The sequence below is a fragment of the Lygodium microphyllum genome, chromosome 8, assembly GCF_053477565.2.
Source record: "Lygodium microphyllum isolate KBCC chromosome 8, Lygodium_microphyllum_v1.1.10, whole genome shotgun sequence".
NCBI lineage: Eukaryota > Viridiplantae > Streptophyta > Polypodiopsida > Schizaeales > Lygodiaceae > Lygodium > Lygodium microphyllum.
The window spans coordinates 69,684,358-69,756,446 of record NC_141142.1 but is presented as its reverse complement, the minus strand read 5'-3'; the positions used below and the strand labels follow the sequence as shown (position 1 = coordinate 69,756,446).

The 72,089-nt window shown below is 40.7% G+C and overlaps 1 protein-coding gene across 1 annotated transcript; it reads right to left on the bottom strand.

Moving 5' to 3' along the window:
• Window positions 1–38,540: 38,540 nt before the first annotated feature.
• On the bottom strand, window positions 38,541–43,756 carry LOC148032431 (monosaccharide-sensing protein 2-like). The gene is made up of 5 exons (XM_087684093.1): window positions 43,678–43,756; window positions 42,369–42,935; window positions 41,024–41,988; window positions 40,306–40,493; window positions 38,541–38,973 (listed from the first exon to the last, which is right to left on the bottom strand). The coding sequence occupies exons 1-5, from the start codon at window positions 43,754–43,756 to the stop codon at window positions 38,541–38,543; spliced, it is 2,232 nt and encodes a 743-aa protein (XP_087540219.1).
• Between the last annotated feature and the right edge of the window lie 28,333 nt (window positions 43,757–72,089).

The following is a 72,089-nucleotide window of genomic DNA, read 5'->3' as shown; positions in this document are numbered from 1 at the left end:
GGAAGGGAGCCGTTGGAGGTGGTGCAGAAGAAACTGAGCATTGCACGTAGAGCTCTGCATGTGGGGCTACAAATGCGGTGCAGAAGAAACTGAGCATTGCACGTAGAGCCCTGCATGCGGGGCTACAAATGCCACCCCAACCTGCGGAGGTTAGGTTGGGCTTAGAAGAACATGGAAAGTACCTGCTATTGGCTAGCCTAACCCCCCAGGAGGCAGATGCACTCGGCTTTGAGGAAGGGGCACAGCTAGATGACCGGCAGGGGGAGGACACTGACATTGAGTTCGTCATAAGAAGAACCAGTGAAGAAATAATCCCACAACCCCCCTCGCCGCACGATCAGGAACAGCAACAACTCGACCCACCCCTGGACAGACAAGCCACACTCAAGGAGCGACGGAAAAAATTGGTGGAAGAAGCCAGAAGGCAGCTGCAGGCCAAGCCAATCGTGCGGCCATCCACATCCCTCCCACCATGCCCCGATGACCTCCCAACGTAATTCCACGCGGAGCTGGTGATCTGGGAATGGCAGGAAATCGAAAAGGATCCTTTTTCTTTCAGTTTTCTTATGCTTAATAGCTTGAGAAGGGTCCTGCCAATCAAAGTAATGGAGGAGGTGATCATGGCTGGCATCCGACTGGGGCATCCAACTGGGCTAAAAATGGCTGGACGATAGGGCAAAGACCCCCACTTTGTGGGGCACAGAGGAAGCAGAGTTTTGGTAAGACAAAGTGTTCGAGGTGCCACACACTGTAAGGGGCTACATCTGCCAACCCCTCTAGAGAAGGCGAATATGAGATATTAACATGCTTGCCTGGATGGCATTTTGCAACACCCTACCCTACGAGAGAAATGACCCCACGTTCATGGCGTATCCTCGTAGGGTAGGCGTGGATTTTATCACCACCCTCCATGGGCGGCATGAGTTCCCCATCATCTACAATTCCAATGCCACCTCCTTTGAGAATGCCCTCCTTTTTTATTTAGGAAGCCTAACCGACTCCATGACGCACTTCCTCGCAGAATTCTCCTCTTGTCCCGATCCCGCTTTCATAACTACATGTAATTACCTTAGGCTTCTTAAGCTATTACTCAAGCAAGATACGGCACCGCAGGAAAATGGCTTGCCCCCCCTCTTTTTTGATCCCAATGCTATTGATAGCTGCACCATGGCATGCTTAATGATGAGAGCTAGCCTACTCCCTTCCTTTTGCCTAGCTCTCCTCCTAGAGGACATGAGTGACAGCCAATTTACTAGGTGTAATCACCCCTTCCTCTCCACCACCTCTCTCCATGTCCGCATGAACCTAAAAGGGCACATGCAAAGCCACCAATTTTTGTGCAAATCCATTCGCCCTCCTTCCCCCCTCATTCAGATGAAGAGGATTAGGCCTAGCTGTCATTCATTCCATGAAAAAAAAAACAAACTGACTGGTCAATATCACCCACTTGTAGAGGCACTTACCACCACATAAAGCATGATCATTGCACCTAGGGGTTCTTAAGTTAGGCGTGTCCACGGTGGCTTCGGTCGGCCGGCTCCACTCCCAACCCCTAGCCCTTTTGGCTCCCCCACTTTACGCTTAGGGAACATCAAGGGCAGGACACACCTAGGGAGGTAACACTCACCTATGGTTAGACCTGTCACCCTAAGCCACTGGCACCGCACCCCCCTTGGCACAAATGGGGTCCTCAAGTGTGGGACATCACCCAGACCCACCTCCCCATTCCATTAGCAAGAGTACAATGCACTAACACGCTGAAATAAACACTCCCCTTAGGAACATCATCGCACTTTCTCCTTCCACACATCAGAGAATAACAAACCACCGACTTCGGAGGCCTCGTCAACCACGCAATGCCCATTTGGCTCCTCCGACAAATAATGTCACAGCTCCTACAAGCACCTAAGTCTCCAAGTGGCCCTGTGTGCTTGCACTTTTCATCTCCAAAAGTAGTGTTAAATAAAACATTCAAGTTTTATAAGTCTAAAATGTTTATACACTAATAAGCTTATAAATCTTACTACATATATATTACTTGTGGCCCAATTCTTTTTATAAAAAAAATAGAGAAGGGGAGGGCATTATTAATAACCCCATTACACATAGCTTCAACCACATTCCTTTTGCCCCTCCTCTATCAAATATTAGTTTTAAGGTAGCCTTCTTCACATCTATGATTCAATAGGCTTATATAATCTTCCATGAATCTACTTTTACCACTAAGGGAGATTCACACATTGTACAAGTTAATATTTCAACTAGTTTAAAAGATTAATAATGTTATTCATATTATTCTTTTGGAGAAAATTTCAACAATTCTTTCAAGATGATGGGCCTTTGTGGATTGATTCTAGTTTAGCCATGTTTAAAACAACAATAGCCTCATGGATACACATGGATACTCCCAAATCTACATCTACTACAAACACATCATCTATAGTCCTAAACAAACATAGTTGCAAGATTGGATAGATAGCAATTCGGAACTATTCTCAACAATGGAAGGTTCAAGTTGACTTTGTGGATTTTTCAAATTAAGAAACTACTAGTTTATGCACTAAGTTGGACTATACACTCTATAAGATGAGACTTAAAAAGGAAAGCCATCATCATGTATGTTCTTTCCATGCATATGAAAATTTCTTTTCAAACGTTTGAAAGTTAACATAATTGTAGGAGGTGGCAGTCCATTTGACTCTATTTTTGAAACCTGTATTGAAATATATATGTTTATATGTATCTGTATATAAGCGTATATGCATGTATGATATATTTCCATAATAATCTTAGGATCTTAGCTTATTTTGATTGAAATCCTTATTTGACCTTGTAAAATAGAACATTATCCTTTCATTTTCCAAGGAACTTAAACACACTTTGTCTTAACTTCTAGTTTGGAAATTCCACCGTGATTGGTCCTAAGTGCTCCTCTTGTTCTCAAGAATATATTATTTGCTTGTTTGTCTTTATTTTTGTTTTGTGTACAATGTATGATTTTTTGTTACATTCAATATTCTTCTATGTGCCTGTATTACTTTGAGTGCGTATTTATTTATTATAGTATTTGCTAGTTACTTCTTTTTATAATCTTACACTAAAACATTATTGAGGTATTTGTGCTTGAGATTTTTATTTTTTATTTTTCAATTCAAAAGATGACTTTTAACAAATTTTAGGAATTTCGTTGCTTAAGTGTCTAGCTAACAAACTATCACTATTTCTCTATTCAAATATTGACACATCATCCATTGAGAAAGTTTAGGGTATGAAATTACCTATTTTTGTGTGTGTGTGTGGTCTAGTAGCTAATACTTTATTGGGTGACAATGCCAAATCGTGGTAAAGGTTATTGAGTGACAAAAACAAATCATCTCTCATTATTTTATGATATAGATCACTAGAGATAAATTAAGACTATAGTCCATTTATAAAATTAAAACAACCATGATTTGATAGATTCAATCTTGAGATATTCTTCTCAAGATGGTCCTTATAACTAAATTGATTTCTTATTATGCATTCTCTATTTAAATTTTTTTTATGTCAATAAATTAATGACTCACTTTTCTTTAAGTTTTGATGATGATCTAGCATGGCCATGAGACCATTTAGAGACCAGTATTCCTAGGGCATCACTTAATGGGGTGATCAAAGCATTGTGAATGGGATTTTTGGTACATACAATACAAGTTATGAAGGGGGAAAGAAGTGTCTGCCAAGTGTAAGAGTGTACACAAGAACCAAGGAGCTACATATAAATGAAGATGGATTAAGTTCTAAGAAGAGGAAGTATATTAGCATTGTGTATATGTATTTATGTGTGCATCTGGGGACACCTGGGAACGTTTACTTGTGTGTAATGAGCATTGCATACATTTGGGGTCATCCTCTCCCTTACAAGTCAAGGTTTAAGGTCTTTTCTTTCATTAAGAAAGACAAGAGAGGTAATTCTATCACTAAGAAAGACAAGAGACGTGATACTCTGGAAGTGAGGAGAGAAGTGATTTTCTCTTTCTAAGGTCTAAAATGACACAAGCTTTTGTGTGGAAGTAAATCTTAAGGCTAAGGCCCAAGGCAATTTAATGAACTCTCCTTAAGGTGGTTGCATGGAACACAAGTTAAGAGTACAGTTTTAGAAGCTGTTCTTTTTAAAAAAGACATGGTGAATCTATTTTTAAAATATATCACGATAGAAAGACGATCTCTAAAAATGGGCTAAGGGCGTTATTGGAAACAACGAGATCTATAACTTTTGTGTTGGATGTTTTTTCATACGAGCAACACACAGAGAGATATCTCGAAATTGGTGCCACAAAGTAGGTCCTGGAACAACCACATCTTGCATGAAGATCAACTCAAGTCTCTCTCCAAGAAAAGAAGCTCTTGAAATCCTATAAAAGAGGAGGCTCGCCTTAGGTGTGAGAGAGGTGAAGGAAGCATCACTTTTCATGCATCCAAGAGGAGAAGAGAAGGTGCAAGTGTTGCGCAAGCTCTGCTGAAATCAAGTGCTACTGAAGCTATGTTGAAATCAAGTTTTAAGAGGAGAAGAGAAGGTTCAAGTGCTGCGAATCTCTACTAAAATTAAGCGCGAAGAGGAGAGCCCAAGGACTCTCGGGTCAAGAAGAGTAAAAAGACCTCACCTCGAGTGAGGTGGATAAGGATGGAGTCATCTCCCTTAGCAACCGGCTACTCCCCTGATTACTCAAGTTCCTCCTCCTCCTCATCAACTTCTAGTTCCAACTCTCTTAGTTCTAAGACTCGCACAATCCGCAAACGGAAAAAGAGGGACCATAAGAGGAGCAAGCTTAAGAAGACTAAGACTTTCAAGCCTGGGGATAAGGACATAAAGTTTGACTCTTACTCCGGTAAGAGAGATCCTGCTAAGGCGTTAGCCTTTGTCAAGCAATTTGAAGTTGCTTTTTCTGATGGCAATTTCTCAGAAAAGTCCAAGATAAGGCATGTAGGCATGCACTTGAAAGACACTGCTAGCTATTGGTGGTTGACTCTCATTTTGGAGGGAAGGAAACCTATGACTTGGGAAAAGTTCAAGAAGAAGTTTTATGCACAATTCTTGCCTCTTGATTTTGAGAATGATGTCAAGAAGGAGTGAGATTGGCTAGGCCAGAGCATGAGAAGGTCACTAGTTATGTGGACAAGTTTTGGTCTACTCTTCTCAAGGTTACTCCTTTCATGGAGATCAGTGATGAAGAGAAGAAAAGGAAGTTTGAAGTTGGTCTACTCCTCATTTACACAGAACCATGAAGGTGTATCCACATGAAATCTTATCTTGCATGATGGAGTCTGCCATCATAGTTGAAAGTTTGCATACACCTGGTACATCTCGAAAGTTGGAGATGAGTTCTTATAGAGCTAGACAAGAGCAGCTCTATAATCAACCAAGAGAGAGGACGAATCAAAGAAGACCTATCTTTACCCATGACCAATATTTCAAAGCCAGAGGGTAACAAGAAGAAGCGCAAGTATCTCTCACCCTCTGAGATCCTTAAGTACAAAGAGGAAGGAAGGTGCTTTCTTTGTGGTGAGTTAGGGCATATGAAGCCTGATTTTCCTCACAAAAGGAAGAAAGAAAATGTGGTTAAAGATCCTCCTCCGCCATCCTCAAATTCTATTCTGGATGTGCAAGCTAACACTCATTCAAATGAGAAGAAAAGACAACTCTTAAGGGGTTGGGGGACACTCAACAATCAACGAGTTTTGAAACTCTTTCATCTAGGGTCCATAGATAATTTTGTATCAGTAGATATTGTTGAAAGACTAAAAATTCCACCGAATGGATTTGGAACACCAATTGGATCAAGTTCAGCATTTGAAGGACTTACAACCAATTCTACTCCTATCCAGGGGAAGTTGAATCTTAGAATTGGGGATTGCCGTGACCAAGAATCTTTTCTACTTGCACCCATTAGTAACTATGATGTTATCTTAGGTATGCCTTGGCATTACAAGATTAGACCTCTTCTCGATTTTGTTAAGAAGACCCTTGCATTTCAATTCAAGGGTCAGAACATAGTATGCATTGCTGATGTTGGAGATTGGCCTGTGCCAATGGTTAGTCGTGTTAGCATTTCTAAAGAAATGAAAAAGGCTATTTCTGCGTACATGATTTTTGTGAGAGAGTCAAAAGAAGCTAATGACTCAAGGGCACTTGATGCCTCTAATGAACACACAATACCAACTAATGCTTCTAAGTCTCAGACTCTAAAAGAAACCCTCTCTTTAATTGATCAATCCAGACATGATTTTGTTAAACAATATGAAGATTGTTTTAGTGATTCACTCCCATGAGAGTTACCTCCTAAGCACCCAAAATATCACACAATTGATCTTATCCTAGGCAGTTCACCACCTAACCAACCGCCTTACCAAGTAAGTGCAAGTCAGCAAGAGGAGATTCTAAAACAAGTAAACGAACTATTGGAAAAAGGGTTAGTTCAACCTAGCTCTTCTCCATACTGCTCTCCAATATTACTTGTTCAAAAGAAGGATGGTTCTTTTCGTATGTGCATAAACTACAGATCTTTGAACAAGATCACAATCAAGAATCATTTTCCTATCCCAAGGATAGAGGATATATTGGATAAGTTGCAAGGGGCTAATATCTTTAGTCGCATTGATCTCAAGAGCGGCTATCACCAGAATACTGATAGCACCTGAATATGCTCATAAGACAGCTTTTCGTACAACATTTGGACGATACGAGTTTTTAGTCATGCCATTTGGTTTGACTAATGCACCCGCCACATTCAATCGAATGATGGAGATAATTTTTAGACCTCACTCAAAGTTCACACGTGTCTTCTTTGATGACATTCTAATATTTTCACGATCTGAAGAAGAGCATAGAAAACATCTATCTACTATTTTTCAAGAGCTTCGCAAGCATAGACTATAGGTCAATGCTAAGAAGAGTGAATTCTACCTTTCAAAAATTCATTACTTGGGCCATATTGTTTCTCACAATTTGGTGAGAATGGATCTTGAGAAGATTCGAGCCACTGTTGAATGGCCTACACCTACTTCTGTACATGAAGTTAGAAGTTTCTTGGGCCTATGTTCATGCTACAGGAGGTTCATACGAGATTTTGCATATGCTACATCTCCTCTATGTGACCTTACTAAGAAGCGAATGCCTTTTCATTGGGGATCAAGGCAACTACAAGCCTTTGAACGAATTAAGTTTCTTGTGACTCAAGAACCAGTTCTCATAGTTTCGAATCTTCAAAAACCTTTTGAAGTTCACTGCGATGCTTCTGGAGATTGCATTCGAGCTGTGTTTAACCAAGAGCATCATGCAATAGCATTTGAGAGCAGACGCCTCAAGGATCTGAACTAAGAATGTGGTAGCAGATGCTCTATCACGGCGACCTCGAGTGAATGCAATCACAACTGTTTGCCATAATGAGTTCATGAATTTACCCAAAATGTATGCAACTGATTCTGACTTGTCAACCATATGGGAGCAGCTTAACTCAGGTCAGTCGATTACATCTTACTCGATTCGAGATGGTTATTTGTATCATCATCAAGAAATTTGTGTAGCATTACTATTGTGACACAAGGTATGGATGAAGCACATGTATCTCCATATGTTGGACATAAGGGTATTCTACCCACTACTTAAGCATTGGAAAGCTATTTCTTTTGGCCCACTCTTAGAGCTGATTGGTGCACAGATCGGATGCCGTAAGCACGCATAGTGAGCGTCAGAAGGTCCCAAGAACAAAAGAACTCTACTTTTTGCACAAAACTCACTGTAGAAAGCATGCACGACATGAACAAGAGACCAATTGGGTGCAATCTCCCCCCATGCCTTGTGTGAGCGCTCCACAAAGCATGTATTTTATGTATTAATCATCTTCAAGCTCAAATAATAGCCCAAATTACAAAATAGCATGCTTTTGGCTTTTGAGTTTGCTTTAGTGCCAAGTAGAAATAAAGCTAATGGGCGGGCATCCAAGAAGTTAGGCATACCCAATACAATGTCCAAATACAAATATCTAAATCGTGCGCCCATGCGCATACAAAAATAATAAATAAATATCCAACGCCTTGATAAATAGGCGTGACAAAATATAGGCACCATGCCTAAGGTATGCGCCCATCAAAATATAAATGATAACTCGAATACACGCTATCCTCCAATGATTTCCTTTGCCACTACTGCTATCTCTACACATCAACTGAAGCATTCACAATCGTTAGTAAAATAATACAATTAAACCGACAAAAGTGAATACCTAGCAGTCTTCAGCTACATAAATAAATCAATTGGTTAGAAATCAATCCTAACCTTAATTTTTCATGAGTGCGCACTCTAAGCTCATAAATGTTTATTAATTTAATATGTATTTTGCGGAATCACCTGCTGTGGAATCACCCACGTACACACTAAATTAACAAAACGTCCGAAAAGGATAGGCATCCCCATTAACTCCTCGCACAAAGAATCCACTTTGTGTATGAGCCCCGGTAATCAAAGTTTACGAAATCCACCGTAAAACCTCACGGAATCTACCGTGTAATATACCTCCTGGCATCATATCCCCGGGGTGGGATAGCAATTGTCCTCAATTGCTATTAGCTCAATGTGGAGCAACAGAGTGGGGAAAGCATTTAAGTCTCTAGCATGCATCAATTGGGCCTCTTCAACAGGATGGTTTTTAAACTTGACCAAATATCTAGAATATCTACGGCCAGTTCTAGTGGTCATGAAGTTAGTATCTATAATAGCTTCAGGCTCAAGGATTTCAGTCTCTTCATCTAACAAAGGTGGGCTTTCATAGACAGGGTGTACAGGTAATTGGCCTCTAAAGGGTCGTAATAAACTAATGTGAAAAGTGTTGTGAATTTTCTAATGTGGTGGTAGTTCTAACTTAAATGCATTGTCATTGATTTTGTAGATGATCTTGAATGGTCCATAGAATCTAGGTGCTAGTTTCACAACGGGGTGTTTATCTACACTTTGTAATCTACGTTTTTCTATTCTTAACCAAACATAGTCATCAACTTTAAAATTCATGGCCTGTCTTTTCTTATTTGCTTGCTTTGTATATGATTGCTGGGCTTTGGCAATCATATCTTTAACTTCATCAAAAATAGTAGCGTGCATGTTAGCAATATCATCAGCACTCTGAATTTTATTTGATAAAGATGCAACAGGTGTAGACAATCTATAACCATAAATAACTTCAAACGGTGCTTTCTTTGTAGCTGTGTGTGGTGTATTGTTATACGCACACTGAAGTAAATGTAGATGTGTATCCCATGTGTGTGGTTTTGATATAGTGTAAGCACGTAAAAGATCTAAAATAGTATTGTTAGTAGCTTCTGTTTGACCATTTGTTTCAGGATGAAATGCAGATGAAAAATCAATCTTTGTTCCTAAGTTAGCAAACAAAGTAATCCAAAAATTATTACAAAATCTAGAATCATGATCAGAAATAATAAATTTTGGTAAACCATGATTAGTGAAAACAGTTTTCAAAAACAATTGAGCTGCTTGAGATGCTGTTAAAGTTTTCTTGCATGGAATGAAATATGCTTGTTTGCTAAACATGTCTACAATAGTCCAAATCATATCATGGTTAGCTTTAGTGTTAGGTAAACCAGTAATAAAATCCATAGAAATCTGTTCCCATGGTCGTGATGGAATAGATAAAGGCATTAGTAAACCATACTGTTTACCATGATGTCTCTTAACTCTTTGACAAACTAAACATTCATAAACAAAGTTAGATACATCCGTGTCCATATGTGGCCAATAAAAATCTTCAGTCAATGTATGCAAAGTAGATATAATACCTCTATGAACTTGATATGGAGGACAATGAATCTCATTCAAAACAAAAGATCTAAATGGAACTGTAACACATAATCTCTTTTCATAAAACATGAATCCATCATTGTAAGACAGTGAATCAATAGGAATCCAGTTATTTGCAACTAATTTATTCCAATCAGCTTGAAAAGTAATATCCTGATGATAAGTATCTTTTATAGGGATAAGGGAATCAAATGATATGACAGAAATATTATGAATTTTTTGTCTTCTACTTAAGGCATCGGCTACTACATTCTCTTTTCCTGGTTGATATTGGATAAGGGGATGAAAACTCTGAATGAAAGCTGCCCATTTGATATGTCTACTAGATATTTGGGGTTGACTAAGGAGATATCTAATGCTTTGTTGGTCAGTCTTAATCATAAACTCAGAACCCATTAAGTAATGTTTCCATTGACGTAAGGCTTTTACAACAGCTAACAATTCCTTATCATATGTAGAATATTTAAGTTCGGATGGTTTCAATTTACAGCTAGAATAGGCTATGGGATGATTATCTTGCATAAGTACAGATCCTATTCTAGATCCGCTAGCATCAATAACTACTAAAAAGAATGGTCTATTGAAATCAGGTAGTTATAATACAGGAGCATGGGTTAATGCATGTTTCAATAAATCAAAAGATTTTTATTGATTATCAGTCCAGTTATAAACAATACATTTCTTTAAAAGTTTAGTCAAAGGCAAAGCAAGTAATGAAAAATTTCGCATAAACTTCCTGTAAAAACTAGCAAGACCTAGAAAAGAACGTAACTCATGCACATTTTTGGGTATGGGCCAATTCAATATTGCTTCTATCTTCTTAGGGTCAACCTTAATACCTTCTGATGACACAATATGACCTAGATATTCAATTTCTGTTTGAAAGAATTTACTCTTTTCTGGATTAGCATACAATTGATTATCTTTCAACAACTTGAAAACTAAAGACAGATGTTCATAATGCTCATTCTCATTTTTACTGAATACCAATATATCATCAAAGAATACTATAACACAATGCTGATATTTCAGAAATATGCGATTCATCATTCGACTAAATGTAGCAGGTGCATTAGTCAATCCAAAAGGCATCACTAGAAATTCATAATGTCCAAATTGTGTTCTAAATGCAGTTTTGAATATATCAGATTTATCTAGTCTCACTTGATGATAACCAGATTGTAGATCTATCTTACTAAACATGGCAGAACCTTGTAGTTTATCCATAAGATCATCTACCCTAGGAATTGGATATCTATTCTTAACAGTAATCTTATTCAGGGCACGATAATCTATGCACACGCGATAAGTATTATTCTTCTTCTTTACCAATAAAACAGGTGCACCAAATGGAGAACTACTAGGTCTAATTAATCCTCTATTTAATAATTCCTCTACTTGATTTTGAATTTCTTTATGTTCAATCTGGTTATGCCTATATGGTGCTTTACATGGTGGTTGTGTACTAGGAATTAAATCTATTTTGTGATCTTCAAGACGTGAAGGTGGTAGTCCAGGTGGTAAATCATCAGCAAAACAATCTTTAAATTGAGCAAGGAATTGTTTATGCCTAGGATGCATATGTTTTTCTTTAGCTTGAAGTTCATTCACCCAAATTAAATAAGATTTGCTACTTTTACGTAATGCACGTTTAGCTTGAGTATGAGTAAGCAGTGGAAAATTATTAGATGCATTCATACCATGCAATGTAATTTGTTTTCCTTGAAAATAAATTTTAATTGAATGCCTGAAATAATCTATGTCAGGATTATACTGATGACGCCAAGGCATACCTAGGATAATATCACTAGACTGCAAAGGTACAACTAGGAAATTTCTACGTTCAGTGTATTCACCAATTTTAATTTCTAAGTCATGCACCTCTTGTGTTCCATTATATCTTGTGCCTAAGAATGCTGCTTTAATGCGATAATGTGTAGAAACAATTTGTAATTCCAATTCTTTCACCAACTTTGCAGAAATAAAATCATGTGTGCTACCATCATCATGCAAAATAATCTTTTCTTTTCCATGCACTAAACATTTCATTGTCAACAAAGAATGTGGAGTTGGCATACCTGGCAAAATATCCGAAGTAGTGGCAATGTCGTCTTCATCTTCCGTAAAGTCAGGCATTTCCTCACGTTCTTCATCTTCCATTGCTCTGAGATAATTGATATGGACAAGTGGTTTCTTCGATTGGCAATTGGCTGCTAGATGTCCAAGTTGATGGCATTTGTAACACACTATAGGTTTGGCTTTAGATACATTGTTGGCAATGGTAGGAAGTCTAGGAATATTAGGATTTGGCTGTGAAGACGGCTTAGGGTTTTGATTGGTATTTGATGGCAAAGCAGGTGGTTTTGTCCAAGACTTATGGAATGATGATGGAAGAAAACGACTTTGATTGAATCTTCTAAAATTTGAATTGAATTGCTTGGAACCATAGTTACCATTTGCTTGGAATTGTTGTGAACGCTTGTCTCTTCCTCGAATCTTGTCTTCAGTGTCATGAGCCAAAGAAATTGGATCTTCAAGGGTTGTAGGCTTGAACATATTGACTTCAACGTAGTAATATCCAAGTAGTCCAAACATAAATTTGTGTTTGTGAGTCGCTTCAGATACGTCTTCAAGCATTCGGAGTTGCAGTAGGGCATTCCAAAAACGTTCGGTGTATTGCAAAATAGACTCACGATCTCTTTGCTGTAGAAGATCCCATTGCTTTATGGCTTTTTCATGGAATTGAGGAGGAAGGAAATTCTGCAAAAACTTCTTTTTGAAACTCTCCCAAGTAGTGGGACAATCAATGCTCTTATGAACCACGGTTCACCAAAGAGATGCTCGATCGACTAAATGATTAGTGACACATTTAATTTTATCTTTCTTAGTGTATGTCTCTTCATGAAAGTAATCATCAAATTGACTGATAAATGCAAGTACAGTCTTTCCATCTCGAGATCCATTGAAAGTACGAAATTTGAAATTTCTTTTACTTATCTTTGTTTCTTTGCGGATGGATTGGGATTCAAGCGTCGCATCGATGGTACGTCGGATAAGATCTTCGAGTTGTGATCCATCTTTGTCGGTAGTAGATCGTTGCAAATTGGCCAATTGAACTTGCAAATCTTGTCGAGCTCTTCGTTCTTCATCAAGCTGCATCATAATTAAATCCAATTTTTGTTCCATCGTAGGTTCAGGAAGATCACCTTTAGCCATTAAATCGTCCATGTTTTGTTCCATCATCCTGTAAAAAATCCAAAAGACCTCACACTCTCGAAATCCAATTAGCGGGATGAGCATAGCTCAAAGTCGGGTATATAAGGCTTATAGATTTTTGTTTGGCTTTCACGGTCTTTGTCCTTTGCATTTGCGGGATTTGTAGTCTTCGTAGAAACTGCGTATGACCATCTGCATGTGCTAAAACTGGTTTAGCAAGTCTGCGTATGTGAACAGAGTCTTCCAGGGAACAATTTTGTAGTTATGTGCTTCTACGTAGGAACAGTCCTTATGGGAGTTATTGGAATTAGTCTGTAATGACTTCTGTGACTTGTTTGACCTTTGTGACTTGCAGTAATCACAAGACTTGGAGAACTTGAACGATTTAGCTTGCTTAAAGCTTAAGTGACTTATGCTTAAGAGGATTAAACTGATCGACGAATTTTGAGGGGGGTAGCCATTTTTTGCGTCGAAATTCACGCTGACGTGCCGCCCGTTCAGAATTCGTCAATTTTTATGGAGCTTAAGCTTTATAATAAGCTTTTTAAGGTTTTAGCTAAATCTTCTAAACTTCTTGGCTATGAAGTAAAGTTACTGTATTGTGGAAAAACGACTTGTAAAGGGAGATGTAGGAGTGGTCCTCCACCTTCTCAGGCCGGTCCTTCCGATCAGAGGCTATAGACAGAGGTTCTTGACCGCCAGGAATCCACCCGTATCGACCATTCGCAATGAAACTGACTGTAGAGCTCGATCGTTCCAGGAGCTCCGCCTTCGCGCAAGATGTGTAGCGATTGGAAGCTCTCGATCTCAGCTTTGCTCTGATACCACTGCTGCACAGATCAGATGCTGTAAGCGCACATAGTGAGCGTCAGAAGGTCCCCAAGAACAAAAGAACTCTACTTTTTGCATAAAACTCAATGTAAAAAGCATGCACGACATGAACAAGAGACCAATTGGATGCAATCTCCCCCCATGGCTTGTGTGAGCGCTCCACAAAGCATGTATTTTATGTATTAATCATCTTCAAGCTCAAATAATACCCCAAATTACAAAATAGCATGCTTTTGGCTTTTGAGTTTGCTTTAGTGCCAAGTAGAAATAAAGCTAATGGACGGGCGTCCAAGAAGTCAGGCATATCCAATACAATGTCCAAATACAAATATCTAAGTCGTGTGTCCATGCACATACAAAAATAATAAATAAATATCCAACGCCTTGATAAATAGGCGTGACAAGATATAGGTACCATGCCTAAGGTATGCGTCCATCAAAATATAAATGATAACTTGAATACACGCTATCCTCCAGTGCTTTCCTCCGCCACTGCTGCTATCTCTACACATCAACTAAAGCATTCACAATCATTAGTAAAATAATACAATTAAACCGACAAAAGTGAATACCTAGCAGTCTTCAGCTACATAAATAAATCAATTGGTTAGAAATCAATCCTAACCTTAATTTATCACGAGTGCGTACTCTAAACTCATAAATGTTTATTAATTTAATATGTATTTTGCGGAATCACCCACCATGGAATCACCCACGTACACATTAAATTAACGAAACGCCCAAAAAGGATAGGCATCCCCATCAACTTCTCGCACAAAGAATCCACTTTGTGTATAAGCCTCAGTAATTAAAGTTTACGGAATCCACCGTAAAACCTCACGGAATCCACCTGGCACGGAATCCACCATGTAATATGCCTCCTGGCATCACTGACATTGAAAGATATGTCCACGAGTGCAAGATATGCAAAAAAGTAAAGTATGACATGCATAAACCACCTGGTCTACTAAAGCCATTACCTATTCCCAATGAGCCTTGGGAAAGTATTGCCACGGACTTAAGCATCGTCATAAGTTAGATCTCAAGTTGGGACAATATGTTCTTCTTAAGTTTGAGAAGGCTTGCTTGAAGAAGCAAAAAGGTCAAAAGGGTAAAGTGGTTAAGCTTTCTAATCACTATTATAGCCCTTTCAAGATCATAGATAAGATAAATGATCTGACTTTTTGTTTGGATCTACCAAGTAATTGGAACAGTCATAATGCTTTCCATATAAGTTTGCGATGTCCCTATATTGGAGAACCTCCAATGGGACCAATCAAGGAAGATTTACCCGACATAGAAGAAACAGAAGAGTTCCTTGTGCCTGAAAGAATTTTACACCATCCGGATAATACTCTAAGGTCAGGTAAGATATTACGGAAGTATCTGGTTAAGTTTAAGAATTATCCCCCATTGGATGCTCAGTTTATGAAATAGAGAGAACTACAAGACTTTCCAGATCTTCTTAAGGACTATGTATCCCCTCTATAGTTGAGGTCAACTGTTTAGAAGCCAGAGAGATGTCCCTAAATATTGCTTATTACGTATTCTCTATTTATAAAAAAATTATGTCAATAAATTAATGACTCACTTTTCTTTAAGTGTTAATGATGATCTAGCATGGCCATGAAACCATTCAGAGACCAGTATTCCTAGTGCATCACTTAATGGGGTGATCAAGCACTATGACGGGGATATTTGGTACACACAATACAAGTTATGAAGGGGGAAAGAAGTGTCTACCAAGTGTAAGAGTGTACACAAGAACCAAGGAGTTACATATATAAATGAAGATGGATTAATTTCTAAGAAGAGGAAGTGCATTAGCATTGTGTATATGTATTTATGTGTGTATCTTGGGATGCCTAGGAATGTTTACTTGTGTGTAATGAGCTTTACATTCATTTGGGGTCATCCTCTCCCTTACAAGTCAAGGTTTAAGGTCTTCTCTTTCATTAAGAAAGACAAGACGTAATTCTCTCACTAAGAAAGACAAGAGACGTGATACTCTGGAAAAGAGGAGAGAAGTGATTTTCTCTTTCTAAGGTCTAAAATGACACAAGATTTTGTGTAGAAGTCAATCTTAAGGCTGAGGCCCAAGGCAATTTAATGAACTCTCCTTAAGGTGGTTGCATGGACCACAAGTTAAGAGTATAGTTTGAGAAGTTGTTCTTTTTAAAAAAGGCATGGTGAATCTATTTTTAAAATATATCATGATAGAAAGATAATCTCTAAAAATGGGCTAAGGGCGTTATTGGAAACAACGAGATCTATAACTTTTGTGTTGGATGTTTTTTCATCCGAGCAACACACAGAGAGATATCTCGAAATTGGTGCCACAAAGTAGGTCCTGGAACAACCACATATTGCATGAAGATCAACTCAAGTCTCTCTCCAAGAAAAGAAGCTCTTGAAAGCCTATAAAAGAGGAGGCTCTCCTTAGGTGTGAGAGAGGTAAAGAAAGCATCACTGTGCATGCATCCAAGAGGAGAAGAGAAGGTGCAAGTGCTGCAAAAGCTCTATTGAAATCAAGTTCCAAGAGGAAAGAGAAGGTGCAAGTGATGCGGAAGCTTTGTTGAAATCAAGTGCCAAGAGGAGAGCCCTACACATATTGTATAGGAGAGAAGGAGACTCAAGAAGGATCAAAAGGTGCCAACTTCCAAGTTGTGCAAGTGTTAGCTGGTTGTATACCATTGTAGCAGTGCGTAGGGTTGAAGGTCACTATAGGGGACTGGCAAGAAAACTGGACAAGATAGATGGAGATGTGTCTTCAAGAGATAAGTAGATTACAGTGAATTTTTAAAGGTTCAAGAGGTACTTCACGGTCAATCACAGGGGTTTGAGAGAGAAGAATGTATGGGGATTCAAGAGCTTAGATTCCGGAGATGGTAGAGATAAGAGAAGGGTTGAAGGTTTCAAGCCAAATTCTTGAAGATATTGATAGTGCTTCCAACTGCATGTTCTTAGCAAAGATCACAAGAGTATTATCTCATAAGTTCTAACTCAAATCAAGCTTGTTTTCTTAATTGTAAGAGCAATCACCAATTATAAAATCAAGTACAATATGCTGTCATGTATCATAAACAACTCTGCATCCCATCATTCATACATGATGCCATAGCATGAATCAACTTTGCATGATTGCATTCAATGTAGGCTGTTAGGGACAAAAGCTTATGAGTCAATTACAAGGCTTGTAGGGCAAAGAGACTTGCTTCAAGAGAGCTTCAAATTGAGTTCCTGATAAGGATAAGTTACCACAACCAAGAAATAAGAGAAAAAGCTCCTGTTAATTCAACTCAAAGCATCTATGAATGATCTACAAACATTGCCATGCCATAGAGACACATAATACTTGCATATTTTGACAAGGTGTCTTCTATAGAGTAAAAAATGAATTAAAAGAACACTGCTATAGCTAATTCTCTGAATATGGCTGAAGATATCAACCCCAAATCAGCCCAAATATCTTCTAAAATTCACCTTTGATGATAGCATAAACTTCCCCTAACACGGTGTTAGTGCGTTTGGTGTCGAGAGTCCACCACGAGGGTAAGAGACAATAGGGTGAAGGTAGATTCAGGGAGAGGAGTAGACAGAAGAGAAGGGGTTCGAAGAAATTGAAGACGTAGAAGAATACTCCAAGAAAGAATTAGAAAATATAGAAGAATACTAACAAAGATGAAGCCTCTCAATTTCTTTCAGCATTATGAGAAGATATAACTCTAATAGACAAAAACGTGTATAAAATAATACCTTCCTCTATGCTTCTCAGATCGCCAATCTTATACTTCCATTGGCTCCGAAAGGGGGTAATATACCAGCACGCCAAGATTCTGCCAGATCACTCCTTCTTCATCTCCCCCTTCGGAGTGTTGTTCACTGCCTGAAAACAACGATCGTGCATCGGACGATTTTGCCAATCTCTCTTTTTATATAAAATCCTCTCAAATTAGCTGAAAGCTACATGCTTTCTTTTACTTGTCATCCTAATCTAGAAGTTGTCTATAGTTTTATCGATTTTTACAAGACATAATATCTAGAATATCAAAAATTGGCTAAAACTTATCCAAAATTCTAATATTTTGAACCATGAACACTAACACTAATGTCTAAAATGACATTGGCTCTCTAAATCAATAAGAAAGCCACACTCTAGATTTTTTTTACACGGTGTGCCCGTAGCGGCATGGCACCGTGCAAGGAACCGTGATCTTGTTTCCAAGATCTACAAGTGAGAACTGATTTATATGTAACGGAGGAGTTTGCTCCTTGTCAATAATATAACTCCACAAGGGGGGGGGGAGGGGGACTGGCCCATCTTCCAGTCCCTAGTGTGTTGTCAATTTCTCTCTCTCTATCTCTCTCTATCTCTCTCTCTCTCTCTCTCTCTACATCTTTCTTTTCTCTCATATGTTCTCTCTCCGCGCCAACATAATATTCACAATATATATTTTAAGTATATAAGAAAGTCGAGCATGTATCTTGGACCTTATAACAGTCCTATATGACTTCTAATAATTAAAAAGAGAAGATTACAAAATATTGAAAGGCATCCAAAGATCAATTTAGCTTCAAGGTTTACATCCCAAATGCGCATTCCTCCTCACTTGGAAAATTCATGATTCTTTTCACATTAGTATAGATCACTAGGGGTTAATTAAGACTGTAGTCCATCTATAAAATTAAAACAACCATGATTTGATAGATTCAATCTTTAGATTTTCTTATGAAGATGGTCCTATTATGACTTCTAATAATTAAAAAGAGAAGAACATTGAAAGGCATCCAACGATCAATTTAGCTTTAAGGTTTACATCCCAAATGCGCATTCCTCCTCACTAGCAAATTCACTAATCTTTTCACATTAGGTTGTTAATACCATTCAAGAAAACACCTCCAACTACTCCTATAGTTGATGAAGCCAATATTGAAATTTTACTTCTTGAAGTAATCCTTGACCATGACTACACAACGACTAGAACACAAAATCAATACCATAGGCACTACAACAAAAAGGCCTCATAGACGCACTTTTAGACGTGATTTTTGAATATAGAGAAAATCTTACGGGCGCGTCTATCCGCCCGTCTATTTGCGTGTCTACCGTGTCGCGTCTATAATCGCATGTATGAACGAATTTACATGCAAAAATAGATGCGCAATAGACGCATATATACACGCGTGAATACAAGCGCATAATAAACCAAAATTGCTATTTATTTAATTCATTTTGTGCGTCTATTAGCGCGTCTATTTGGCAGTTAGACGGGCATATAAACACGCTTTTACAAGCACCCGTAGATGCGAACGGAAAACAAAAAATCTCATTTTTAAAAAAAGATATTTAATTTCTTTTTAAAATTTGAATTATCTAGCGCGTGTACTCTGCATTGTAGACGTGCTTATAAATGCGCATTTTCTGCAATTTAAACACGCGGATAGACGCGCAAAACAGAACTGGAAAAAAAAAACCAAAGAGCATGTGCTCTCTGGTTTTTTTTTCCCCCTCCCATACATCAGATTGTGCATTTGGGAAAAAGACAATGGATCTAAAAGCACGAGAATTGAAAATAAAAGTCCATGTATTCATTATAGATCAAAAGCATTTACATGGGAAGTTTAAGTGCTTGCGGCCTAAAGCGTGGCCGCAAGCAGTAGGCTCAAAGATGGATCATACATATATAAGAAAACAAGGCCATAGAGGAGGTATGGTACTCCTCTACGAATCTGAAGAAGAAACATCTTCGCTAGTACCACCATGGCTACTAGCATTGCTATCCCCCTCCTCGCTATGCTCCACATCCGGGTTCGCCTACACACACAAAAGATCAAGGTTGCTTACGTAGACATGGTGGAGAAAAAGTTATAATTAGCTATACTTTTAATAGGAAAGTAAGAAAAGCATGCCTCCTCTGGCTGTCGAATCCTCATAGCCCGGTTGTATTGGTCCTCAGTGATGAGATCCTCCTCATAGAAGTGAAGCCATGTCGCTGCGCGGTTATGGCCTCGATGGTAACTACCTCTCTATGAGTAGGTATCCTACCAACGATAGTAGTCTGCAAAACAATTATGATATATACAAACAATTATGAGACACAATGTATTAGAACAAATTATATAAAGAATTGAAAGAAATATAAATTTTAAAAAACTAAAAATCAAAATATACTTACAAACTCTGCCTCCCACGACTCTCTGCCGCCCGATTCGTAATGCGACAATCCCATGGTTTCCATTTGGATCCGTCACGTCTCTGCATGCTGGCGACTCTTCACTTTCTCTACTACTTTCTTCTTGGCTTTCTTCCACTCTATGCGGTGGCACATAGGTGGTTGGCTATAGTCTCCACGCCCCTCCTCCTGCCTCCGCAGTGAGTCCTTGGCACATGTCATGAGGTGGGATCTTTTGTTGTGAAGCAAATCCCTCACTTTTGTGCGTCCCCAATCATCCCAGAATCGCTGACCCTCAGGATTTGGGTACCTCCTATGGACTTCCCTCAACACCTCCTGCCATAAGCCGCTTTTCTGATTTTTGAAGTGCATGAAACAATCTTTATACGTCGCATGCACGATGCTCTTCATGTATGCCATTACATCCCTTCCTTCATCATCATGGAAGATGCCACTAGTATCTGTAACTCTATAGTACTGGTGTACAAGCTCCTTTACGTGATCTACTGGTGAGGGTGATCACTCGCCACCTCCTAGGCAACCCCCACACAAGCCTCGTCCTCCCCCTTGACTCTCCCTGGTGCGCAGATTGGTCGCTGTATGCTCACGTAGTGAATCCCAGAAGGTCCCCAAGAACAATGAACTCTACCTTTTTGCACAAAAAACAATGTAAAAAGCATGAACGACAAGAGCAAGAGACCAATTGGGTTCAATCTCCCCCCATGCCTTGTGTGAGCGCTTCACAAAGCATGTATTTTATGTATATTTCCATCTTCATGCTCAATAATAGCCCAATTTACAAAAATATGACAAGCTTTTAGCTTTTGAGTTTGCTTTTACAAAAATAGGAAATAAAGCTAATGGACGGTGCCCATAGAGTCTGGCACGCCCAACACAATGTCCAAATAGAAATAACATATCCGTGCGCATATGCGCATACAAAATAATAATCAATAATCGATGCCTCAATAGACATGACAAAATATAGGCTTGGCGCCTATCCATAGGTCGAATACTCGCTAGACTCCAATGCTTTCCTCCGCCACTGCTGCTATCTCTACACATCAACTGAAGCATTCACAATCATTAGTAAAATAATACAATTAAACCGACAAAAGTGAATACCTAGCAGTCTTCAGTTACATAAATAAATCAACTGGTTAGAAATAAATCCTAACCTTAATTTATTACGAGTGTGCACTCTAAACTCATAAACGTTTATTAATTTAATATGTATTTTGCGGAATCACCCGCTATGGAATCACCCATGTACACACTAAATTAATGAAACGCCCGAAAAGGACAGGCGTCCCCATCAACTTCTCGCACAAAGAATCCACTTTGTGTATGAGCCCCGGTCATCTAAGTTTATGGAATCCACCGTAAAACCTCACGGAATCCACCATGGCACGGAATCCACCGTGAAATATGCCTCCTGGCATCATACCCCTGGGGTGGGATAGCAATTGACAAATCAAACATTCAGAAACAAAATTAGATACATCTGCATCCATATGCGGCCAATAAAAATCTTCAATTAACATACGTAGTGTAGATATGATACCTCTATGACCTTGATATGGGGGACAATGAATTTCATTCAAAACAAAAGATCGGAATGGAATAGTAACACACAGTCTCTTTTCATAAAACATAAATCCATCATTATATGACAATGAATCAACAGGAATGAAATTATTTTGTACTAATTTATTCCAATCAGAATGAAAAGTAATATCCTGGTGATATGTATCTTTCATAGCAATCAAAGAATCAAAAGATATGAGAGAAATATTATGAATTGCAGGTCTTCTACTCAATGCATCAGCCACTACCTTTCTTTTCCAGGTTGGTATTGAATGATAGGATGAAAACTTTGAATAAAGGAAGCCCATTTGATATGACGGTCAGAAATTTGGGGTTGGCTAAGTAAATGTCTAATACTTTGCTGGTCGGTCTTTATCATAAATTCTGAACCCATTAAATAGTGTTTCCACTGTCTTAATGCTTGTACAACTGCTAATAGTTCTTTGTCATATGTGGAATATTTCAGCTCAGAGGGTTTCAGCTTACAACTAGAATATGCTATAGGATGATTGTCTTGCATTAGTACGGCTCCTATTCCTGATCCGCTAGCATCAGTCACAACTAGAAAGAATGGTCTATTAAAGTCAGGCAACTGTAAAACAGGGGCATTGGTTAATGCATGTTTCAGTAAGTCAAAGGATTTCTGTTGAGTTTCAGTCCATTGATAAACAATTCCTTTCTTGAGAAGTTTGGTTATTGGTAAAGCAAGTAATGAAAAATTACGTACAAACTTCCTATAGAAACTAGCAAGACCAAGGAATGAGCGTAACTCATGCACATTTTTAGGAACAAGCCAATTCAATATTGCATCAATTTTCTTAGGATCAACTTTAATTCCTTCAGATGATACAATATGACCTAAATACTCAATTTCTGTCTTAAAGAATTCACTCTTTTCAGGATTTGCAAACAGTTGATTTTCTTTCAATAATTAAAAAACTAATGACAAATGCTCATAATGTTTTTTCTCATTTTAACTAAACACCAAAATATCATCAAAGAAAACAATCACACAGTACTGATATTTCAGAAAGATACGGTTCATCATTCTACTAAAGGTGGCACGTGCATTAGTCAATCCGAATGGCATGACTAAGAATTCATAATGACCAAACTGTGTTCTGAATGCAGTCTTAAATATGTCAGATTTATCTAGCCTCACCTGATGATAACCAGACTTAAGGTCAATTTTACTAAATATAGAAGATCCTTGCAGTTTGTCCATAAGGTCATCAACTCTAGGTATAGGATACCTATTCTTTACAGTGATCTTATTTAAAGCTCGGTAGTCAATACACATATGATAGGTATTATTCTTTTTCTTGACTAAGAGTACAGGTGCACCGAATGGAGAACTGCTAGGTCGAATTAAACCTCTATTTAGTAATTCTTCAACTTGACTCTGGATTTCTTTTTGCTCTATTTGGTTGTGCCTATATGGTGCTTTGCAAGGTGGTTGTGTGCCAGGTATCAAATCAATCTTATGGTCTTCTGGACGTGAAGGAGGTAAACCTGGTGGTAGGTCTTCTGCAAAACAGTCCTTAAAATATGCAAGAAATTCCTTATGCCTAGGGTGCATATGATTTTTCTTTACTTGCAATTCATTCACCCAAATGAGATATGATTTACTACTCTTGCGTAATGCATGTTTAGCTTGAGTATGCGAAAGCAGTGGAAAAACATTAGATGCATGCATACCATATAATGTAATAGATTTTCCTTGAAAATTAATATTCATTGTGTGTGTGGAATAATCTATAACTGGATTATGCTGGTGTCGCCAAGGCATTCCTAAAATAATGTCACTCGACTGTAATGGAACAACTAAGAAATTTCTTCTTTCAGTGTATGAACCAATTTGAATCTTTAAGTCTTGTACTTCATGTGAATCATTATACCTAGTGCCTAAAAATGCAGCTTTTATGCGATAATGCGTAGGTACAGTCTGTAATTTCAATTTCTTTATGAAATAAAATCATGAGTACTACCGTCATCATGCAAAATAGTCTTTTCCTTTCCATGCACCAAACATTTCATAGTCAATAATGAATGTGGAGTAGGCATACCTGGTAAAGTGTCAGAAGTAGTAGTAGTGTCGTCCTCATCTTCAGTGAAATCAGGCATATCCTCATGTTCATCTTCGTCCATGGCTCCAAGATAGTTGATATGAGCTGGTGGCTTCTTTGAATGACAATTTGCTGCGAGATGTCCAGGCTGGTGACATTTATAGCATACTATTGGCTTGGCTTTGGTTACATTATTTGCAATGGCGGGAAGTCTAGGTACATTTGGATTTGCTTGTGGAATAGGCTTAGGATTTGGATTGACATTGGATGGTAATGCAGGTGGTTTAGCCCAATTCTTGCGGAAAGATGATGAAGAGAAACGACCTGGATTAAATCTTCTAAAATTGGAATTGAATTGTTTAGATCCATAATTACCATTGGCTTGGAATTGTTGTGGTCGTCTGTCTCTACCGCGTAACTTATCTTCAGTGTCGTGAGCTAGTGAGATGGCGTCTTCAAGGGTAGCAGGCTTGAACATGTTCACTTCAGTGTAGTAATGTCCAAGAAGTCCAGACATATACTTCCGCTTATGCGTCGTCTCTGGTACGTCTTCAAGCATGCGTAGCTGTAGGAGTGCATTCCAAAAACGCTCTATATACTGAGATATAGGCTCACGATCCCGTTGTTGAAGTAGATCCCATTGCTTGATAGCCTTCTCATGAAATTGCGGTGGAAGGAAATTCTGCATGAACTTCTTCTTGAAATCTTCCCAAGTAGCAAGACATTCTATGCTCTTGCGTACTACAGTCCACCAAAGTGATGCTCTGTCTACCAAATGATTAGTAACACACTTGATTTTATCTTTTTCTGGATAGGTTTCCTCATGGAAATAGTCATCAAACTGACTAATGAATGATAAAACAGTCTTTCCTTCTCGTATGCCATTGAAAGTGTGAAATTTGAAACTTCGTTTACTTATCTTTGATTCCTTGCGAATGGTTTGAGCTTCAAGAGTGGCATCGATGGTACGTCGAATCAAATCTTCAGCTTGAGGTTCTTCTTTGTCGATAGACGCTCTTTGTAATTTTGTCAATTGTACTTGCAATGCTTGCCTAGCCCTTCGTTCTTCTTCCAATTGCATCATGATTAGATCCAGCTTTTGCTCCATGGTAGGCTCAGGTAGGTCATCTTCAGCCATAGGATCATCCATATATGATTTCGTCATCCTGTAAAACTCAAAAGACCTTTCTCACTCAAAATCAGGTTAGCGGGATGAGCGTAGCTCAAATTCGGGGTTACAAGGCTATGTATTTTTGGGTATTTCTTTCTCAATCTTCAGAAAATCTGCGATATTTCCTTCTTCGTATGCTGAAAATACTTCAGCGAACCTGTGTATGGGTAGAATACCTTGCCACGAACAACTTTGCAGTTCGGAGTTTCTGCGCAGGAACAACCCTTCTAGGAGTTTTGAGCACTAGTCAGTTCTGACTCCAATTGACTAGTCTGACTTGCAGAGTTGCAGACTTAGGTGACTTGCAGGGTTGCAGACTTAGTCGACTTAGTGAACTTGCAGGACTTGATCACGGTTGACTTGCAGAACTTGATTTCTGGAGTGCAGGACCCGGAGTTGCTGACTTGCAGAGTGGAGAAGTAACTTGTCTATCTTCTTTAAGCTTAATGATTTAAGCTTAGTAGCTTTAGCTTATGGAGGGGGGATAATCGTGGAAAAACGATGCAGATCGTGAAGGAAGGGGCAGCCGTTTTTTTGACGTTGCGCAATTTTCGGAGCTCTTCTTATAGCTCGATGACAATTTTTTTTAAAGCTTGTGAAGTTACTGAAGCTTTTAAGCTTTAATACCAAGCTTGTGAAGAAGTTAGATATGGAGGTTCTTACTGTATATCCACAACTTGTTTATGGAGATGAGGGAGTGTTCCTCCGCCTGTACAGCCTGGTCCTTCGCGATCTGATAGTAGAAACAGGGGTTCTTGATCGCCAGAAGTCTGCCTGTATCGACGGTTCGCGACGAGATTGACCGTAGAGCCCGATCGTTCCAGGAGCTCCGCCTTCGCTCGAGATGGGTAGCGATTGGAAGCTCTTGATCTCAGCTCCGCTCTGATACCACTGGTGCGCAGATCGGTCACTGTATGCTCACGTAGTGAATCTCGGAAGGTCCCCAAGAACAATGAACTCTACCTTTTTGCACAAAAACAATGTAAAAAGCATGAACGACAAGAGCAAGAGACCAATTGGGTTCAATCTCCCCCCATGCCTTATGTGAGCGCTTCACAAAGCATGTATTTTATGTATATTTCTATCTTCATGCTCAATAATAGCCCAATTTACAAAAATATGACAAGCTTTTAGCTTTTGAGTTTGCTTTTACAAAAATGGGAAATAAAGCTAATGGACGGTGCCCATAGAGTCTGGCACGCCCAACACAATGTCCAAATAGAAATAACATATCCGTGCGCATAGGCGCATACAAAATAATAATCAATAATCGATGCCTCAATAGACATGACAAAATATAGGCGTGGCGCCTATCCATAGGTCGAATACTCGCTAGACTCCAATGCTTTCCTCCGTCACTGCTGCTATCTCTACACATCAACTGAAGCATTCACAATCGTTAGTAAAATAATACAATTAAACCGACAAAAGTGAATACCTAGCAGTCTTCAGCTACATAAATAAATCAACTGGTTAGAAATAAATGCTAACCTTAATTTATTACGAGTGCGTACTCTAAACTCATAAACGTTTATTAATTTAATATGTATTTTGCGGAATCACCCGCTATGGAATCACCCATGTACACACTAAATTAATGAAACGCCCGAAAAGGACATGCATCCCCATCAACTTCTCACACAAAGAATCCACTTTGTGTATGAGCCCCGGTCATCTAAGTTTACGGAATCCACCGTAAAACCTCACGGAATCCACCGTGGCACGGAATCCACCGTGAAATATGCCTCCTGGCATCACTCTACAAGTGCTGCACGTGGAGTACTTGCATATGGAGTACCTGCAATTGGAGTTTGGGAAGTAGTGCCAGGCAAAGACGTCGGAGGCGTTCCAGACATGACACTGAACACCTCGTCCGCTGTGGGAGAGCGGCCAAGGTGTCTGGTCATCTCTCCCATGAAGTCTTCCCTACTAGGAAAACCTCCAAAAAATACATTGACCCCCCTGCCAAACGAGGCCAATGTATCATTCATGCGATCCAAATCCGGGTCATTGCTAGATGAACCAGGATACGACATTTGCAAAAAAAACACAGGAAAAAGACATATTTGTTTGCATACAAAAAATCATATATTACCTACATTTTCAAAGAGATTTCTTTAGACATTGAGCATAAAACTTAAGTGCTAATGCTTCTCATAAATAAGAAAACTGATAAATACAAACATGGGATTGGTCACATTCATCATTGCAAAAATATATTGTTTTTTATCAGATCTGGGAGAGCTGGCACGTGTATAACTGCGTCTAAATTGCAGGTTAGACGCGCTCCTAAAGTCAACCCTCTGTTCAGAGCGTCTATATTCACATCTAAGATGCAGTATAGACGCGCTGTCAGACGCATATTCCAGGTCAATCTGCGCGCGCGTGTATCGTCGCGTGTAGACTGCAGAGCACACGCGCTCTAAGACGCGTCCTCAGATGCAATGAGAGGAAACATTTTTTCGCGTCTATACCTGCATCTACACTGAAATGCAGACGTGCTCAGTCGGCTAATTTTAGTCCGACGACCGCCATTGATGATTTACAAAATGCAATACATAATGGAATCAGAAGTCCTAATACACAGACAGAGCAGAGAGAGACAAAGAGAGAGAGAGAGAGAGAGAGAGAGAGAGAGAGAGAGAGAGAGAGAGAGAGAGAGAGAGAGAGAGAGAGAGAGAAAGAGAGAGAGAGACTCACCTTGGGTGTTTGGTGTGGCGGGTGGTGGTGCTTCTTCCTTCTCCTTCTTCCTCTGATCCTTGGTAAGTTACCCTCCCTTGATGCTTGCTTGCTTGCTTGCTGCTTCTTCTTGTTCTCCTCTCTCTTGTTCTCTCTTTCTTCCTCTCCTTGGCTTTCCTTTTTCCCTTCTTGTGTGTTTGAAATGAAAGAAGAGGTGAGTCATGAGGAGATGAGGCATGAAGAGACTAGGTGAGGCATGAAGAGACTGCATGTCGGCTAAACTCAAGCTTTAGAACCGCAAAAAATGCAGGAAAGGGAAGGCGCAGTTTGAAAAGAAATTATTTAAGTATGGTTTGAATTTTGACGTGTGCGTCTATTTTGGCGTGTATATGCGTGTCTATTGTTCATGTAGACGCGAGTATAGACGCGAACATAGACGCGCAAATAGACACTAATATAGATGCGTACGTAAACGCGGATATAGACGCGCATTTAGGCTTTATCATAATTTTTTGTTTTTAAGATAAGTTTTGATAGTGAATTCTTATCATAAGTTTTAATGCATTTATGATGATTTTTGTGTATTTAAAATTGAGATCTTAGAATAATTAATACGTTAGCTTTAAGTTTTTATGTAAACATATGAATGACAAATATTTTGATGTTGTCATGAATTAGGTTTAATCATGTAGTCGTCATCACCTAGTGCAGTGCATGTTGACGAGTCAATGAGCATATCCTCAAGTGAGGATGAAACATTGTGTCTTCATAATCAAGATGCATGGCTACAACGAAAAATTAAATGCATGTGTGATCGTTGTTGAGGGTGTATTTTTCGAGCACGTCGAATTGCAATGTCACACCTCAGCTTGTATGGAGAATGGGACCGAGAAAAATCACCGGTATTCATTGTTTGTTTTTACCACGAAGATTGCTAGTCTATGTTACGGGAATTATATATCAACGTACATGAAACTCCCTTTTGTGGTTGAGCAGGATGCGGTGCCACATCCTTAGATGCTCCCTCCTGGGTGTCAAGAGGCTGCAAAACGTCGACACGAGGAGGCAGAGTCTTCAAGAAGAGTAGAGACTCACGACCATGATAGTAGCCCTCATGAAATGCCCCATCAAGTCATAGAGGATGAGATTTTGGACAACATGGTACACCATCTATTTTCGCAACCGGTTCAGGGACAAGGTCACTCTACGAAGTCAGATGATCCACTATATGTAGCATCATCTACTCCGTTGTATGAAGGTTGTACGTACTCCGTTCTTCGTGCGTCCCTCGAGATACTTAACTTGCAAACAATTTATGGATGGAGTAATGTCAGTTTGGATGCGTTGTTGAAGTAGGTATCAATTCAGTTTGGCTTATGAATCATAATATTAATTGTTCTATTTTGAAATCAGATAGAAATATATGTTGGTGGTTTTTTTAACTCACTTTTAAAAATATATGTAGGTTATTATCACAAATGCTTCCAAAAGGAAACAAATTGCCAACTAAGAGAGAGCAAGCAAGACATTACTTGACATCTCTGGGAGGCCTCGATTATGTCAAGATCCATGCATGTGTCAATGATTGTGTCTTATTTCGTGGGATTCATGAGTTTGCACGAGAGTGTCCTGTTTGTAGCGAATCAAGATACGAAGTGGAGATGAAGTCAATGGATGTGCCTCGTAAGGTTTTGTGACATTTTCCGATTGTTCCACGTATAAAACTTATGTTCAAGTGTAAGTCTATTGGAAAGCTCATGTCATAGCATGCTGGTCATCATTCAAGTGATGGAAAATGGAGGATCCCTGCAGACACACCAGCATGGCAACATATAGATAATTTGTGGCCCGTTTTCAAAGAAGAGCCAAGAAATTTGAGATTTGGTTTAGGTGTGGATGGAATCAATCCATTTGGCATCAAAAGCACATCATACAGTATATGGCCAGTGGTATTGGTGAACTATAATATTCCTCCATCCATGGCAATTAAAAAGGGACATGTAATGTTGTCCCTTCTGATTCCTGGAAAGCACAAGGTAAAAAACATGGACATTTACTTAGAGCCTTTGATTGAAGAGTTAGAAATGTTATGGGAAGGTATTGAGGTGCAAGATACAAGTGCATCTGCATCCTCTAGAGATTTCATATTGAAGGCCATGTTGTTGTGGACCATGCATGACTTTCCAGGATACGGAGAGTGTTCAGGTACATGTATATAACTCTATATTTGAAATTCAAGACTTGAATCAATTGCATTTTATTAATTCACTTGTTTTTTCAGATTTAACCACATCAGGATATCATGCATGTCATATTTGCGGTCCCTCTCTAGTTTCCTCTAGGCCGGCACATTTAAAGAAGGTTATCTACGACAATCATCATCGATTTCTTCCTATTGACCATCCCAAATATGTTCTCCCTACTAATGGAATGAATCCATAATCTCTAACCATTCGAGATTGGAAGGAGAGATGGATTAATGCTGACAGCCACCCTCCACTCGGCATGAGTCGGTAAGAAGTGCATTTCTCTCGATTGACTTTAAAGTATTTAGCATGATGAATTGTTCACATAATATATTGTTTGTTTGTTAGGTTCTCTATATTTTTTCGTCTTCCGTACTGGACTGAACTCAAGATCAATCACCTATTGGACCCCATGCACATATTCAAAAATGTTGTATCTACATTATGGGATCACTTGATAGGGGCTCGTGTGTTGAGATATCGAGCTCCACTCGTGATATGCCAGGGTGACCGTTGTGCATTTATGTCACCGACGTGTCAGTTGCAGATGCGGTTGGTACACCGCCCATGAATAATAGCTAGATGACAGCTATCCTTATCTACTCTAGTTCGTGGCTGAGTTAGTATGCCACCTTAGTTATTTGAGTTTGGTTTGAGACCCATATATAGGGTTCTTCTATTTCTTTGTAAGAGAGTTCTTTTTGGCTTACACAACTAAGAAGAGGAAAACTGTTTTCAGCCTCCACCCTTGTGTGTATTCCCCCATTGTGCAAGCAAGAAAGCTTCAAGTGAGACTCCTTCCTTCTCTCCCACAATCTTGACATGGTATCAGAGCCTTGTTCGTGGTAAGGAGCTCAAGAAAGCAAGCCAAGCTCGCGGTGTTTTGGTAAGAGGAGCAATGTTGCTTTCATTTTCTGTTTTGGGAGTAGATCTCTGCAGGTAGCACAGCCGAAAAGTGCAAGATTGCATTGTCTCAAGTTGAGACGCCCTTCGCGGTGAAGCAAGAGGGCAGTATTTGCTGCGAGAAGGGGCTTTAGCCCTCGGCGACCTTGTTTTTTTTATTTGAGGCCATTTTGGGGCCTGTTTTGGAGGCGGAAGTTTTCTGCATGCACTCAGGAAAAGGTCCAGTTTTATGCTGTGCAGCCACTGTTCTACAGGTCGGTGAAAAGTTACTGTAGAAATTGCATCGTATGCTTGTGCGCAGAGACATTGGGAGTTACAGAATCATCCCTGTTGCCTATTGATGCAAAATCGTCACTAGGAAGTGACTGTGTGGTCAAATACCACTTTCATCAGTTTTACAGATTTGCCTTTGTGAGGCTGAAGCTGTGTTCTTTGCAGTGACAGAATTTTTTGCAGTGTTCTGTAATGGCGTTTGATTCTCTCTCACAGATTGTCACTGAAAAGCTTGACAAGAACAACTTCCAAGCATGGAAGTTTAGAATGACAAATTTTCTTATGGGAAAAGGATATTGGGAATTTGTTGCAGGAAATGAAGAAGAACCAGTTCTTCCTGATGTTCCCAATCAACAGCAAATGCAGGCATTCAAAACATGGTATGAGAGAGCCAGGAAAGTTATGTATTGGCTGTCTATCAATATTTTAGACTCTATGATTGTGCATATTCAGGATGCAAGTACGCCAAAGGAGGCATGGGATACTTTGTCAAAAATGTATAGCACAAATACGCAAGCCAGGAAAATGGAGCTCAAGCAAGAGTTGCATAATGTGCAAAGAGAAAGTATGAGCATCAACGACTACCACATGAAGGTGAAGAAGATTGCATATATGGTCAAAGTGATACAGGAACCAGAACCCACTTCTTTTGAGGAAGCCATGGGAAAAGAAAAACGGGAGAAAGCCATGGATGAAGAAATGGATGCCTTGGAAGCAAATGCTACATGGGAATTGGTACCTTTGCCTAAAGGTAAAAATGCAATTGGCTGTAAGTGGGTTTATAAGGTGAAGCACAATGCAGATGGTTCTGTGAACAAATACAAGTCAAGATTAGTAGTCAAGGGGTATGCACAAACATATGACATTGACTATGAAGAAACATTCAGTTCGGTTGCAAGGATGGCAACCGTAAGAGCAGTCATTGCTATGGCTGCATCAAAGGGATGGTCTTTACATCAGATGAATGTAAAGAATGCCTTCTTGCATGGTGATTTGCAAGAAGAGGTCTATATGGATCAGCCACCAGGTTATGTGCATGCTGTTCATCCTGAGTTTGTTTGCAGGTTGAAGAAAGCCTTGTATGGCTTGAAGCAAGCACCTAGAGCATGGTCTGACAAGATAGGACAGTATCTTGTCACTATTGGCTTTCAAATTTCCAAGGCAGATTTCTCACTTTATGTGAGAAAAACAGAGAAAGGTATTATGCTACTTGTCATTTATGTTGATGATTTGATTATGACAGGTGACAGTGATGAAGATATCCTTCATGTGAAAATGCTATTGAAGCAGAAGTTTGAGATGAAGAGTTTGGGAGAGCTGCGTTATTTCTTGGGCATTGAGGTGATTAGATCACCAAGTGGGATACAGCTCTTGCAGAGGCAGTATGGATTGGACATGCTGTCCAAATATGGAATGACACACTGTAAGCCTATTTCAGTTCCTTTGGAGCAGAATGTGAAGCTGAGCACAGATGCAGGTGAGCTTCTGGAAGACCCTACTATGTACAGACGCATAGTAGGAAGTTTAATTTATATGACTATTACCAGGCCAGATTTGAGCTATGCTGTTGGATTGGTAAGTCAGTTTATGCAGGCTCCAAGGAAACCACATTTGGATGCGGCTAGATGCATACTCAGATATGTGAAGTCCACATTGCAGTATGGACTATTTTATGAGACTGGGGTTCAGATACAGTTGCATGGATACACTGATGCTGATTGGGCGGTAGTATTTTTGATAGACGATCTACCAGTGGATATGTGTTCTCTTTTGGGAGTGCTGCAGTCACTTGGAGCAGCAAGAAACAGCCTACAGTTGCCTTGTCGAGCACAGAGGCTGAGTACAGGGGTGCAACAATGGCTACATGTGAGGTAGCTTGGTTGCATAAGCTACTTTATGATATGCATCAGTCTCTACAGATGGGCCAGTTGTCATTTATTGTGACAACATGAGTAGTATACACTTGGCAAATAACCCAAGTCTATCATGCTAGAACAAAGCACATTGAGGTGCATTATCACTATGTGCGAGAGAGGGTTTTACTAGGTCTTATTGATCTAGTTTATGTCAGCACAGAGGATCAGGTAGCTGACATATTCACGAAGGCATTGGGTGCAGAGAAGCTGCGCAAGTTCAGAGACCTGCTTGGTGTGCAGGAATTGGGATTGATCTCGAGGGGGAGTGTTGAGATATCGAGCTCCACTCGTGATATGCCAGGGTGACCGTTGTGCATTTATGTCACCGACGTGTCAGTTGCAGATGCGATTGGTACACCGCCCATGAATAATAGCTAGATGACAGCTATCCTTATCTACTCTAGTTCGTGGCTGAGTTAGTATGCCACCTTAGTAATTTGAGTTTGGTTTGAGACCCATATATAGGGTTCTTCTATTTCTTTGTAAGAGAGTTCTTTTTTGCTTACACAACTAAGAAGAGGAAAACTGTTTTCAGCCTCCACCCTTGTGTGTATTCCCCCATTGTGCAAGCAAGAAAGCTTCAAGTGAGACTCCTTCCTTCTCTCCCACAATCTTGACATCGTGATTCAGTTAATGTAAGGGAGGATTTACGTAACATTGGTTGCATGAGACAAGCATGGCCATGCATTGGACCCAGAGGAAAGATTGAGCTACCCCATGCACCTTGGATATTGTCAAAGAACGAGGAAAAAATAGTGAAGTAACAAATATATAGCTTTTGAACACCCACAGGATGTATGAGATGTCTCAAGGGAGCCTTCATAAAGAAAAAGAAAAGAGGTGTGGAGCAACTATCTGGTTTGAAGTCCCACGATTAGCACAAAATGATTCAAGTAAGGGTATCTCTAACCATGAATATAGTAATTAGTGGAGTAACTATGTGTAAACTTTGGGGTATGATGACTTTTTCCTCAACTAATCATTTGATCTATGAATATTGTTTACATTTAGTTTGTACTTCCTACTAGCATATCCCATTGTGTATCCAAAGATATAGATGGGAGAGCTTGTGAGGTGTGTATACATTGTATTTCTTCATTATATATCTTTGAATTTCTACACAAAAATAAACAATTCTCAAATACATCCTGACAGATACGTGATCTCGAAGGAAATTGATCCAAACACATTGCAAGATGCTCGAGTATTATCTGTTGAGTTGGTTTGTTTGGTGGAGGAAATTTTTCCTGGATCCATTTTGACTACTCAATTACATTTACTCGTACATTTGATTGATGAGATCGCACTTTGTGGGGCAGTTCATGCAAGGTGGATGTTTTTTCTTGAGCGCTTCATGAAAACCTTGAAAGATTTTGTGAGGCAAAAAGCACGGCCTGAGGGAAGCATGGCTGAGGGTTGGTTAGTGCAATCATCCCTTGTTTATATCTTTGAATATCTTGCTGAAGTGGATCCCTCTCAACCACGACTATGGAAAGATGATGAAGACTTGAAGATGACCTCTATAGTACCTCAAGGAAAAGGAATGAGTAAAGTGCTAATAAAAGAAGAACTTCGTAAGCTAAATAGTTTTTGTGTGCTCAATAGTGATGTAATGAGCAAATGGGTGACACTATATAATGAAGCAAGGGAAAGAAGAAAAAGCAAAAGACAAGAATTTTGCACTAGATATGGAGGTAATGTCTCATTTTCAGATCATCTAAATGCGCTCCCACGTCATATTGATATAGATTGGTTACATGAGGAAATGGAGAGAATGGAAAAAGAGGAGGAAATTAATATATCTCAGGAAGAGTAGGAATACGCACGAGGTTGCTTATCAAAGGTGAGACATACTATCAATTAATTTGTTTCTATAAGTTTTATTTTATATAAATAGTTGACATGTTTGATCTTTTATCTTTTACTACTAGTGCACATTATTCAATGCACTTTGGTGTGAGGGTAAACATCTTCGAACTCAACGTATAGATGAAAAGAGAAATACCCAAGATTGTGGTGTCCTTGCTCACTTCGAGGATGCCAATGGTACCATGGAAGCTTATTGTGGCTTGATCCAATATATTCTGAAGCTTGACTTCAGACGGTTTTTTATATATGTACTGGATGTGAAGTGGTTTAAAGAAGTGGTAACAAATGGTGAGCATTGCACAATCAGACGCCATCCAAGTGGTTTTGTAATCATTGACTCTACAAAATTTCACCAAAACAAGAATGACACATTAGTACTACCTCAACAATGCGAGCAGGTATATATGAAAAGGCTAATTTTTTAATATGCATACATGTGATACATATACACAATATAATAAGTATTTAAGTTTCTTGCTTTTGTTTTTCAAATACAGGTTGTGTATCATCCAATGGTAAACAATAACCAATGGTGGTATGTCATCCCTATATCTAATCGTTCAAAACCAATATATAGTAATATTACCGATATGGAGATAGCAGATGACAATCCAACAATTAATGATGATGTGCATGATGACACCATAATGGATGATATGCGTGATATAGTACAAGATGAACCTCACGAGGATGTTCAAGGAAGTGCAGAAGAAGACAATAATGTGATTGTCGATTATATTGATGAAGTTATTGAGCAATATAGCAACACATCTGATAGTGGGATAGACTTATTTGTTTCGTTACCTCTTGGTAACATAGACCTAGAAGTAGATAGTTTAGCAAGGGCTGATCTCATTGAAGATGAGATGGATCATTCACTATAACATACTTAATTTGCTTAATGATTCAATGTGTATTCTTAATTCTATGGTTTTTATCATGCACACACGTGCATACTCAAGAATCAATAGTCAAGTTTAAAGCTAAATTGAATTTTTCATAATAAAAATAAAGTATTTTTTATCATCTTCAAGTAGAGAAATTATGAGATACATATTACAATGCTTGCTACTAATTGTAAGGTTTCTGTTGCTTGCCGTTAATTACTTATATCAGGCTTGTCAACTGGAGGAACTGCCATTCATTAAAGAGCAATGAAAAAGTAATTATTAACTCTATTTTTTAAATTCAATGATTCAATGTGTATTCTTAATTCTATGGTTTGTATCATGCGCACACGTGCATGCTCAAGAATCAATTTCAAGTGGTTAAATAATTATTAACTTTGGTTTTTTAATTATATTAATTCCAATTTTAGGTGGTTAAATAATTGCGTGTCTGCTGGCGCGTCTATATTGGTGTCTATTTGTGCGGATATATAGACGCAAAATTCGCGTCTATTTACACGCACTTTTACACGCACATATAGACGCAATGATAGATGCACCCGACTTTGCGCGTCTAACATGTACATCTATGCCTCGTTTCTGTTGTAGTGAGGTATTTAGTCAAGTACAAAAATCATTCTATGAAAAAGTCACAATGGATTAAAATATACATTAAATATCTCATAAACACAGATTTGTTAGATATGCTCAGTGACCCACCCTCGTAAAGTGCCACCAATGGTCCATGGTGCTCTAGCTTGTAAGGCCCCCATTATGAGGAGAAGCCATGTGTGAGCACAAATATTAGTTGGGTTCTAACTTGTATGCCAAATGAGGTCTATGTGATTGGATGGCAAAAAAGGTGACCCTTGTGGATCTAGCCTTTAGGTTAGATAGAGTAGTTATGATTGTAGCAACTCGAGGCACAATGCATTGAGTTATGGGTTGTGGGAGTTATCAAAGATCCCTATTTTGGGATCCAAGGGTTGGGGAAGCGGCTCCTGGTGGTTAGGGGGTCTCAAGAGGGCCAGTGAAGACATGGGTTTGTGGGCAACCCCCCTAGTCCACCGTGGTAAAGAAAATATTCATTGGAATATTCCCTGCCTAACTAGGAAAGGTTCATAATATGATTGGACAAGCCGACCACACTACCTTCTTAAGCTAGAAAACAAAGACCCCTCCAAAGCCATTGCCAATCGATCTGTCACCTAGTCAAAGTTCTTCTAGCTATCCTTAAACTCTTCACCTATCATATGTTTGGATTGCCATCAAAGCTTCGGAGTGGAAGCACATGGGTAGACAGACCCATCTTTGTATCAATTCATTAGAGATTAAAGTAGTTTATGTTTTTCTCATATTTGTTGTGTGTTCTCTACTCCTTGCAAATTCACCGCAGAAAGTTGTGTTTCTTATAAAATCCATAGAACTTTATAGTGTAAGTTCCCCACAAGAGGTAACACTAGTATACAATGCAGATTTGCAGTAGGAGGTAATACTTGTGTATGGTTGGCTACCCTTGCATATTTTTCTTTGACTTATCAACTAGGGACTCTTTTTTTAAAACCACCAACAAATGTTATGGAATTCTATTTATGATTTTATTGTGAATTTGGTTTATTTATTGCATGATCTATAACTTGTCATGCAACTGCATGCCTATAGTACCAGTCACATTATGCATGGCAGTTAGACGTAAGGATACTAATGTGTTTTGTGTTGTGGTGAGTAAATTATTAGATAAAGTTAAGCGAAATTATTCTTTTGGAGTGTGCATTTTAAGGCATGAAATTTATGCACTTTATAGCGTGAAAAAATATTATTTTTTGTATAGACCTATTAGCGCAAGGACTTTGTATGCATACATACATGATAGATTTAGTTTGTTGTATTTATTAGAAGAGACAAGATATTATTTTTGATTATAAATCTATTAGAATATGGAGTGTGCTTGATTTATTTGCACAAAAGCAAGTTATGAAAGGTGATGAAAAAAATATGCCTCCAATGTATTTTGAGCACAAAAAGTTAATTCAACATTATAAATACATGCATGAGAGAGATGCTCACTTATGCATGAGAAAATATTGTATCCAATCTTGTGTCATGCATGCTTTCTCAATTAGTCCTCAATTTGTTTTCTTTAAATTTCGATTAATAATTAGCTGTTCTATGGTGAAAGTCCAACATTAGATCGTTTGACTTTCCAATTTAGAAAATTGAGTTATATCATGAGAGAAAGTGTTCTTAGAAATAATAATTATGTTCTCTCTTTACTTTCCAGTACAGAAATTATGTAAATAACCATGTGTTCTTTTACTTGTAATCAAGAAAACGTTGCATAGATATGGCAGTTATGTGTCTTTCTACTTTAAAAATTATGTGAATTACTACGTAAGAAAAATAAAGTTGGATACTAGGCTAAATTTTGTTGTGAATATGCTAGTTATACATCTTTCTTCCTCTTAAGAAATGATGCGGAACTGGTACGGTTTTTTCCTTTCTTATTTAGAAAAATTAAGGTGCATTAATGAGAAATAATAACTTTTGTTATCAACAAACCAAGCGCAGTGACCACTGCAAGGAATAATTTTGTGCATGATACATAGAGCAAGCCTTCATCCAAGGGAAGGACCATATTTGGTGCACAACCATACAAAGCTAGCCTTTGTGCTGCAAGGGCCAACACTCGTTTGGGTCCGAATGAAAGAACCAGACATGGCTGCATCAACCCACAAGCATTATATGATCAGAAACCCTTCCAGGGATAGATGAGGGGTGCAGAGACGTGGTGGAATACATCTAGGGAAGATCTTTTAAGCTTTCCTGGATAGATGAGGGGTGCACAGACATGGTGGAGTACATGTAAGGAAGATATTTTAAGCTTTCTTGGACGATGGGCGGTAGGCGAAAATCTCCGAGATCACCTCGAGGGGGACACCTTTGGTCTCAGGCACTTTGAGGAATACAAAGGCCCATGAGATGACAGATACAACAGCAAAGATGGAGAAGGCGCCTGCGAGACCAATGCCATTGAGGAGGAGGGGGAAGGTGTCACTAATCATCACATTGCTAACCCACATGGTGGCAGAGCAGATGCCGATGCACAGCCCCCGCACCCGGGTCGGGAATATCTCCGAACAAACAATGTTTGGTATTGGGCCGAAGCCAGTAACAAACGAGCACGTGAATACTGCCAAGCTCGCAAACGAGATAGCTGCCTGCAAAGCCCCGGATGGTATGAACAAGGATGTGAAAATGAGTAGCAGCAGTGACACTACCAACACTGGCAACGTTGCCAGTAGCAGCTGCCTGTCCACAATGTGCACGCTGGTCAGTAGTCAGTCTTAAAAACTTACGCCCTCTAATGTGCTGCAGCATGACAGTAATGACACTAACTGTATAAGGTTACACACCACAAACTGTCAAAGTCCACTATAGGCATCTGGTAATTAGATAATACCATACTAGAGTACAGACAAACAATATGACATAAAACTCTGAAATAGCAGTAGGTAGCGGAAACCCTGAGGAGTGCTCCTGACACACAAAAGGACAATGTCATGCTCTCCAACCTGCAAAATGCTGTTCTCATGTATGTTATCAAAGTCAAACAGTAAACAAGGTTGCAGTGAACAATAAAGTAACCTCCAATCTGTCATCATGCGGAGAGGACACTGAAGACTGAATCTCAAGCTATCCTCAAGGGTCATTCTCAATGTTTTGTGAGAAGCTTGTGGTCGAATGACTAATTCCACCAGTTATCATAATTTCGACTTGCAGGACAGTTTGCTTTGCAACGGAGCTGAATAATTGCACAGAATTCACCAGCACAATCACTTCTTTGAATGGTCTCTACTTAATATTGCTTTGGAACTGTGTGAATCCTTGTGCAAGAGAGAGTGTAGCAGCAAAAGCTTAGTTTTTACATTGGTTTTATGGTAGCTTTGAATTCACCAGCACAATCACTTCTTTGAATGGCCTCTACTTAATATTGCTTTGGAACTGTGTGAATCCTTGTGCAAGAGAGAGTTTAGCAGCAAAAGCTCAGTTTTTACATTGGTTTTATGGTAGCTTTGAATTCACCAGCACAATCACTGCTTTGAATGGCCTCTACTTAATATTGCTTTGGAACTGTGTGAATCCTTGTGCAGGAGAGAGTTTAGCAGCAAAAGCTTAGCTTTTACATTGGTTTTATGGTAGCTTTGAATTCACCAGCACAATCACTTCTTTGAATGGCCTCTACTTAATATTGCTTTGGAACTGTGTGAATCCTTGTGCAAGAGAGAGTGTAGCAGCAAAAGCTTAGTTTTTACATTGGTTTTATGGTAGCTTTGAATTCACCAGCACAATCACTTCTTTGAATGGCCTCTACTTAATATTGCTTTGGAACTGTGTGAATCCTTGTGCAGGAGAGAGTTTAGCAGCAAAAGCTTAGTTTTTACATTGGTTTTATGGTAGCTTTGAATTCACCAGCACAATCACTTCTTTGAATGGCCTCTACTTAATATTGCTTTGGAACTGTGTGAATCCTTGTGCAAGAGAGAGTTTAGCAGCAAAAGTATGGTAGCTTTGAATTACAAACTAGTATCCTAGCATCTTATGGGTGCATTTTATTTAGACAACAGGGTCCCAGAATGGTACCTTCTTCCTGATCGATCCATCAACTGCATCGCCACCAAAATGCAAGGGATCATAAGAAGAGTCACCACTCCACTAGCTAGTAGTGAGGATGACTCTGTGGATAGCCCCACTTGTGACAAGATTGCATCAGTACCAGAATCTTCTAGAATTTGAGGTGTATAGTACAATACTGCATTGATACCTGAAAACTAGATATATCCAAAGAGAAGTCCAAAATCAGTCACAATGAATACCAAATCAGATAGGTACCTTGATCAACACATTTTAAACGAATGCTAGGTGATCAAGTCTCATTACTAGGATAAATAACCCCACAACCACCCCAATCACAACATGTCAAGTGGCTCGCAGAAGATGCACAGCACGCCCATTACAAATTATGAATAATCAAGGATGATAACATCAGTAATGGGTCCAGCTGAACCAGTCAAGCATTGCAACCAAATCCTACAAGTGTGTTATAAACATTCAACAAGACATAATTAGCCTACGAATGTAAGTCAAAAATAGGCCATGTATCAAATTTTTACAAGCATAATATAAATAACACTTTGTCAGATCAGAGACATTTTTGAAGCATCGGCCAAAGGAAGGGTCTCAAAATATTACCAAGCAGCAGCCACAAATTAAAGATTTCCTTGGCATGGTTTCAACTCCTTGAGAAGCATCAAGCTCAGAAAAGAGATCAGATTTTAAGATTGTAACACTAGTTTCTTACCTGCTGGAGGAATTGAAGGCCCACCCCAACTACAAGTGCCCTTCTCACTCCAATTTCTGTAAGCTCTGACCAGACAGGGCCCTGCACTGCAGTTTGGGCTGGATGGATCATCACAGGACCCAAAGGCTCCTCATCCAAAACTTCCTTAACATACTGGGCTGGTTGTCCAACCAAAGCTGCTGCAGGAACACCCTCCACTTCTAGAAGCCCGGAATGGTCGGCAACCATTTGATCTGGGTTCTCCTGCAGCAGAAACACCCTTTTAAATTGTCCCTCCTCTTCTCCTTCCTGCTCCCACTTCCATGCAAGTTGCCAACCACCCCCCAAGTTGCCCATACTGCCAAACACCTCAGACATGCTGCCATGTGAAGATCGGGTATCGTGTAAGCTTCCAATAGTCTTCCTAGGAGACTCCTGTACACTCGTCATCCTTCCAGGTATGCCAATTGTGCCACTGGCTTGATAAAAGCCTTTTGCACTAACAGGTTTCTCCAAGAGGGGAGTTGCTAGGTCCTCCTCCATTTTAGTTGCAGGTTCCTCATAGCCACCATCAGTATTGTGGGCCACAGGTGGTCTTCCTGTTTGGCTCTCTTCATCCCACCTGGGTTCACTTCTATGAGAATCATCTGGAGGGGGTTGGTCAGCTAGAGACCCGATGTTGCTCTGAATATTGCCAAGGAGGGTCACCATAGGGTCTAATATCAAACCGACGCTTTGACCAGTTAAGCTTCCAGTCCTTGACAAGATGCTGGTGCCTCCACCCCCTTGCTCATCATTCTGCGGTATTAATGGTGTAGCTATCCAAGACTGGCTGTGTTCAGGCTCATATAAGATACTTCCTTCTACTTCTGCTGTCTCCAACTTGCCATCTTCTATGAATGCTGTTTCAGCTGGTTTGAGCAAATACTCTTCTAGTACAATGTTTGCTCCAACTCCAAGACCTTCTACCAGGAGTGCCATTTCAGCTGTGCACAGATTGCGGAGCCCAAAGTCAAAATGACAACGTTAGATTATATACAAAAGCAAACAACATTCGGATTTTGACAGTTTTGACTCTTTACGTATGCTGCCCAACAGACTGAGTTGTAGAACATAAGCAACATGCATTACACATTATTAGAACAGCCAGAGCTGTACAGAGAATCGCAACAGTGTGATGAGAACTGCCATTACTCATCATATGCTTATGGTGCATGTGATGCCAGTCAATCCATTATCAATAATATAAATTATAATGGTCTATGCACAACTGTCAATAAAGGCTCTATTGCTGCTATGCAAATGGGACTCAAACTGCCAATTACCGTTTCAATTTTTGAAGTGAGAATGATTCAATTTCACAAACCTGCAACATCCTCCTTGCCACGCAGTCCTTGAAGCACTTGCTTAGCTTCGGCCATGCGTCCTTTGCTGACAAGCCAACGAGGCGATTCAGGAAGAAAGAAGACACACAAGCCAAGGTAGGCAATAGAAGGGATGAGCAGGATCCCCAACATGAACCTCCAATTGGGTGAAGCAGCAAGGGAGAGCCCAAACACAACACAGTAGGACAAGAACTGGCCTCCAGTTCCACTGAGCTGTGGGAAGGTGGCAAGCTGGCCACGAATCTCTGTCGGAGCTGATTCTGCGATGAGGATTGGCACAATGGTTGTAGCCAGGCCGATCCCGATTCCAGTCAGAAGCCGCCCAGCGAGAAGCACATACACATTGGGTGACCACACCATTATGCATCCCCCTATGCAATATGCAATTGCTGATACACACAGCATTACCCTCCTGCCAAGCCAATCTGCTGTTGGCCCTGCTGAGACTGTGCTTGCCACTGCTGCTATCAATGTTGCTGCAACCACCAATCCCTCTAAGCTTGGATTCTCTTCCAAATTGAATTCTGGCTTTATGTACAACAGAGCACCTGCAAATAGGCATGTATGTACTACACGTTAGAGACCAGTTCTTACTCTCGTATGCAGCCATTGGTTAGATAGTTCTGCTCCAGAGAAAGAGGCTGTGTATGTTAGCAAGTTGTCGCAGGTAACAAGTGAGAGACCGCGAAAGATTAACATATGCAACATTCAATATTGTATGACTAATGATTTTAACACAAGCAAAAGATTAACATATGCAAACATTCAATAATGTATGGCTAATGATTTTAACACAAACAATGTATAGCTAATGGTTTTCACACAAACAAAATAATATGCATCACCATAGCATCAGAGACTTAACGTGAACTGATATCATACAAGAAAGCTTGTGCTTTCAAAACAAGAATATATCTCGTGCTGACCAGATCATCAAAGCTGCCACCCTCAAAAGCGAAATTTAAAGTCCTGTTATTAGGCATTGAAGTTATAAAGTTTAGCATTTAAAGTTGCTTGTGCATGGCTAAATACTATCAGTGGATAGCCCTAGATGATTTTCTTGCCATCATTTGGAAGTTGAATATCAATGACAGCTACTGACAGTCTGAAGTTTATTAGTGATTGACTAGTAGAGAAGTTGAATATTGATGATTACTAAAGCCAGATGGTTACACAACTATTACAGTCTCGATGCGGCTTTGCCCTTTTCCATATGTCGTTATTAAACTTCCATTTGCAGGGAGCATTTTACTAAAAGAATGCAGCATATATATAGAAATCGTAGGGCACCTGCAATGGCGCTGCTGTCCCAGCCTTGCAAGAGATTGCCAACAGCTGCAGCGAGGGCCACAACTACTGCTCCCTTCATTTTGTGTGTGTTAAAATTTCCTTCTTAGGATAAAATAGGAGGAAAGGATCTATAATTAGAGAGGATCAATGAATAGAGAGGAGAGCTGCGGCAGATTAAACTGCGATTTATAAGCGCCAATCTCTGGGCCTAGTGTACTTTCTAATAGAATCCCACGGAGAGAGAGAGAGAGAGAGAGAGAGAGAGCAGTAGCGAAGCTATGGAGAATAATCGAAGCTTGCAGCACTACATATAAGCAAACCTGTAGCAGCAATGGAGATGAGAAACACAGAAGAGATGCTAATGCAGCTGAGACGAGCTTGAATTAGAGCTTCAGACACAGAGAGAGAGAGAGAGGCTTTGTAATTAAACCGCGAGGGAATTTTTCTCCGCAGCATCGAGCTTTAAAAAGAGGGTCTCCGCATCGCAAGCTCTCGCTGACTCATCATCAGCAGCGGATGCAACCAACAACATTGCATATTTTACGCAGCTTATATTAAATTAAAAGGAATCTGCCTGCTGTCTCTCTTTCTTTTTCTCTTCCCCCCCCCCCTCCAAAACACTCACAACAACGCTGCAGTGTATTACGGTTCTGCGTTCAACGGCGAGTAGAGATACCAGATGGGCACATGCGCAGACCTACACGTATACGTGTAGTGACACGTGCTGCCATAGGCGCAGGCCATAACAATAGGATTCTGCCCCCATATCCATATCTCTCTCTCTCTCTCTCTCTCTCTCTCTCTCAGCCAGCTTCAATCTTCCTCAGAACACACACACACACACACACACACTCTCTCTCTCTCTCTCTCTCTGTGTTTGCATGGGGCTACGTGGCCCCTAGACCCATCCAGCACCCCCGACGTAACACTGTGAACCCTCCTTTGTTTCCGCGCGTATCGAGAGTTTTTCTTCTTACAAGGCACTATAATCGATACTAGTAGGACACACAAGTCATCAACAACCATAGCAACCTGCATAGGTCGATTGGCATGTTGCGTCTTGGCCCTTAATACCATGTTACCTAGTCCCTCATAAATGCTTATATTTGGGTGTTGCCCTAACTCAACATTGTTTTCATAGAGACCAATGCCTCTTCACCTAGGGTGCTTACACATTATAGGTGCTACTTACCCACCATACAGAAAAGTAATGGTGGTAAGGAGCAGAATTTAACAAGTTGGGCAATCCCTCGGCAATACTCTCCTCCCAAAAATGTTCAGGGAGCATAAAACATAGGGCAAATAAATTTTGACACATGGTATTGGAAAACACAAGTACACACTTTTTTTCTTGTGTAACCAACGTTAGCATTGTTTTATGCATTTACACAAAAATAATCATCACTCAACATTGTTTTTGGTGTATAGACAGCCCATTCACATGTAAGAAGCCATTCCACATATAAGATGAGGTCACCATAATGGTCTAGATCCTAAGAAAGCTTTCACATTAGTCCTAGAAGAGACCCACTACATGTACTTCATGTGGCAATGGGAAAATGTGGGAAGCGACAAAAAACCCTAAAAAAGTATTGCAAATGGAGATACCTTCAAAAGCACAACACCAAAAAGCAAACTAGGTAAGTTGATTCCTTGAACATTCTAGGCTCTTAGGGCATTCACATGACAAATCAATCTTTCTCCAAAGATCATCTCTTACAAGCTTATCAATAACAGTCTATACTTTGGGTGGATATTATGCATGGCCATTAAGTTGTGATTTGGTCTTTTTCTTTTTGTTATAAAGGATATAATTTACTTCTCCAAAAGTATATCATTTGTCTCAACAATGAGTTCTAATCAAGTGCATATCCTTTTTATTAATGCTATAAAGCCATTCACTTTATACTTGATGGTAATGCATTGTGTTAAACTTTTGAATATGCCTTTATCACATTACATGAATGTGCACTTGAGAATTTTAAGGGCTCGAGTTCTTTTAGTGCTTAGGTCTCTTTTCTTGAGTACCCAATACTTTTATTTGGTATAGCTCCCAAAGAAAGTTCTTAAACATGAAAAAGTTTGCATGTGGTGAGTTGCACCACAGTACAAGGATATGAGCCTATGGCGACCGGCGTTAGCGACGATAAATAGCAGCGTTGCTATTTGCATTGCTATTAGCGTCGCATTTGCGACGCTAATAGTGACGCAAATAGCGATGGTACCCAGAGCAAAAAAACGCGGGCCAAAACCTGAGCGCATCATTTTTCACGCATTTAGAAACAGAGAGCGAGAGGGAGAGCGAGAGGAAGAGCGACCATCTTGCTTAGAGGGAGAGAAAGAGAGAAAGAAAGCTTCTCACTGCCACTGCCGCTGCCACCGCCGTCACCGTTCTCGTGAAGAAGAGAGGATGTGTACGGAGTGTGAAGAGGAGCCCCCGTCACAAAGAGGAGCCGCCAAACCCTTCTTCGAGTCTTTACGATGAGTGCATTGTCCATTCTTGCTTTTCTTTTGTGTTTTCTCTCTCTCTTTTACTTGTTTTTTGTATAATTTGTATATATTGAGAGTGAGAGAGAAAATGAGAGAGAAGAGAGGGAGAGGGAGAGGGAGAGAAAATGAGAGAGGGAGAGGGAGTTTTCTCTCTCTCTTTTACTTGTTTTTGGTATAAAATATGTGTATTGAGAGAGGGAGAGGAAATGAGAGAAAGAGAGGGAGAGGGAGAGGGAGGGAGAGGAAATGAGACAGGAAGAGAGAGAGGGAGAGGGAGGGAGAGAGAGAGAGAAAGAGAGGGAGAGGGGGAGGGGGAGGGAGAGAAAATGAGAGAGGGAGAGGGAGTTTTCTCTCTCTCTTTTACTTGTTTTTGGTATAATTCCTGTGTATTGAGAGAGGGAGAGGAAATGAGAGAGAAAGAAAGGGAGAGGGAGAGGGAGGGAGAGGAAATGAGAGAGGGAGGAAATGGGAAAGGAAGAGGGAGAGGAAGGGAGAGAGAAAGAGAGGGGGAGGGAGAGGGAGGGAGAGGAAATGAGAGAGGGAGAGGGAGACATTAAACATAATAGGGAAATGAGAGAGGGAGAGGGAGAGGGAGAGGGAGAGAGAAAAAGGAAATGAGAGAGGGAGGGAAGAGAGAAAGAAATGAGAGAGGGAGAGGAGAGAGAAAAAGAGAGAAAAATATTAAACATAATAGGGGAAGAGAGAAAGAGAGAGAGAGAGAGAGAGAGGGTGAGGGAGGGAGAAGAAATGAGAGAGGGAGAGGAGAGAGAAAAAATGAGAGGAGAGAGAAAAAGAGAGAAAAAGAGAGAAAAATCATTAAACCTAATAGGGAAAGAGAAAAAGAGAGGGTGAGGGTGAGGGAGGGAGAGGAAATGAGAGAGGGAGAGGAGAGAGAAAAAATGAGAGAAAAATCATTGAACCTAATAGGGAAAGAGAGAAAGAGAGAGTGAGGGTGAGGGAGGGAGAGGAAATGAGAGAGGGAGAGAAAGAGAGAAAATGAAATAAGACCTTACAATAAGATCATCCTGGGCTCATAGGGGTTAGGCCGATCCTCAACAAACCTAAGGGATATATGGCTAGAGAACCCTAGCACACTTGCGCCTCCTAGCATAATGTTCTTCCTACAAAGAGGCCTCTCATACATGGGGCTTGTCCTAGCCTCCACCACGCTCAAACTATCGCCTTGGTGAAGGGATCTAGCCACTAACCTTGGGGGAGGTTTAGTGTGTAACCAAATATCCACCTATGAGGGCACAAGAACTTTTGTAGAAGTATACAATGAAGGCAATCAGCCTATCAGTTAGAAAAACATTCATTTTTCATAATGTAAATCCAAAAATAACTTTGGATATTCTATAAAAATCAATCTCTTCTTAAAAAGACAAATACAAAAAACTAAAACAGCATCATTCTAATGCTTTGTAAAAACTAAAACAGCATCCCCACAAGATCTCTTAGGAAACTCATCTTCAACTATCAATTTTAATTAAAAAATATAATATAAAATCACTTGCAAGGAAGGATACTCTTTTATCATTAACCCTCTTTTATCCTTAGAATAGTCTTAGGAACAAATTTCTGCTCTAACAAGCATATATTTGAGCATAATAACTATTTTAAGGTTTTTTCCATGAGTAGTAGTAGTATATATGCAACCATCAAGCTACAGATCATGCTTTGGTATCTGTGGAGATCCCAATCTCATGCCCTCATAGAGATTGTAGTGTGCAATAGTGTGGAGAGAAGGTGGGTGAGTTGTAAATGGTAAAGGGAAATTTGTAGTCGTGGTCGTGGTCATAGTCGTAGTCGTAGTCAATTTGTGCTTGTGTTCTCCACGGTGTGTTGGCTATGGGTGTCAAATGCTCTAGTCGGATCTCTCTCTCTTTCTCCTCTCTCTTCTCTCAACCATTCTCTCTCCCTCAATCTTCCCTCTTTCCCTCTTCCTATACTCTCCTAAATCCTTCTCTCTCCCCCTATCTCTTTTCTCTCTCTATCTCTCTTTCTATTTCTATCTCTCTTTCTATCAAGGACACGCCGCTTTCTTGCCAGAGGGCCATGAACTCAGGGAAGGTTTTCTTGCACAATCTCAAACATGTATGAATGCCGCAAGCTGGTTCGAGCTGAAAATGGTCCAGGCAGAGTCATATTCAAACGGAATGCGGTGGTTCTCAGTTTTCTAGGAGTTGCCATATTGGACCCACTTACAGATCAACTACTTGTTGGATCCCATGCATATTTTCAAGAACATGGGCAGCTTGCTATGGGACCACATCACAGGAAAGAGAGACACTATAGGGGCACGAATGGATTTGAAGGAGGCAGCCAAGATGGAGACACTTTGGATGCAGTCGAGTGTTGATGGTCACCAATATCTACCTCGCGCTCCTTGGGTTTTGTCCACTAAAAAAGAGCGCATTGTGAAGCAAGTATTCAAGTCTATCTGCACTCCGACGGGTATGATGCGTTCTCTCAGGTCTGCATTTTCTAAAGATGACCAATTATCATGGCTAAAATCCCATGACTGGCATAAGATATGTCACGTTTGTACTACGAATGGATTGTAATTGGCATGCGCATTTTGCTATTTGGAGTGTAGCCATTGTTCATAATGCTTTCTCATTTGTGGCAGTTTGTACTATCGATCGCGATCGCATGATGCCTTACTCCAAAAATACGCGGGGCCATTTATAGGTTGCCAACTTTGGTGCAATGGATCTCACAGAGATGGTCTCTCTTTGAGAAATACATGCCTACCAGTATGCTCACGATACAAATCCACCTTCTTGTGCATCTTGTAGATGAAGTGGAGATTGCTGGACCTGTCCATACGTGATGGATGTTCTTCTTGGAGCGCTTCATGAAAACCCTGAAAGGCTTTGTGCGACAACGAGCTCGGCCAGAAGGTAGCATGGCTGAAGGTTGGTTGGTGTCTGAGGCGCTAGTACATATTTCATAATGGCTACCAACGGTGGATCCAAACAACAATATGCTATGGTCACTGAAGGATGATGATAGATTGATCAGAGATGTGGTGGTTGGAAATGGGGTAGAGAAAAGAATGGATGCTACAATGTAGAAGAATGTGAATCGCTTTTGTATGTTGCACCATGCTTCTATGGAGACGTGGCTCGCCAGGTACCAGCAAGCTAGGCAAGATTGAGAGGAAGCGCGATCTGAATTTCGACATAGTACACGTCATCGACCGATTCAATATCCTGAGGGCATGAAGGAGATGCCGCGGTTCATGTCAATGCGATGGTTACATGGAGCTTTGACCGCAACGTCTCACGAAGGGGTGGAGGTCTCAATGGAGGAGTGGGAATTCTCGAGGAGATGTAGTCCAAAGGTGATGACGTGTTTAGGATTTGTCATATCTATATTTTATATGCAACAACTAATTTGAGTATTTCAATGTACATTACAAAATATATAGTGCAGCGTGGTCGTGCGGACGGCATTTTCGCGTGGAGCGTATTGACAAAATGCGCTCCACAATGGATTGTAGTATCATGGCAAGGTTCGAGCAAGAGAGCCGACGACGAGCAACGGATCCAAACACGATTATAGATGAGATTGAGTATTTTGGAAACTTGCAAAGTATTCTTACGGTGGATTACCGTAGCTTCTCCATGATATTATTCGATGTGCAGTGGTTCAAAGTGGTACTTGAAGGAGCTGGAGCAACAGTTCGACGAGGTCCATCTGGATTTCTCGAAATAGATTCTGAAAAGAAATGGACGGATTTGCGCGACACCTTTGTATTGCCGGTCCATTGTGAACAGATGCATGAACTCATTTGTTTGTTAATTGTATTACGACATGGTACATGTCACAATAGTTTAATCTCTCTTGTACGTGTTTGTGAACAGGTAATCTTCTATCCAAACCTCCGACAACCTCGATGGTGGTATGTTATACCTTTAGCTCCCCGAAGTGCGAGAGTATATGATCAAAGCGATGTTCCGAGCATAGATGAGGACAATATGCAAATAAAGGGGTCGATATTGCAAGGGGTGGAGACCACTAAAAGCTTAGAGCATGTAGAGGAGCCAGCATCGGCGGCTAACAAGAATATAGGAGTCCAATTGAGAACGAGGTGGACTCATCCTTTTGTGGTGACATGTCTATCGACCTTCGAGTATATGTGGAGTTGTGTCAAGAGATTGACATGGGACTATAGGATACTTCATACTTGGAGCATCCACTTACTCAATTCGTTGACTAATCGCTTATAAGGGTACATAAGATATGCATTTTAAGTGAGATCATTTTTTAGGATTTATATTATCGTGCTTTGTATGATTTAAATTGATTATGCTAACATTATTTTTTGTCTGTGGAGATTACCTTTTCAGGATGAGTCGAGGGATGAGGAATGAGGAGTTATAGGATATCTTCACGTGCATGTCTCCATATTAGATGGCGAGATTCAAAGACATGGCAGACCAGGAGCTGTCTTGGATATCGTCAGGCCGCTCTACTAGATCTACTTCGGCATTATCAGATGCGTCGGCTTCGAGCAGACGAGATCAACGCTCCAGAGTTAGGCCAGAGGAAGGGAGTGCTTCAGGGTCAGGGGGATGCTGTAGAGATACAGAGGCAGTGAGCCCGCGGTCGACACAGGATACAGGTGCGACTCCTCGCTTTTGTGGCGGTTCTAGGGAGCATGGGTCAGATGGATGCTGTGGAGGCACGGACGCGGTGTCTCCATCTCGTTGTTCTGCTAGAGTTGCATCACCTCCAGGATTTGTCACACCTGTGGGGACGTCTACTCTAGTTACTCCAGCCGCCTACAGGTGGCACCCCTATGGGTGCTACTCTGATAGATACTACCCCGATCGATGCACCAAATGTACAAGGGTCTCTTGGATATGCCCAGGAGTGTGAACGCAAGTGGGAGAGGACCCATCTTAGGCATACCCCATAGGGATATGCCTATCTTATCGATGATAGGTCAAGAGGCATCATCTTGAATGATGAGGGGAGGAGGGTGATGGCTTGCATGAGAGAGTTATGCCAACAAGTTTTTCAGCACAATATCTTAGATCATTGGAAAATATATCGGAGGGGAATAAGGACTACATAGTAGCATCCTTGCATGAGGAGTTTCCGGTTCCAACCATAGTAGATAGATTTTCTATGGGCTGGATGATGGACTACATGTGTAATATGTCACACAGACGATCGGATGCACACAAGGTACACAAGAGTGGGGCTGCAAAGCCCGAGTGGCTAGACGTGGACGATTGCACCGACTGAGGGAGGAGACTACAGATTCTCCAGGACATTGGAGTCAGTAGCGCGAGGCGGCGAGGGCATGACTAGAGGTTGGAGTGGTCTATCATCTTGAGAGTGGCGGCCACAGGACATATCTGGAGGACTTTGTAAGTTTTCCTTTTGTTTTGCTTGCTTTTTTTTTGCAATATCCTTTGTACTGACAATCATGTTTCTAGTAGTTAGTATTTTATTTTCTTTGCAGCACTCCATTACAAATCGCGATCTGACCAGCCTTGAGACTCGATATGTAGAGAGGCACAGTCTCAGTGCATTGATTGACCGATTGTATAGACGCGGCGGCCCTGTATCACTCATCCTTCTTGTCCGTAATTACCATCTTTAGTTAGAATGCATTATTGTATGGTGGACTCATGTGTTGTTGTTTCTTTTTTTGCAGAGTCCATTCGATGCTCCTTTGTGGTGGGACGAGCTTTCGGACGGTAAGGATATGTAGCTCTCCCTTGGATCCCTGGAGCTCACACACTCTTCTTTTTTGGTCGCCCTATCTATGTAGACATTTTCTATGTAGTAGTGATATCTTGTCATGATTGTACTAGTCGTTTTTATTATGCGATCATGTATTTATTTCATGTATCAGTATTATGATTTCAGTACATTTTGTGTATCATGTATTTATTTCATGTATCAATATTATGATTTTAGTACATTTTGTTTTTGTTTACATGAGCATTGTACACAGTGCAGAAACTATTTTGTATGGCCCAAATAAAGCACACAGTGCTATAAGTTGCCCTGCCATAAATTTTTTTTCCCCTGTTACTGTCACTATTAGCATCGCAAATTTTACTACATGCATCATTATTTGCATCTTAAAGCGTCGTTATCAGTATCGTTATTTGCATCGGTATCAAATAGTGACGCTGATAACGACGCTAATACTGACTATTCTATGGCGTCACCAATAACGACGTTGTTTGCAATGACGGGGATAAATTTTGTTATTTACATTTTCGTCGCTTTTAACGTCGGCATAAGGCCTATATCTTGTAGTGCCAATGCATTCTACTATGGGCAATTTCTTTGACTAGTTCTTTGCCTAAGGAAAGGCTCCTACCAACTTGAGGGATATTTAAAATCACCAAAATCCCATAGCTTGATGTGCAAAAACACACTCATGAGAAAAAAGCAAGTGCATGATCCTAAATGAGTTACAACAAGTGGCCTTGAAAAATTGAGTTACAATAGGTATCGATGAAAAATTGAGTTACAATAGGTACTGATGAAAAATTGAGTTACAATAGGTACTGATGAAAAAATGGGGTAGCTTTCATAAGGATATTGAAAGTCTCTTCTTTACAAGAGTGAGATGTTTTAGACAAAGAGAGAAATTCTAGGCCCTATGACAGTAAAATTCAAAGTCAACGCATTGAACCTAGTGCATTTCATGGATAGTTCACTTGGACCCCTTCAAGTTGCTCTTATAGATTGTACCTTAGATAGTGCAATAAGATTTTCATTAGGTAATGATACTATTGATGAGATCAACCTTTATAAGGATGAAGGGGAGAGTAGGCCATATACTTTCTTGAAGTGCATACCATTCTTTTAAGGCTTTACATAAAGATATGTCAAGTTTAAAGACAATGCTTAGTAAGGAGGGATATAATGCAAGCCTGAGGGGTCTACCTGTAAGCAATCATCTATACAATGTGTGTTCAAAGGATATTAAGAAATACCCTTTCTTTATATGCTATAAGCCCTTTAAATGACCCCTTTTACTTTATTAAACTTATGGATTTTTTTCAAGTAGTAATTAAAAAACCCATATCATAAATATAATCCTGTAAATTTTACTAAATATAATACCCTTCCTTTTGAAGTTGTGTGGTAACATACATTTTCTATAAGGTGGACTCTCTGCGAATGCAAGACATATGTGATTCAACACATCGTATTAATGTAAACTTGGGGTTAAGAGGAGAAGTGCATCAATGATGAGAACAAGGATAGGACTCAAGATATAATACTATATTTGGGATTTGTAACTAAAATCACGGCTAGGCCAAGTTATTATCTATTGAGAAAGTTGATAATTTATGCATGAGGGAAGCCACCATAATATGAATGCATTCAACTATTAGAGAAGCTAAGCATTACAAGGCTTTATGCTTTGTGTTATATACAACAAAGCGAGGTTTTAAAGTCAATTAGTCAAAAAAACATGTACATGTAGTTAGTTGAGCCATTTCTATTCTAGGAAAATATTTCATAGGGTCATAGTTGCAAGGATTAGGAACATTAACTAACATAGATAGTACTCCAAAACATAAGCAAACATGCTACATTAATATGACTTAGTCTAATGATTTATTGATGTGCATTTTAGATGCATGACTGAAACTTAGACCTTGATTATGATTCCAAACTTAACGACATTCTTTTCCATTTCTTTGCACAACAGTAACTATGAGAATACACTTCTACTGCTTCCACTTATCAAGATTTTCTCTTATTTACTTCTTTATCTTCTCCCACTGGTCCTTATCAAGCCACGTAGGATGAGGTAATTTATGATTATAGCATGCATCATGTGTCTCTAAGCAAAGGTGGGAAAGGGGTTTCATAATGCACATTTGCATGTAATCATTTGAAAAGCTATCAAATGCAAAGGGCTATGGAAACTCATCATAGAGAGTCCTTATGATATAATTTTACTTCTAGGGGTCTTTCTCTCTCTAGTTGTTTAGTATGATGTACACAAATTACTTGTATGGTCACATTGATCAAGTATGAGGAGCATGGAGGAGTCATGGGTCTTCGATGGCTAGGATAACAATGATGTGGTTAGGGGCATGGGAGTAAGAGGTGGATCCAAGGTGGTAGGAGTTTAATCTTGGAGACTATTAAGCTAAATCAAAACCTGCAAAGTCATACCCATGAAGATCTAGTGTTTTCTCCCCTAGTTTGTGTGCTAGTGAATGTGGCTAAGAAGTCAGCACAGAAGGATCCTCTAATGGTCGAACAAAAAAATGAACTAAATGCAAAGGGGCCAGTCATCCTCCTTGTGAAGAGGGGGGATCTTCTAAGCTAAGGGTTGTAGCTATGGTATCTAGATAGTATCATCATCATTGCAAGGGTTTTAGATTTAGTACAGTGGCTAGAACCTGAGCGATGACTAGGATCATGTTGTCTATGTCCATAGGTATGAACCAAACACTAACTCTACAAGTGATCCTAAGCATGACAAAAAGTGCGTTGCTATATCAATGAATCAATGCATGGTATTCACAACTAGGCTCTATATGAAGGAGAATATCTCCTCATCTTTCAACTCGATGAGCATGGCTCATAGTGTGTCAATTGTAGTGGAAACTTGTATCTTTACCTCTTTATCTATCTACTACTCCTTCTCCCCCACTTCCTTGAGCTCATCTAAGTCTGTGCGAGAGTGATACCATAAACATTAGGGGAAATATGGACTCGAAAAGGCATTAGGAAAAATATGGACTTTAAAAATGGTCTTTTAGATTAGGAATTGATCTTCTTTTAACCAAGAAATATTTGAGGTGGACCAAATGTGAGAGGGGGTATTGTGCACATTTTATCCGATTTTGTGAGGATATGGGTGGTTTTTTATTATGAAGTCGTTTTAAATGAGTCCCCACTTGCAAAAGAACAAATGGTATGGTGGCATGTGGCAAGTGGTGCAATGAAAATTTTAAAAAGGGAATATCTCCCACATGTTGAAGAGAGGCGAGCTTAAAATGGACCCACACCATATTTTTTAAACGATGGTACAAGATTATTACATGTGTCCCATAGTAACTCCCTTTTTTCTAGATTTAATAAGGTTGTGCCATATGTACAAACTGCCCCTTTACATTCAAGAAAGGGACTAACATAATCATTTCCTGAAATAGGGATTTGAACCCTTGGACCTACCATGACAAGCCACTTGCATTTCCACTATTCGAGTATTCAATCACAAAATTGGAAAACAAAAAAAATGTATTTGTAATATAATGCTTTCAAGGCAAATGGCATACATTCTAGGCATGGCAACCAAAACTATATTTGACCAAAAGAATAGTTTTCTCTATAAATTTAATTTATCTAATTTATATATTAACCCAATCCTTACAAGTCCCTTTTTTGGAGTCCACATTTTCCCTAATGAAGGGCCTTTAGTTTAGCCTAGGAGTTACTGACTTTTCTAATCATAAGATATTTGCGGTGGATCAATAGGAGAGGGATTGGTGTGCACATTTTTTCCAAATCTTTTTTTTCCTTGGGCCTAGCACTTATAGACTTGTCCCTTTTGTTCCTTTCCATCCCCCCCCCCTTTGCTTCCAAAAAAAACTTTTACCACCCCTATGTTACGTGGATCCTATTGGCTATCTAGAAAGAGAGCCCAAAAGTTGAAAAATTTTCCCCCTCTTGAAAAGTGATTTTTCTCCCCCCCAAAACATCTTTTTGTGTCATGTAAGTCAAGAAAAGTATTTTTTGGTGTCTCCCTATGTAGAGGTGATCAACCAATAAGACCCACAGACCGCTTATTGCTTCAAGCATTCCAAGCTAAGCACTAATGGCTACCTCTCACATAGCTAACACATTATCTATCTCTACGGGTGGTGTAGTGAGCTTACCTCCATGCCCGATCGAGTTACCTCCTCTCCTGAGCACTCCAGTAGCTCCACGATCCAAGTGTAAGCTTCAAGCAAGCTCCATCCTCAAGCTCTACGCTCCAAGCTCCATTGCCACGAGCAAGACAAGAGAAGAGAAGAGAAAAGAAGAAGAGACGAGAAGATGGAGAGCTTCTCCACCACAGTCCCTCACCCTCACACTCTCACACTCCCTCTCTCAAGCAGAAGCTCAAGCAAGCAAGAAGATGATGAAGAAGAAGAAGAGAGCTACTTTTGGCCACACACAAGAATGAGCTTCTCATTCACTTTTCAACTTTATATACAAAACCCTAAATCTCTTTTGGGCGGTCATCCCCTTATCCCCTTTTTTTACATGGCTGGATGTGGCCTAGGCCCTTTTTCCCATTGTCCTCCTATCTTCCTAGTTTCCTTCCTATCGCCTGTATACCTTTACAATTTGCACGGACGCTCTTAAAATAAATCATGGTGTGCCTTGCACTCTTTTACAAAAGTATTGACTTGCACTTTTTCTTGTGTACCTTTCTCCTTGATTTAGGACTTTTCTGTAGTTCTAAAGTTTCCAGATTCTTCTTGGTGCCCTTCGGCTTCCATTTTACTTCCGCCTTAGCCTTGTCTTCTACTTTAGATTTCCCAGATTTTCCACCTTGTTTGTTTGATGGTTAACATTACCCCCCTCCTAGACGAGTGCCAGTCCCATGGCACTCACCATCGTAGGTAGCAGGCTTTGGCATGCATCGAAGATGTGGGTGGAAGGGACATCTATGGTTTGCCTCAGAGGAGTTTTAATGGTGGTGCATATGGTTGGTGGGGGCATCTTGTTGGCGTGGTTGGCTGGTGGCAGGGTTGTTGGATCTGGGGATAGGGCTATTCGTTGTTGGGAATTGCACGGAGGGCTGGCATAGGTGTTGGTTTGTGGGGATTCTACACATGACGGTTTGTTGGTGGGCTTGCATAATGAGAAAGGACGAGAGTTTAGAGTTGAGTGGTGATGAAGAGATGTCGGTACTTTCATTGGAGTCGTCAATGCCTGCAATTGAAAATGTCTCATATGTGGTCTCTCCCTAGGGGTAGTGCTAGTCTTCTTATCGTGCACAAGACATAGTTTGATGAGTTTGGGAGATAGGTCACCAAGAGTATTGTCCTGCACTTGAGGACCCAAATTGCATATAGATTGTGGTGCAAATATTATGTGAGTGTACGTGCATACTTAGATATTACGTAGTTAGAAGACAGCTGGTCCGATTCCTCATAGCAATGTGTGGATGAAGCAAGGGTTCAATGGGATGGAAAAATTTGTCGATGTTGAGGAGAAGTACACACAAAGGCTTCTTGAGGCCTCATTTGTGATTTTGACAACATGATGTAGCATGATTGAGCTCATTGACACCTGAGCTTTTGGTAACTGGTGGCTATGTGTATTGTTTGGAGAGTACAGTGTACTTTCCATGGTCCTTCATGCCTTTCTTAACACTATTGATTGCAATGGTACTGAGATGGAGTGCGAAAAAGAATTGTGAAAATGGTTCAGGGTGACAGGTCTAGGCGAGATGAGCTCTCAAGGTATGTCTTGCCCTTGATGTGCCTTGAACAATTGTGGGGGATGTGTAAAAGGGCTAGGAGATTAGGGACGGAGCCAGCCGACCAAGGTCACTAGATATACCTAATTTGAGGACCCTAGGTGCTGTGTTGTAATCGTGAGTGCTTTTTTCTTTTCTTTTCTTTTTGTTTTCTCTTTTTGTTTTTTGTGTATGAATAAAATGAATACAACCAATGCAATACATTGAGGCTATCAGCCTTTCAATTGGACGGAGAAATGTCGAGATCCAAAGGCTATGAAAAATGAATATTACAATATGATTTTGTTACCAGTCTTGATGCTAGAGGAACAATTGTTGAGATGGAGAGATACATTTGAGATTTTGCAAACCTCTATGTAACATGTGACATATTGGTACAATTGAGGTAGCGATTGCAGTGAGCCAAATGTAGAGTTTGTCCAAGAGAAAGAGAGAGTAGCCAATGACTATGCTTTGGGCCATGCTCAAATGCAATGTGTGCTTTATCTGCAAGGGTGATTTTCTCTTCTAGCAACAGGGCTTCCATCGTGGCTCTTTGTTTTTGGTATTTTTGTTGCTTTTTCTGTAATGGCTCTTTGTAGGGTTGTTGGTCTTGTGGTGTCTTGGACATTGAACGCTTTTGTACAAAGACCCGTGTTGTCCTGTATCCACTTGACAACTCGTGAGAGTACATGCAAGTCATATGCTTCAATCATAATGAATAGGTGTAGCACAAAAAGACATCACTTATTTGAGTCCCATAGTGTTGACTTTGATGCATATCACCTGTGCTTGATTATCATTGCTTGTGTGTGTGCTAGCTGTGTTTTTTTTGGTATTATCTATACATAGTCACAAAACACATTGTTTATTTATATACATGTTTATAAACCCATGCCACTTCGCGAGGATAAAAACCAATTGTAGAAATCAGGATTGTACTGGAGTGTGGCACATGCATCTAGTACTCGTGGCAACCTACTCAATAACAACACATATTTTGCAACATCGAGTAGCATGGTACCTTGTCCGAGTCTACTGGCAATATGTAGCTCCTCCTTAGTGAGAATTTTATCAATCAGAGAGTTCTCTTGGCTAGTTCTACCTAAATCCATATCCCAAACATTAGTTAGAACTCAAAAGGAAGTTGGTGCCACATAAGTTTGGTCTCTTTAAGACTGCCATTTGTTGGCCAATCCCTCCTCTGAGACTGTCATAATCTGGGCTCCAAGTTTGGCCATTGTAGCATGGTTTTCAAACCAACATTTTTCAAATTGACTTGGACCCTTTGATTGTCACTTTAGTTGCTTTATCTCTAAGAGATTTGGTTGGCAAAGTGCTTCGTTGAATGTCACAGTTAGGTGAAGTTTTTCAGTCTCCTCGTCACAGATGAGTTGCATGCATTTATGTAGGAGATTGTTGTAGTAGTCATTAAGATATTCTTGCTCTTCCGAGGATAGAGGATATGGCAAGTATTCCTCAAGCTGCTCCTTAGGGAATGTACCCATGTCTGCAAGGACGTAGACACGTGCAAATAATTTGAGTTTAGCATCCAACTCAGTTAAGCATTCTGTAATGCTTCTATGTTCTATGAAGACTTTCTCAGTTCCTATCTCATGCAAGGTTCTGGGGGCTTCCCTAGGCTTTAGCATAGCTGGGGGCTCAAGCCTAGATGATCAAGATTGATTAATGCTAGGATTGCTTATGTCCTCGCAGTTTTCATGTTTCTCCTAAGGCTTTGTTGCTCTTTCATCGTGGTTCTTCTCAAATGTGATTGGTATAGATTTGTCACCCTATTGTGACAGTGTTGCATCCACTCTTGATTAGTCAGTGCAAGTTTTGTGTTGTAAGAAACCATTGATGGTAATGGTTTCTTTAGCTTATCAGAACACATGGATGTGTATGAGGTTTTACCGTTGTTAGGAGAGATGGCAATGGGTTCATTGGTGATGGGCTTGATGTTTTATTCCTCAGCTCTTCAGCGCTCTTGGTCTCAATCTTCTTGGCGTCTACTGTCACTTGCAACTGTTGTTGTTTTCGTTGTTTTCTCCTCTTTTTCTTGGGCAATCGAGGTGTATCCTTTAAAGACTTAGGACCCTGAACTAGGTCAATCGTTGATGTGCTTGGTTGGGCCTCAACATTCTCTTTTTCTAGGGTGTCCTCATGGGACATAGCTGCGGCCTGTTGAACAGCCTCGCTAGGTTAAGAGGGTAAATTGCCTCTCTTTGTGGAGAGTCTAGTTCTTTGGCTAATTCCCTTTTGTTTAGCCCTTCATTCGATTGCATTGGCAGTTGCTCTTGGTCAGGGGGCATTTGCTCTAGGCTCTTGCCCTTACCCGCGGTTGGAACATGCCTCCATTGCTTCTTATCAGTGCAGGTGTTGTGTTTAGAGCTGTTTTTCTCTTGCTCACGAGATTTGGGTGACTCTAGCATAGAACCAAGAGATAGTTTAGGGTTCTTGTCACGTAGGCTTAGATGAAACCAACTGAAGAAGTCAAGGTTGTATTGATAGAAGCATAGAAATCTAGGATTCCACGGTCTTGAGTGAGATAGAAGACATATACACTAACATCAAGAACCATGCTCCCTACTCCTAGCCTGCTAGCCACGTGTAGATCTTCTTCTAGAAGCATTTTATTGTACAAGGGATGTTTTTGGATAGTGGCAGGAAGCTGGACCTCATGGACCACTGCCAACACTCGTAATGAGGTTGGGGCAACATATGTGGGATCATGTATTGATGTCCAAAGGGCTTTGCTTTGATTGGAGTAACATTTTTGCACAAAGTTGCCTTTTCCTTTACCTTTTTGCTTGATTGCCTCGAGCTTTTCCTTGTTTGTCTCACATTGGGCAGTACAGAGTGAGGGTATCAAACACAATTCTCTAGCTATGGCCTTTGGGATGTCCTCTATGAATTCCTCAGCAATAGCTTCATAGCGAGAGCAAACATGTTGTTGCTCATCCCAAGTCACGGGTTCGGCTATGAGCTTCGTGTGCTCTAGTGTTGGCCTTCCCATGTCCACATGGACGTACGCACATGTGATGGCTATCAGCTTGTGATGAAGCTTCATTAGGCACTTCATCTCTGGTTCATTGGTCAGATGCGCCATCTCCTTGGCCAAACCTTTGAGAGGTTTCTCCTCAATCCTAGGATTTAGGTGCTTTGGTAGTGCTGGAGGTGTCAAGGATGTTGGTTGCGACACCTCTTCCATAGTTGAATTGCTAAGGACATGTTCCGCAAGAGGCATCGTCATCACGGCCAAAGGCTGTGATTGCTATGGTCCTTGATTGAAAGTAGTAGCAGCTAGTTCAATGGACTGGCTACTGTTAGTAGATTGCAATCTCAGGTCCTTAGGTAGATCAAAAGTGGTTGTGTCTTTTTTTTCCCTTTGAGCATTCACTTGTGCAGAGATCGAGCTATCTAGTCACAATAGATTGCACAGGCATATCCTTGGGCCGAGAGCTATGGGTGGTGTCATGTCCCACCTCTTGGACATTTGGAAGCTTAGATTGAGATAGATATTGGGATTGAGCAGGTGTACTTGACGACTACTATTGTGATTCCTGTGTCCGTTTAGGGAAAGAGGGTGTAGGAGATTTGGGATTCCTAGGTGCTGGCAGAAAGATTTGCTTATGACTATTAGAGAATTCTACCATTTACTTTATTGAGCAATTAGCCTTATTATGAGCACATTGCACATGTGGTACTCATTATCCTCTTGGGAAGTCATAGGCTCCTTAGGAACTAGCAGATTTCATGCACATTTGACAGTTACATCTAATATCCGCTAGTTAAGCATGCTAGGCTGAGGATCTACCCTTCGAATAGTCCCGTTTGGTTTCTTGATTTCAATCTTGAGGGCTTTGTCACTCCAATGTTTTTGACTCGAGACTTAGTTTTTTGTTTAAATTTCCTCTTGCACTTCTTCGCTCTTAACACGTCCTGGCCTTTAGCTTTATAGAGGTGGTTTAGTAGGGGGTTTTGGTATCCAAATCCATTGGTTACCTGCATAATACCCTCGAGCACATATCAATGCTTTGGAAATACATCATGGCGTTGTGGTGGCTCTCCATCGATACCTTCGTCTATAAGGCTTGGGTTTCTTTTGTGGTCTTTTATGATGTTTATAAGTCCAAAGTCAATCCTTGGCATTGTCTTCTGACTTTTTTGTTTAAAGCATGGCCTCACTCATTGGTTCTCTTTGTTCAACATGCACTTCTATCAACTCTTCCAACAAGTCCTTGCTCTCATTGCTAGGCTTTCTTGGCATGTCAGAATGTTCCTCGTCTTTCCCCCGATGTTTGATGAGGTCACCCTTACTAAATATTGTGATTATCCTCACACCCAGTAATGTCAAGTGTATCCTCTATGCTACATAATCATCCTCACACTTCGTCGCCCTTTTGAAGGGTCTTCCTAGGAGGGTTTCCTTTCCACAATTAGCACTATTTGGAGGAACATGGAATAGGATAGGCAAGCTTTCTATTTCAATAGTTACAAGGATTTTGCACTTTCTTATAAGTGTTTGTGGGTATCTCCCATAAGGATTAAGAGTTGCATCAGTTGGTGTGAGCTCTGATTGGCCTAGTAGGGTCCATATTTCATAGGTCAAGATGTTAAAATGAGCTCCTTTATCAATAAGAGCATCGACACAATGCTCTCCTTTTGTGGTGAGTTTGACCCTAAGATAAGCAGGCAACACTATGTGTTCATCTTTTGGGTCTTGGCTTATAAATTTAAGCCTTCTGATACATCAACTACATGACGAAACGTGGATTCTCCATTGATGTCATGGGTCATTTGTACAGTGCCATTCAAGGTGCACCTATCATCAGGACTGTCATGTCTAGTCATCCTCATAGTTGTAGCTTGATGTTGTTGCATTCCACTTTGACTAGATGCAATCCAAATGCAACCTATACATGTTTTTGTGGTATGGCCTTTTTGCCCTTGTTGGCTAGATTGGCCTATTGAGGTTCTAGGGTCTCTATTTGTCTTTGTTTGTGTATGGGCTTTTAGTCATTGTTTTGCAAGTGAGAATCTATACTTGTGTAGAGCCAATACTACACTAGGATCTAATTTGGAGGACTTGTCACAATGCACATTTTCTCTCTAGCCTACGTGGGGGAGGTGCAGAGGGCCGTTACGCTAAACACCATGCGCGATTTGAAGGACCGTTTGTAGTCAAAATTTGAACTACTTGCTCCAGATTTCAATCTAGTGATAGAACTGTGATGTGCTTTTGGCTCTGTATGGTCTCTGGGGGGTCAACTTCAAGATCTATAGGTTAAAATTTGAAAAAATCGAAACTCGGCCCAATAGGTCTGAATTTCAGGGGACGAATGCCCGATTTGACCTGTCCGAATGGCCGAGGGCCGAATAAGGAAATGGCCAAATGCAACCGATCTGAATATCAAATTCGGCCAGTTTGAATGTGGTCGTTCGAGGGCCATGAGTGGGTGAACAAAAATGGGCTAAATTTATTGATCCGAGGTCTGAGTGGTTTGTTCGAATGGGTTTGGGTTGAGCAGTCGAGGGCTGAGTCAGGTGGGTCACATCCAAGTGGTCCAAATGGTGATTTCAGTTGAGCCAAATGTCAGCTTATTCGAGTGGGATTGGGACGAGTTGACACGGTCGAGGTTCGAATTTCAAGTTGGTCCAAATGGTTGGCGTCCGAGTCAGGTGGGCTGAGAGCCCATTCTAGTACTCGACCCAAAATCACACGATTCAAGTCATGGCATATCGCACACATCTCCACTTTAAAGCTATGGATAAAGGAGAAGAGTTGTATATACCTGGAATAGCAAATAAACTCCAAAATGCAAATCAACAAGCAAATCAAACCCTCATACCCTATTATGACAGCAAAAACCCTATTGCTTATTTTCCTTTATTTTTTCTTTGTTTTTTTCTACCCTAATGCATACAAATCACAAAGAAATTACCTACACTACTCCAACATGCTTTTCCAAATCCAAAAAACCAAAAACTTACTTGCTAAGGAGATCGAATACCTCTTTGAACTCTCTCACTTACTATCTATCTAGCTCAAGCACTGGTCTGGGGAAAACCCTACTTCAATTCTCAATTCAAAGTTCACAAACACTGAAAGCTTGAATCCGTTGGTCCCGACAATGGAACCAAAATGTAGAGGTGGTCAACCACCAAGACCCACGGACCGCTTATTGCTTCAAGTGTTCCAAGCTAAGCACTAATGGCTACCTCTCACATAGTCGATGCACTATCCATCTCTACAGGTGTAGTGAGCTTACGTCCATGACCGATTGAGTCGCCTCCTCTCCCGAGCACTCCGATAGCTCCACGATTCAAGTGCAAGCTTCAAGCAAGCTCCATCCTCAAGCTCCACCCTCCAAGATCCATTTTCGCGAGCAAGAGAAGAGAAGAGAAGAGAAGAAGAGAGGAGAAGATAGAGAACTTCTCCACTAGGGTCCCTCACCCTCACACATCCACTCCCTCACACTCTCATACTCCCTCTCTCAAAGCACAAGTTCAAGCAAGCAAGTAAGAAGAAGAAGAAGAAGAAGAGCTACTTTTGGCCACACATAAGAATGAGCTTCTCATTTACTTTTCAACTTTATATACAAAATCCTAAATCCCTTTTGGGTGGTCATCCCCTTATCTCCTTTTTCTACATGGCCGGTCGTGGCCTAGGCCCTTTTTCCCATTGTCCTCCTATCTTCCTAGCTTCCTTCCTACCGCTCATCTACCTTTACAATTTGCACTGGTGAGAGCCCGGCACTCTTAAAATAAATCATGGTGCACCTTGCGCTCTTTTACAAAAGTAGTGACTTGTGCTTTTTCTTGTGTGTATTTCTCCTTGATTTAGGAATTTTTTGCACTTCTTGTGTTTCTGGATTCTTTTTGGCGCCCTTTGCCTTCCATTTCACTTCCGCCTTCTTAGCCTTTGTCTTCTGCTTTAGATTTTCTGGATTTTCCACCTTATTTGTTTGAGGGTTAACACCCTATAAGAAATGCTTTCACTTTGGTCATTCTCTTACCTCTACTCCAGAAATCTTCACATTTAATCTCTCATTCTATGCTCACATAGATATACCCACACTGCCACTAATAACTTCTACAAGACCCCCAACTTCTCCCATTAAGGGAAATATGGACTCAAAAAGAATTTTTTAACTTATGAGTTAACACCATTTTGATTGCAAGAGATTTGAGGTGGACTAGGAGAGAGATTGGTGTACACGTTTTATCCACTTCCTTTTTCCTCTTAAACCTACCACTTATAGACTTGTCCCCTATATCACATTTAGCCCCCTCCCCCCTCTCCCCCCCAAGCATGGGCTTTTCTCCTCCCAAAACTTCTTTTTATGTCATGTATAGTCAAGAAAAACATTTTTTTGTTGTGTCTTTCTACAAGAAATACTCCCAATTTGGTCATTCTTGTCCCTTCACTCTAAAAATCTTCTTACACAATCTCTCCTTCTATGCTTACACAACCATAATCACACAATCGCCAATATCTTATACACAATCCCTAGCTTCTTCCTCTTTTCCATCTACATGCCTACAATGATTCTGAAGTCTTCTCACATGCTCCTAGATGGAATTCCTCTCCTCCTAAGTAGTACTCTTCTCAAATCCATTTCAATGGTATCTAGATATTAGCAAAGGAAACCTCATGATTACAACTTTCTTATTTATGTTTATAATACAATGGATGAGTAAGGTAAATGGAAAAGATTAACTTTTGAGAAGAATTGATGGACTTGCATGTAGCCTTTAACACTTAGGCCTCATCAAAATCGTCTCGCTATGATGTACTACAAAATCATTAGAAGGGTAGACTACTTGGATTTTGGGAGGTTTGAGGTGGTGGTCTTGTTGTATTAGTTTAATATGTAGATGGTACAAAGGACTTGACACTACCTGATGGGACCTAAAATGGGCCGGCACTGGCTATGGCACTAGCCGGACATCATGCATACGACAGACAACCCCACCACACGGCCTTGCGGGCCAGGAGCATCTAAAACTCACTTTGCACTAAATGCTTATGACGATTTTGCGTTTATATCCAATATGTAGTCCAACGTTCACCTTCCCTTCTCCTCAGAGGGATATCCCATAACATATAGGCATAATGCCTCGTAATACACACATAGGGAAGCACCTCTCGGTTGATTGCCACGGCTCCACTACGACTCTCCTACACCTCGGGATTGGCCCCTCGATGCATTGCTTCAACATATAAAACATAACGCACAAACTCCACTCTTTCATAATTCAGCGTTCTAGGGGATTTTGATTTGCCTCACAAAACTTTCCCCCATAGAAGCGCTTGTCTAACCGACGACTTAGGTTTCCTGTCCTCTCAGCATTGGTCAAAGTTTATCAATCAATTGCAATGCATTCCAGGAGATACCACGTGACATGCTTGATGCAAGGTATATGACGATTGTGCACAACCATTTTATGATTGAAAAAAACCAGCCATGTGAGGTGTGGAAAACAACCCTTTCATGAATTTTAACTAAGTGTTACGTGCTGCGCTGGCTTAGGGACTAGCACCGGAACTTTCATGCTACTAGTTGCCTATATTTAATTATGGAACGATCCGTAAATGCTATGCACAAAGAGGGAAATCAGAATTTGTATCTTTTCAGCAATTAGATCGTCGCACAAACTTTATCGCCCCCCCTGCCACCGTTTAGGTGTTGTTGCGTTGCATAGGTGTAAATGGTTGTCTTGTGTCATTTTTGTATGTAAAAAATAATAAACACATACTATAATACAAAGGATGAGTCCAAACTGAGGCTTAACCTCATGCTTTAACCTCGCCAAATATTCTCGCACATAAATCTTATTTTCCCATATTTTTTTAGCGTGAAAATCCTAATTTTCTCTAATTTTCGCTATTTTTTCCTATTTATTATTTATGTAAAATAGTTATTTTCTGATTTATTTGTGTTGGCTTATTATTTTGATTGAAACTTAACATTTTCTTTGATTTTATCCCATTTTCGCTCCTTTTTCCCAACTCAGAAAAAACCACTAATTTCCATTAAAAAATGACTTTTGCGGGTTTTTAAAAAATTAATAACGGCTCTAAATCATTATGGGTTCTACATTTTTGTAGTTGCAGCCCTCAAACATGATGCAAACAAGATTCAAACAAACATTCATCACATATGAACAACATTTGGACCATGAAACAACAAAAACAAGCAAATTTCTTTGTAAAATTGGAGCATACCGCGTGTTTTGCAATTTGCGGGTTTTTTAATAGTTATTCCAGGCAGCCCAGGGACCGACCAGAAACCATTCTTCAGTGCTAAACCTCTTTCCTCAGTCTTCTCTTCATCTTGGAGCAATCCGATCACAGTCGGACAAGCATCCTTCAGCCCATCTTCTTCTTGATTTCTTGCATACAAACCACCGCTTAGAGGAGAGAGATGGAGGAGAGAGAAAGACTAGATTCTGATCTCTTTGCTCAGTGCATCATTCCTTGATCAGTTTATGGCGATGGAGGGTGAAGGATAGAAGCATCTCAGGGCCAAGAGGATTCCTCCTGCCTCAGACCGATCAAAAATCCCTAATAAATGGGGATTTGGGAGGCATCGAAAAACTGACATCGGATTCGAGATCCGTCTGGATGGGTGGTTCCTGGCATCAAAATGCACAAAGCTGGGCCCCGTCACCCTCTTCTTGACTTCCAGATCTAGTAGCCGCTTCACAACCCCGAACCTTGCGGGGATTAAATGGGGGATCAAACGACCTCGGAATTGAGATCTAAGACTTGCGTTGGATTCCTGACGTCATTTTGCATCTAGGAAATCTCCAGCGGCCATCTGCCACCATTTGATTTTCCATAAATATTAGCACTAGCGCTTTAGGGACTTGTTGCTTAAAATCGTATTGATTGCCATCGCCGCCTTCGAGGAAGTCTATTTTTCCCTTGATATTCGTAAATTTTGGCTATTTTTAAGCACTTCTCGGCATAAAAAATCATCTGTCATTGGCGACCACGGGATAGGGCGACTCAGCCTGTCAAATCCCATGAACAAATCAACACATAAAGACAACCACAAAGAGCATCAAGCTGATACAAAATAGATACACAACAAAACACATCACAGCTCTCACCCTATCCCCTGTCAAAACCAAGGCATGAAATCCACGAGGAGTAGGCCTAGGATAATCTGATAGAAAGTCTGAAGCCAGTCGCTAACCAACCGCTCCAACATAGCCAAGCTAAAAAGAACGATCAAAGAGGTCATCCTAAGTGGTGGTCTGAACTACCTACCTAACTAAGGACAACTCAAGTAAGAGCTTCTACTAGGTGAGAACTCCTATAGCCTGATCAAGAAATAGTTTCTTTTAGCACATTACTCTTTTAACCTCTCATTTTCCATACTCGAACATGTAAAAAGGAGGGAGTTGAGCGTAGTGACCCAAGGAGAATAGGGCATCAGTCTTAGGTCCTATCTCGGTACCCAAGAACCTACCAAGCCCTCGCAAGGTGACACTGAATCCTTTTGAAAGGTGAGAAGGATCGAAGCTTGCACGCGAGCTATGGCGGGAGAGCAAGAGCAAGAAAGAGAGAGACAAGAAATGGGAACTCCAACAGTCACAATGTGTGATCGGACCTTCCTTTATTCAAACTGTCACTAAAAGAATAAAGAATAAAGTGACGTGACGGCCGCCCGCCACCTGCAGTGTGCAGTGGCGGGTACTGTCAGTGTAGTAATACACGGGGCGGCACGGCGGAGGCGCCTTTACCCCCAACAACCTCCCACTTAAAGGCGAATCTGCCCTAGCGAGAGAGAAAAGAAAAAAGAAAAGACAGTACAAATGTACATAGGTACAAGGGATGAGGAAAGGCGACATCTCATCCAACGCCCATCAACCTCCTGAGGAAGGCAAAGCGCTCAGTAGTGAGGCTCTTCGTGAGTAGATCTGCAGGATTCTCGTCAGTGGAGATCTTGACAAGGTCAACAGACTTTTCCTCCACGACACCACGTATGAAGTGATACCTCACCTCAATGTGTTTCGTCTTCGCATGGAAGATCGGATTCTTAGCCAACTGAATGGCACTCATAGAATCCGAATGCAGTGTAGGTATAGCATCAATCCCAAGGTCAGCAACTAGACGGCCTGGCCATATGGCCTCCTTGCAAGCCTCAGTGGCTGCAACATACTCGGCCTCAGTGGTAGACAAAGCCGTACACTTCTGAACCCTGGACATCCAAGAGACAGCCCCTCCAGCATAGGTGAATACATAGCCAGAAGTGGACTTCCTACTATCTGCATGTCCTGCATAATCGGAGTCAGTGTACCCCATGACCCTTGTATCCTGGCTGCCATAGCAAATACACATATCTGCTGTGCCCTTTAGGTACCTCATGATACCCTTCACAGCATCCCAATGTCTACTGCCAGGTGTAGCCATATAGCGTGCCACAACACCAACTGCATGCGCAATATCTGGATGAGTGGCTATCATGGCATACATCAAACTGCCCACGGCTGAAGCATAAGGGATCTTGGCCATCTCGGCCCTCTGCTCATCTGTCTGCGGACAATCGGCCTGTGATACCTTCACATAAGAAGGTAATGGACAGCCAATAGGCTTTATGTCCTGCATGCGGAAGCGCTCAAGGACTTTATGAATGTACTCCCGCTGTGAGAGATACAAAAGCCCCTGATGCCTATCGCGCTTAATGCGCATCCCAAGTATATGTGAGGCCTGTCCCAAATCCTTCATCTCAAAGCTCTTCTTCAGCTGAGATTTAAGAGCATCTAGCTCATCATGAGCTTTCCCTGCTATCAGCATATCATCAACATAGAGTACCAAGATAAGCAAACTGCCATCACGGGCTTTCTTCGTGTAAAGACACGGATCCATAGCACTCCTGCTATAGCCCTATGACTGCATTAAGGCATCAAACTTATGATACCATTCCCTAGGTGCCTGCTTCAAGCCATACAAGCTCTTCTTCAACTTGCACACTAGGTGCTCCCTGCCAGGTTCTGCAAAGCCCTTAGGCTGATCCATATAGATCTCATCATGCAAGTCCCCATGTAGAAAAGCCGTCTTGACATCCATCTAATATAGATCTAAGTCAAGCTGTGCAACCAAAGCCAAGACTAAGCGCAGGGTGGTCATCTTAACCACAGGAGAGAAGACCTCATCAAAGTCCACACCATGTTCCTGCTTAAAACCCTTTGCTACCAATCTAGCCTTGTATGTCGGCTTGGGGTGTCCAGGGGTACTTTTCAGCTTGTACACCCACTTGCATGGCAAAGCCTTCTTGCCCTTAGGCAAGGCAACCAAATCCCAAGTCTCATTCTTATGCAAGGAGTCTATCTCAGACTACATAGCCCTCTCCCAGGAGTGACTGTCACCCCTGCGCATAGCCTCATCATAAGTGAAAGGCTCTCCTGCATCTGTAACCAAAACATAATGCATAGAGGGCTGAAATCTGTCAAGGTGGACGTCTGTCTCTAGTAGACCATCTCACCGCAGGCTCTGCTGCCTATCTAACTGCTTGTCCAACACCCTGGCCCTGTGGAGGAACTGCTGCAGGCTGTACTACTGGCTGTGCTGGAGCTCTAGGCTCCTCCTGAAAGATCACTTTGCGGATCTCAACCACCTTCTCAGGCTGCCTGTGCATCTTGTCTTCATGGAAGACGACATCATGGCTGCGTACTATTTTCCGCGCCTGCGGATCCCATAGGCGATAGCCCATCTCTCCTGACTCACCATAGCCAAGGAATATACATTTAATGCTCTTTGGATCCAATTTACTCCTCTTGTCTGGGCACATGGCAGAATGCCTCACATCCAAAGACACGGAGATGCGCATAAGAGGGTGGCTTACTAGCCCAAACTTCCTCTACAACCTGGAAATCCAATCCACTGGAAGGCGATCGGTTTATGACATGCATTGCCGTACTAACTGCCTCAGCCCAAAAACTCTGGGGTAGGCCTGCATGGCTAAGCATAGAGCGCACACGCTCTTGAATAGTCATGTTCATGTGCTCAGCCAAACCATTCTGGGGTGGGGTGTAAGGGGCGGTCAACTGGCGCTTAATACCCCTGTCATCACAAAACTGCTCAAAAGCACGTGAGACATATTCTCCCCCATTGTCAGTCCTAAGGCATTTCAGCCTATACCCAGTCTGGTTCTCAACAAGAGCAAGCCAACGCTGAAAGACTGCCAAGACATCGGACTTTTGCTTTATGGGATAAGCCCACACTTTCCTAGAAAAATCATCAATGAAGGTAACAAAGTACTTCACGCCACCCATAGACATGCAAGGCATAGGCCCACAAACATCAGAATGCACCAATGCCAACGGCTCACTCATGCGTGGCCTACCCGATTTCTTATGCGTAGACCTATTCTGCTTACCATAAAGACAATGATCACACGAGTCAAAACGTGCATAGTCCAAAGGCGGAAGATACTGCAAACCAGATAACATTTTCATTCCCTTCAAAGACATATGCCCCAAATGGGCATGCCAAAGTGATACATGTGGGATAGAGCCCACTGCCAAAACATGGTCTACAGAAGACCCAGATACAACAAGAGGATAGAGGCTGCCAGCCTTGGCGCCTCTAGTAAGCACAAGTCTGCCTTTGGTAATTTTCCAGGCAGAATCCCCAAAACAGACATGAAACCCTGCATCATCCAACTGTCCTGCAGACATAAGACTACGCGTAAGCGCAAGTACATGACGTACATCCCTGAGCAAAAAGGAACTGCCAGTGGAAAACTGCAACTGAATATATCCACAGCCCACAATATCAAGAGACCTGTCATCTCCAAGTCTGATTGATCCAGATACAGTACGGTAAGAGTGAAACCACTCACGGTAAGGCGTCACATGGAAGGACGCACCTGAATCCAATAACCAGCACTGTGCATACATACTAGATGTCTCAGTCAAGTGTGAAGCATCAGAAGAACTAGCTGCAAGTATAAACTCATCACCACCATCGGACTCCTCAGTCTGCGTGACATTAATTTCCTCAATCTTGACACTGGACTTCGCAGGTACTATGCTGCGATCAGAGGACTTCTCCTGCACTTTATCTTTCCCCTTATCCTTGCGCTTCTCATTGTGCAACTCATGACACTGCGGTCTAATATGGCCCTTTTTCCCACAATGATGACAAGTGACATTTGCATTGCGCCCACACGACTTACTACGCGACTTGCCACGAGATTTAGACCGACCCTTCTGCGAGTCACGGCCTCGGCCATTACCACGGTCATACCTGTCATTCCTGCCTCTAACTGTCAAAGCATGACTACCACGAGAGGCATCCAAGTTTTTGCGATTCACCTCTTCCTGAAGAAGAGCACTCTCAACATCTGCCAATTTTAGAGTAGCACTAGAGGCACAAAGAGCAGTGCGGAATACATCCCATGACTCATTCAAAGTCCCAAGCAAGAAAAGAGGAGTTACTTCCTCT

Excerpts from the sequence above, each read along its gene's own strand:
- LOC148032431 (XM_087684093.1), bottom strand. The coding sequence starts at position 43,756 with ATGAAGGGAGCAGTAGTTGTGGCCCTCGCTGCAGCTGTTGGCAATCTC. Across the intron at positions 40,494-41,023 it reads GCCTTCAATTCCTCCAGCAG|TTTTCAGGTATCAATGCAGT; the intron begins GTAAGAAACTAG and ends GGATATATCTAG. Across the intron at positions 38,974-40,305 it reads ATGGATCGATCAGGAAGAAG|GCAGCTGCTACTGGCAACGT; the intron begins GTACCATTCTGG and ends CATTGTGGACAG.